The sequence below is a fragment of the Delphinapterus leucas genome, chromosome 17 (genome assembly GCF_059928025.1).
Source record: "Delphinapterus leucas isolate spDelLeu-1000000601 "Yukka" chromosome 17, BTC_Dleu_Yukka2, whole genome shotgun sequence".
Classification (NCBI taxonomy): Eukaryota; Metazoa; Chordata; class Mammalia; order Artiodactyla; family Monodontidae; genus Delphinapterus; species Delphinapterus leucas.
The window spans coordinates 48,381,999-48,454,087 of record NC_143145.1 but is presented as its reverse complement, the minus strand read 5'-3'; the positions used below and the strand labels follow the sequence as shown (position 1 = coordinate 48,454,087).

General features: G+C 39.1%; 2 protein-coding genes and 1 long non-coding RNA gene across 7 annotated transcripts in view; 1 reads left to right on the top strand and 2 right to left on the bottom strand.

Annotated features, from left to right (window-relative positions):
• LOC149746969 (receptor-interacting serine/threonine-protein kinase 2-like) overlaps positions 1 to 6,513 on the bottom strand; it is a 19,036-nt gene extending 12,523 nt beyond the window's left edge. Inside the window, exons 1-3 of one of the 5 annotated variants that reach the window (XM_089898560.1) lie at positions 6,018 to 6,513; positions 4,276 to 4,357; positions 1,277 to 1,430 (exon numbers count right to left, since the gene is read on the bottom strand). In XM_089898560.1, coding sequence (XP_089754686.1) covers positions 1,277 to 1,430; positions 4,276 to 4,319 — 198 coding nt within the window. In that variant the 5' untranslated portion in view covers positions 4,320 to 4,357; positions 6,018 to 6,513. The other 4 variants (XM_089898557.1, XM_089898559.1, XM_089898558.1 and 1 more) reach the window with 4 other exon arrangements.
• A 13,062-nt stretch (positions 6,514 to 19,575) lies between these two features.
• On the bottom strand, positions 19,576 to 49,604 carry LOC149746968 (DPEP2 neighbor protein-like). Its single transcript, XM_089898563.1, has 8 exons — positions 46,372 to 49,604; positions 45,678 to 45,793; positions 31,739 to 31,983; positions 28,282 to 28,569; positions 27,329 to 27,499; positions 25,803 to 27,052; positions 24,698 to 24,793; positions 19,576 to 23,536 (listed from the first exon to the last, which is right to left on the bottom strand). The coding sequence occupies exons 3-5, from the start codon at positions 31,809 to 31,811 to the stop codon at positions 27,366 to 27,368; spliced, it is 495 nt and encodes a 164-aa protein (XP_089754689.1). The 5' UTR covers positions 31,812 to 31,983; positions 45,678 to 45,793; positions 46,372 to 49,604; the 3' UTR covers positions 19,576 to 23,536; positions 24,698 to 24,793; positions 25,803 to 27,052; positions 27,329 to 27,365.
• A 5,455-nt stretch (positions 49,605 to 55,059) lies between these two features.
• Positions 55,060 to 66,257, top strand: LOC149746967 (uncharacterized). The gene is made up of 3 exons (XR_016388260.1): positions 55,060 to 55,882; positions 57,648 to 57,731; positions 65,989 to 66,257. It is a non-coding gene; the product is annotated as an uncharacterized LOC149746967 (long non-coding RNA).
• The last annotated feature ends 5,832 nt before the right edge of the window (positions 66,258 to 72,089 follow it).

The window sequence follows — 72,089 nt, the reverse complement described above, 5'->3', positions numbered from 1 at the left end:
TTGGGTACCAGAGCATCTACTGTGGTGCTGGGGTATGGGAAGACAACATTAGAATTTATGCTTATACTCATGTAACAAAAGGAAACTGTGTTTAATTAGTATTTGTATCTTACTTGTTCTGTTGGTTACACAAATCTTATGCACTGACACTAGTTACTTTACTCTGCCCTTGTTTCAGATGGTCCTGTCACAAACAGAATGTGTTGTATCCTGAAATAAAGAGGAAGTCACTCCATGAGTGGTGACAGTGGCACCCATTCTCTCTTGTTTGCTTATAGAACACTGTGATGTATCAGAATTTAGGAGTGTTCAGTGACTAGATTTGACAGATTATGTTACTACTCAGTTTTAACTAAAGCACCCCTCACAAAAGAGACCGAGTTCTTGAAAAATATTTCTTGACAGAAACTGCAGGCTAGAGATAATCTTAGTAATATGAGATCAAGCAAACAACAATAGATGGATACACATATTTTGAGAATGAGGACACCCCCCACAACCGGGCCATATTTGTTTACTGATGGGATTCACAATTAAAGCCAGATAACTGATACCTTGGGAAAAAGGTACATGGCTCATGCCATTGTCTATTATTGGAAAAGCTCATGTATTTGATACTCAGATTTATTTGGTCTATTAATTCAGAACTTTATGAACTGGTATTATTAACATTTAATTTGAACCCTACATTGTCTTTAACATAAAATGAAATCTGGCTTAAACTAACAATAAATTGTATGGTGTGCAGAGTTTATCTTTTCTCTCTCCTGTTCCTCTCTTACATATATATACATGTGGATATTAGAATTCAGTGTAAACCTCAGGAACAGTAACCTAAGCAAAATAATCTAGGTCACTTAGAATGCAGGGTCTGACTCCACAGTAGTTTTCTTTTTCTTTTTTTTTTTTTTTTTTTTTTGCGGTACCCGGGCCTTTCACTGTTGCGGCCTCTCCCGTTGCGGAGCACAGGCTCCGGACACGCAGGCTCAGCGGCCATGGCTCACGGGCCCAGCCGCTCCACGGCATGTGGGATCCTCCCGGACCGGGGCACGAACCCATGTCCCCTGCATCCGCAGGCGGACTCTCAACCACTGCGCCACCAGGGAAGCCCCACAGTATTTTTAACAACACAAAAGAAGCCATAAATGGTGAAGTTTTTCATTATTCTTATTTTGATTCATCTATATATCCCCAAATAATCTGATCATTTGTAAAACGAAAGTACTATATAGGTTGAATAACAGAATTATAACGACTGAAAATGTATAATATTTACCCTATGTAGGAGTTCATTTAATGACCCATTTGGCATGTATTCAGTAACTATTCCCAAAAATTCAGGCTCATTGCAAATTCCCAAAATTGGAAGAATGTAACTAAATCTAGCTTTGTGTAAAATTTCAGCTTCTCTTAAGACATCATTTCTTTCACTAAAGAAAGAAAATGTATAATTATTTCAAAGTAAGGAAAAATACACAATTATCAAGCCCATAAATATTAATTAATCCTGGATTTTTTCATTCATTAGCTTTTGACCTCATGTAAATTATGCAGCTTCTCTAGTTTCTTCGTGTTTAAAGTTGGGATAATATCTACCCTATATATTCCATAGGTCTGTTTAGAGACCAAAATACCTGTATAAGCCACTGACAGAAAAAAGTGCTACATACAGATTATTATTGTACTCTTCTCAGGAAAGGGAAAGAATACCATGTTTAAGTTTATAAAGTCTATATTAGAATGATAGGTGCTTGAACTAATTACATTAAGTTTATGTTGTATTAAAATGATCAAATTTGATTAGACTATTATATTAAATTTTATGGTTGCATACCACGTAAAAATTTTCTAAATATCCTGAATATTAAAACACTTAAATGTTGTAGATTTTAATGACTAGATGATAATAGTTGCATAAGGGTCAATAATGCTTAGAAATTATATACTGGAACACAGGAAAAGGACACTGAGAACAGGTAAATGCTTATAATGGATCCCTGGGCTAACTCTGGATCCCAGGTTCATTTGATTTTTCATTCATAAAACAAATAGATATTGAACATTTATTATGAATAAAGAACTGTGCTCAGCATTATGGAGACTAGTAAGTTTAAGAAAACCAAAAAACAAAACACATAGTCTGTGACCTCAAACTGTCCAGAAATCTTTTTAAGAAAAATAAGTACTCACTGTGGTCTTGATTTACACTTCTCCAATGATTAGTGATGTTGAGCACCTTTTCATATACCTATTGGTCATTTGTATGTCTTTGGATGTGTTAATTATATTGATATTGGTAATTATTCCATGATGATGTATATGTATAGCAAATAATCATGTTTTGCACTTTAAATATATATGATTATATTTGTCAATTATTCCTCAATAAAGTTAAAAAACAACAAAAGCAAATAAAAAAAGAAAACCAAATACTTAAAATATAAGGCAGAATATGATAAGCGCCATCAAAAACAAGTAAATAAGCAAGCAAATAAATAAATAAATATAGGGAGCTCAGAGAACTAGTAAATCTGGGCTAAGGGAGTTGCTACAGCCTTCAGAGAGAGATGTCAACAGTACTTTAAGGATGGATAGAATTTCAACCACTGGAAAAAGGGCATCCAAGATATGTGGTCCCTCTCCAAGATGGAAGAGATTTTGCCTTTCTTTTTCATCTGTGTATCCCCAGGATCTGGAACAGTACCTGGCACACAGAATTTGTCTAATAGATGTGTATCAAATGAACTCAAGGAAGATAAAGTAAAGGCTATATCTGGAAAATGACAAATTGTTTAATATGAATCAGGATGTGTAACAGCGTGTGTAAAGGGAGTGAAGGTGAATAGGGTAGGGTAGGGCCTCATCTCAGAGCCTGAAAGCCAGGTGAGAGCATTTACACTTTATTTGGTAGTCACTGAGTTGTGACTACAGGTTATTGAGCACAGGAGTGACAGGAGTGGAACAAACTTTTAGGATGATTAACTTGGCAGCAAGGTGTAGGATCAGCAGAAGGAGGTAGAGTTTGAAAGCCAGGTATTAGAAGATTATAATACTAGTTAAGATGTGAAGCAATGAGAGTCTGAAACTATAAAGGTTGCAGTGTAAATAGAAAGAAAAACACTAGCTGAATAGAATACCCAGGCTCTGGTGGCTGACTGATTGACCCTGATTGACTAAGGGAGGTATATACATATATATGTGTGTGTATGTATGTGTATGTATGCGTGTGTGTACGTATGTGTGTGTGTACATATATATGAAGGGAACTGGATTTGTCACCACTTTTTTCCATGGATGATTTGGTATTGGTAGCAGCAGTAATAGAAAGAGAACTGTCTCTAGGAGAAGCTTATTAGGTAAACAATGATGATTAGCTGGTGCTTAAACCACCCAAGCTCTTGATGAATGGCTGCTGAAATAAGAAAAGCAACAGACAATCCAGACCAGACTACGAAGCCTCCTTTAAAAACAAACAATAAGCAAAATAAAGCAAAAAAATCTTAGTCATCTAAGTTTTGAATAGGTAATATACTTACATGTTTCAAAATTCAAGAATTACAAGAATGCATAAAGAGTTTCTCTTCTTCTCCCTGCTCTTCAGCCACTTAATATCCCAACTGTGAGGCAACCAATTATACCAGTTTGTGAGACCTGCTTTAATTAAATTTATATTTCCTAAGCTGAAACAGGTCTGTATTTGCCTCATGAAATGTAGGTCAACAAGACAGTTATTGAGTAGCACCTTTGCCGGGAAGGTTCCTGGATACTCTGAGAAAGAATTATAGAGAGGGCATCCTAGGGGATATCTTAGTGATACTTAATATACTAATTCCCCCTCCCATTAAGAGTATGATGCATTCTTCCTTCTCTTGTGATCCTATTATGTGTTGGCCACTTTACTACAGTTGGTTTCATTATCCCTACTTTATATATGAGAACACTAAGGCTCACATAAATTAATAGTTTCTATTGGTCATACCAACAATAAGTGGCAGATTTGGAGTCAGATTTGAATTGCAATTGTGGGACTCTAAAGCCTTTGTTTTTTCCACTCACTGCTTAATCAGAGAAGGAAAATTCTTGAAGTCAGATTTCAGGAAGAATGAATGGGAAAACAGAGAAAGCCAAAACAGTTTAAAAATAGGTTTTTATATTAAAATATTAAAATGTAAAACAGCTTTTATAGACATATTACCTAAATTACCCATAGCAAATTTCAGTTACAAAACAGTTACACTGTTTACACAAGGTATTTGAACAACCTATCAGACTCACCTATTCATAAGGCGTTGGGAGATTGTTGGGGAAGGTCCTCTCATGGGCAGAAGTCAGGTTACAGAGAATAATTCACCAATCACTAAAATAAGAACATGTTACAGCACAGAAACTTATTTTTCTTTTGTGATCTCAAAGAACAATGCAAACATTATCCACACCAGAGCCCAAGAAGTACATGTATCTGTTATTCCCACTTCATAAGTGAGGACATAAGACACCCTGTGAGTCAACTGCATAGCCCAGTCTTATGCTCAGACTACATAAATACCGCTAATGTTAACATTCTAGGAAACAAGTGGAAGAAAAAATGTGATGCAGTAATGCCAGAGTGTTGCACTGGTCCTTATGGCGTCTTTGACGGCAGAATTAATTTCCTACCCGATTTAGTGAAGAATTTTAGATTATGAAATTGTTAATGAGCACGAGAGGGAACTCCCTTCATTTCTTGGCCCCAAATGGCACAAAACTTAGATAAATTAAAATCTTGAGAAGCAGCATCCAAAATGGGAGGATCAGTCTCCTTTAAAATACCTAAGGAGTCCATCAGTGCTAGATTTCCATGTATTTTAATAGTTGATTCTAAAATACATCTACCCTCTCTAATCAACCACCACCCTTCAAAGTTGACTACATACACATAGTTTCCCAGTATTGCTCCACAGAATTCAAGACCCAGGGTAAATAGACCCTGTATATCACTAAATCAGGATTATGGTACACAAAAAGCGGGAACAATTTCTAGAGGTGTCTCAAACTTACTGTGAGATCTAGCCCATCCAAGCCTGATCGCAAGAGAGCAAGTAAAAGCCACAGGCAGATGAAAGTCAATACCATTAGCAGGGCTGAAGCTGAGGAATTTATCTGCTATTGGATACTGACGGCCTCTGGCTAATCAGGCATCTAGCATGATGTATTTTCACTTTAGATAGAGGGGGAGGAGAGGAGAATGTTGCAATCATGGATGTTAATTCACTAAGAATTGAATGCAGGGCCTAGTTAAATTCCTATTGGAAGGAAAATACACAAGACTAGTGACTAGACTCACTGATTAATATATATGGTTGAAAGGTTTTTCTGGAAACAGGAACTAATCTAGCCTTCCCTTGAAATCTGGACATTGCACTAAACTTGTTCAGGATGGGAGAGACATTCAAAAGTTTTGGTCATTTAACAGCTTTCTGATTTCCGTTTATTGTTAGCAAAGATAATACAAGTTTCCTCTAGAGACAGGCTTCCTTCCCTGTGACGGTAAGAGGAGAAACTAAATTGAGTTTGATATCTAAACTTTCATGCCTACATGTGTAAACCAAAAACAACAAAAAGCCCAAACCAAAACGTCCCAGACTCTACAGCAGTGCTGTTCAATAAAAATATGTGAACCACACATACAATTTGAAATTTTCTAATAGCCACTTAAAAAGAAAAAGTAATAGCCACCTGTGGCTAAGAGCTACCTATTGGGCACTGCAGCCCTAGAATTCGACTTCAAAAAAAAAAAAGGGAAAAACAAAGCAAACAGAACCCAATTTCAATAAAGAGGACGTTTAGAGTTGGGCTGTGATCGCTGATTTTTGGTGTCTGGAGAAAGGAGGCCCAGGAGTAAGAAAAAAAGGAGAGGGCAGTGAAAAGAAGCGTGATTGCTGCATCTCCAGAGAAGCCTGCTCTCCCCACCATGTTAGCCCAAGCGTTGAACGGCTGCCTAGAGGTGACGAGGTGTGCGGCCGATCCCAAGTGCTCACCGTCGCTTGGGCTTCAGAGCCCTCTTGCCGGGGCTTAGAGCCAGTGGCGTGGGGAACGCAGATTTCGGGGCTCCGCGGTGGAGCCGCCAGGGCGCCCTAACTGTCGAGCAGCGGGGTGTGAATGTGCACGTGTTTCACCGCCACCCGAACGCGCCAGTCTGCGTGGCGAGCAGAAGACACGGTGCCGGACGCGCCGCGGCTCAGGTAGCGCAAGTCGGCGAGCTTGTAGTACGGGATGGTGAGCAGGACGCTGCAGATGGCCTCCTCGTTCATGGTAGCGGGTGTCGCGAGCACTCAGGCAGCCGGTCGATTCCGGAAGTGCCCGCCGCTGCCGCGGCTCCACCCCCTGCGCGAGCCGCGTCGGCAGGCCCTACAGCCTGCCGGACATGAGGTCACGAGGCCGTCCATTCTCCGCGCAGCCCACGCCAAGCCGCTGCTTATCCGGAGCCGGAGCGGACTCTTCTCTTTTAGAGACTGGTCAACTCTGCGGCGGCGGGGCGCACAGGGCAGGAGCTTCCTCTCTCCGACCTGGCCCTCCCAGGCGCTGCCTGCCACCCGAGCCCGCCTTTCGGAGCTCCTCCCTCCTCAGACTTCTCAGGCGACGTCAGCGGCGGATGCCAAGGCGGGGATGAGGCCACTGGCCCGCGATCCTCCCAGCAAGGCTCCGGCCTCGGCCTGAGGCCCGAGATCTCTGCCTTGTGGCGCCCAGGCGACGTGTGCCACACCGGCGGGGCTCGGGCGGGGGCTTGGGAGTGGGGAAGTGAGGCAGGGGCGCTCAATTTGTCTTCTCTCCACCCAACCCACTAGGTTGGAAAGGTTTTCTTTTGGGGAAATTTCCTCTTCGCAGCTCCACACCCAGGCAGCGGACCCTCCCACCCGGGAGGAATCTCCCCTGGTCCCCTCGGCGCGTCTTCCGGGAGTCACCAAACACCAGACAGAGGTAGTGGGGTGGGTGTGGCAGCTGCCATTTCCTGACTCCAAGCCTGCGCGGAAAGCCCTTTGAGGACGTGCAGTGGTGACTTACTAGGGCTCCGCACTCCTCAGCCCGGTGAGTCAGGTAGGGGTGTAGATTCACTTGCTTATCTGGGCTCCAATCTAACCTCACTTCCAACTACTTCAGTCGTGTGGGGGTGGCTGATAAGCCCTGTCAGAGTTTAATCCTGTCTAAACGTTCAGATGTTTAGTTCCTGTTGAGTGCTTCTCTACTAGGGACGTAGTTTTCTGACTTTTTTTTTTTTTCTCTCCTGACATGCATAATTACAGACAGAGACTGAAAAGTAACCTTGAGAGAGCCGCTCCCTTGATTCCAGGTAAGACTGCAAACATTTCTTTCTTATAGATCTGGGAAGAATGCGGTGTTTAATGCCAGCCAAAAAAGACTCCAAAGATCTTTTTACCTTAAACAAACACTTTTCTACACCTGAAATGGCTATTTTGCAAAGTGTGGTGCAAATATTATACACAATACCAAGTCCATGCTAGGCATTTAATGAATTCTAAAGCAAAAGTAATAGGGAATGCCTGACTTCAATCAGGGATTTCTGCCTACAGAAAATCAGTGCTTCCTGTATTTTTGTATTGCCTGAAATGAGAGTAGCAGTGTTACATTTTACAATAAATGGAAGCTGTAATGAAAGAGTGTGTTTTAAAATTTGATAATTTAAAATAAAATACTTAGCTTTAAAGATATGGTCTGATAATCTGTGGTTCATTCCTTAATAAGCTTTTTGCTACAAAAAGTGCTCAGAAAACTTTTCCCATTCATTCATTCATGCAGTCAGTTTACAAACTAAGAATTCTAGAGAAAGAGAACAAAAATTAAGAAGGGAGGAAATGATCAAAATAATAATTCAAGAATTTCTTCCAGGACCAAAAGACAAAGATGTTCATAGTTAAAGGACCCACCAGCTACCCACAATGACTGAAAAAGGACCTATGTTAAAGCAGACCATTAAAAGGATCAGAACACTAAGAATAAAGAGAGGATTCTAAAAGTTTTCAGAGGGAAGAAGCAGGAATAAACAGATGAGAATTAGAATGGCATTGGGTTTCTCAACAATAACACTTTTATGCTAAAACACTGCAGTGAAATTTCAAGTTTTGTAAGACAATACTTTCCAACCTAGAATCCTATAGTCAAACTATCCATCAAGAGTAAGAGTAGAATAAAAACATTTTCACATATACAAGGATGAAAACATTTATTTTCCATCCATCCATCCACCTTTTTTTTTTTTTTTTTAAGGGAAAGTTACTAGAGGATGTGCTCCAACAAAACATGAGAGCAAGACAAGAAAGAGAAAGACATGGGATCCAGAAAAAAGGACCAGGAGAATGTGAAGGGAAATGCCAGGGTGAAAGATATGTGGCAGAATTAGAGAGCAATCGTTTTCACCGGAGAAGGAAGATGGCAGACTCCAAGAAGAAAGACTGGTTAGTGTAATTGAATTTATTTAGATTACTAGTTTTGAGTATTTGGGTAGTTACATTGATAGATGTTTGATCTAATGAAATACGTGATAAAATTCGAGAGAGAACTTAAAAAATATAAGCAAGTAAAAAACGGAAGCAATTATTAATTCCATGAAAACTAAAAATTAGAGAAGAATGGAAACAGCGTTTCTCCAACTGTTGTGTGGTGAAAATTCTAAGACTTTTTAGAGCTTCTGAAATACTTGTGTATTATAAACCTCGAAGGAGAGAACATGCAGCATAGAGCACTCTGAAATTTATGTATATTTTTAATCACATTACTTTAAAATTTTTAAAAATTAGTATTCACATGGTTCAAAATTTAAAAGTGTAACAGACAGATAATTCAATAGAAAATTAGGCAAAACACCTAGATACTTCACACAAAGGTATATCTAAATAGCAAATAGTAAATGAATGTGAAAAGGTGCTCGACATCATCAGTCATTAGAGAACTACAAGTTAAAACCACAGTGCAATATCACTACACAAATACAAGAATAACTAAAATTAAAAGGACAGAATATAGCAAGTGTGGGTGAGGTTTTGTAACAATTGGAGCTCTTGTACATTGCTGGTGGGAGTGTCAATTGGTACAATCAGTTTTGCAAACTGTATGGCAGTACTATTAAAATTGTAGATATGCAGATCCTCAGCAATTCCTTGCCTAGGTATATGGACATGCATATGCATATACTAGAAAGTTCATAGTAGTGCTATTTATAATAGCTTCAAACTGGAAATTACCCAAATATCCATACATAGTAGAATGAGTAAATGATTTGTGGCCCATTTTTTTACACAGTGGGATACTAAACAGCAATGATATTGAGCAGTGTGCAATATTGATGAATTGCACAAATACAATACTGGATGAAAAAGCCAGACACAGAAGAGTATACATTTTATGAGTCAATTCCTATTAAGTACAAAAGTAAGCAAAACTAGCCTATGCTTTTAGAAATCAGGATAATGTCTGCTCTTGTAGAGTGGTCATAGTGAGTAGAAGGGACAGGATGAGGCCTCTGGGGTGATAGAAATGTTCTGTTTCTTGATCTAGGACCTAGACTCTTGGTGCCAGTTACATGGGTATGTTCAGTTATGAAAATTCTTTGAGGTTACACAATGTGCACTTTTCTGTGTATATATATGTTATACTTCAATAAAAGGTTAATAGGTTTAAATACAAAATAAATAATATATGTGGGTGTATATTATGTCTCTTACTTTTATTTAATTAGTATTACAGTATATACTGTTCACCTTGCTTGTCTTTCACTTAGTAATCTATTTCAGATATCTTTCCATACAAATACATAAAAAGCTTTCTCAACTTTTTTTTTTTTTAAATGATGGATATGCCATAATTTACCCCTTATTGGTGGACACTTAGCTGGTTTCCACATATTTACTATTACAAATTATGCTGCAATAAGTAATCATTACATATGTCATTTCATACATGTGTAAGTGTATCCATATATATGTCCTAGAAGCTGAACTGCTGGACAAAAGAGTTATGTTCATTTGTAATTTTGGTTTGTATTGTTGAATTGACCTTCACTGAGGTTGTTCCAGTTTTCTTTTTCTGCAGACAAATGAGAGTGCTGTTTTTCCACACACCTTCTTTCATTTCTTTTCAAGATAGATAGTATAATGTTGATCTGCTGATTCCTGTATTTCAGTGCTTCTAAACTTATTTAAATGCTAAAATTCTTTTTATTGCAGACCTTCTAAATACCTGGCTTCAATTTTTTTATCACAACATCAAACTTTAGCTTTCATGATAGTTTCACCATTATACAGCTTAAAAAATATGTATTCTTAGTGATATGTACATTGTTTAATTAATGCCCATAATGAATGGCTAATGACAGGAAACCTAAAGAATACTGATGCTAAACTACATCAACTAAATGAGAAACAAAAAACATGAGAATAATTGTGCAAATTAGACTTAAAAACAAGCCTCACACCTATATGTTGAATTCATATATTCAAAATTCTGTAGAAGCATATTAAGTCATACTTTCCATTTACTGAGAATAAACGTTATTTATATCTGCATGTGCTGTTTTAGGGACATGGTAGCTTGAAATGGCATGCTTGAAATCTCTCATAGTCTGTTTTTTTGTTTTGCTTGTTTTTTTAACTTCAATGCCTTTTATTCCTGTAAGTTCTTTATATTTATTTATTTTTCTAATTTTTTTAAAAATTAATTTTTATTGGACTATAGTTGCTTTACAATGTTGTGTTAATTTCTACTGTACAGCAAAGTGAATCAGCTATATGTATACATATAATGTCCATGGACAGAGGAATGGATAAAGAAGATGTGGTACATATATACAGTGGAATATTATTCAGCCATAAAAAGGAATGAAATTGGGTCATTTGTAGAGACGTGGATGGAGCCAGAGACTGTCATAAAGAGTGAAGTAAGTCAGAAAGAGAAAAACAAATATCATATATTAACGTTTATATGTGGAATCTAGAAAAATGGTATAGATGATCTTATTTGCAAAGCAGAAATAGAGACACAGATGTAGAGGACAAACGTATTGACACCAAGGGTGGAAGTGGGGAGGGGGATGAATTGGGAGATTGGGATTGACATATATACACTCTTGCTGCTATGTATAAAATAGATAACTAATGAGAACCTACTGTATATAGCTCAAGGAACTCTACTCAATGCTCTGTGGTGACCTAAATGGGAAGGAAATCCAAAAAAAGAGGGGATATATCTCATAGTCTTTAAAATTAGAAACAAGACAGAAAAGTTGAAAAATAAACCACTTAAAAAAGTGCAAATGCAAGAATTTAAAACATCTCATATTCTAATTTTTCTATTTTTTGGTCTGAAAGCATCTGGTAACCATTGGGGGAAAATGGGTGAAGGATATGTGGGACCACTCTGTATTATTTTTACAATTTCCTGTGAGTCTATTATTATCTCCAACTAAAAAGCTTTAAAAAGTTGTACCTGGGTGTATTAGTTTCCAGGGACTGCCATAACAAAGAACCACAAGAATTATAAAAAGGTATGTAAAGGAGAAGTAAGGCTTCCTGATTCTTCAGATCTCCAGTTCACCTTCCCTAAGACAACAAATAAATTTAACAAATATTATGTGCCATAATGCTAGGTGCTGGAAATACAGGGATAACAAAAGACACATGGTCTCTGTCCTTAAAATGCTTTTAGTGTTCTAAGGGAGATAGAACCTAAACATACAATTACAGTAGAGTGTGATAAATGTTCTGGTAGGGAAGTCCAGGGCACACTCAGAAATTAGGGGAAAGAAACCTGCATGGTAATTTAATGAAGAGAGGTAAGGCAAACTGCCCAAAGTCATAGAGTTTTTAAACTACAGAGACATGATTCCTGCACAAATCTATTTGAATTAAAGCTCATATTCTTTCTGGGAACTGCTTGCTGTGTCACTAGGGTATTACATTTTCAGTTTCACTTTACATGATATCTCAGGAGAGGAATTTAGTAGCAAGAGGGAATTTCCCAGCTACAAAAAGACAGTGATGGACAAAAATTTATTATTAATGGACATTTCATGGGAAATTCCATTTTCTTTGACATTTTAATTGGCAGGTTTCCAAGAGTGTGGAAAGATGTGTTACCAGTAGCTCAGTCTGCATTTAAAAATTTTAGCTCCTGAATTAAGCAGGATATTTTGCTTTTTCAAATGTCTTCAGAACTCAAAATCATTTTCTCCAGCTGTCACTCCTAGCTTGTAGGCAAAATATACTAAGATATATTTTTTAGGCAATACACATACGCACACACACACACACACACACAGACAGACACACTTTTTTTTTTTCTGCTTTAGGCAGTGGCTATATGAAAGAGATTATAAGTTCAGTACACTTTTTAGTGTCCTTTTTTGGGCAAGCATAGACAAAGTTGTGGAAGAAGGCAGAGCTTTTCTTATTGTAGTAGCCAATATAGTTCAGGAGTCCCCAACCCCCGGGCCGCAGACTGGTACCGGTGCACAGGCCTGTTAGGATCTGGGCCGCGCAGCGGGAGGTGAGCGGCTGGCAAGCAAGCGGAGCTTCATCTGCTGCTCCCCATCGCTCCCCATCGCTCGCCATCCCCCCCACCCAGTCCGGGGAAAAATTGTGTTTCACAAAACCGGTCCCTGGTGCCAAAAAGGTTGGGGACCACTGGTGTAGGTCATAACAGCGCCGGCTGGTGCAATTTGGAATCGGAAACATGACTGAAGCAGGGGTCCAATGTCAGCAGCTGAACAGGTTGCCAGAGAGAACTCTTAAGGCTTATTGGGAGCTAATGAACACTCAGGAAGCTTCTTTGACTTAATTTTTATAATTGTAAAAAGGAATAGAAATGTCTGCCCTGCCAGGGAAACCTTGTTGCACAACTCCTGCCAAGGACACTGTTCACACTGGGGAGGTGCCATTCACGTGGAATACGTTATGAATGGGCCCCCTAGAGTTGTGCGATGTGGAGGCCCTATAGCCTACCTGTCTCCCAGGATTGTTCTGAGAGACTCAAGTTTTACAATGAATATAAAAGAACTTTATAAGTTATAAACCTGTCAATCTATGTAAATAATAATATTAATAGTTATTTTCCTGGCCAGCTCTGCCCTTCAAGCAAAGCATTCTTACCTAGTTTAAAAAAGAGAAAAGCAGCCCTTATTAGCTGGGAGCTGGCCTGGCACTCCCAATGAATCTGTGGCATTCTCCTGTTCAACATAAACACTTTCATAGAACATCAACGTCAGACAGGACTATTTTGTCACTGTAGTGGAGCAAGAAAAAATAAGACCACTTCATTATCATGTTTGAACAGACAGAGGTAAAAACATTGTTCAAACCACAAAAATGAGCAAACATTGCCCTTTCCTGGCTAATAATAAGTGCCTGCTTCTTCTTTACCAATTATAGCTTTATCTCAATTTCATTATTCTCACTGTCTAGATATAAATTATTGAGATACCTGATCAGAGAATCACTCCTGCTTCCAGACAGCATCCAATGCAGGGAAGATACCCGTTTCCTTGAATGCTCCTCAGAATCACCTACAAGAAGTCCAAATCCTATAATAAATTATTTCTAACATCCTCTTACTGAGATGTCCTGATTCCTCATGGTACCCATAACTCCTGATTGCAATGAGTCAGTAAACCCAGATTTATAGAACTGCAGATGTGTTCCTGGTGATCTTTGGATAGAGGACATTGGCAGATTCATAGAGCAGTTATTACCCAGCCTGGAGCCCTCACTGTCTGCATTTCAGTTAAAGAACTGGCTCCTCTAACTTCTCTAGGGACTTAGCTATGGTGTAGGTTCTTTTTCATAGCCCAGAACTCCTGAGGAAGAGATTCTGGTTGGCCATAATATCACCCTTCAAGTCCTTTGTGGATTACGGGGATATGGACATGAGGTACTGAATTTCTAAAACAGCAACAACAACAACAATATCGACAACAGCAATAATAACTAAGACTTATAGGTTAAGAATCCGCCTGCGAATGCAGGGGGCACGGGTTCAAGCCCTGGTGCGGGAAGATCCCATATGCTGTGGAGCAACTAAGCTCGTGCACTACAACTACTGAGCCAGCTCTCTAGAGCCTGCAAGCCACAACTACTGAGCCCGCGGGCCACAACTACTGCAGCTCGCGTGCCTAGTACCTGTACTCCACAGCAAAGAGAAGCCACCGCAATGAGAAGCCCACACACCGCAACAAAGAGTAGCTGCCTCTCGCCGCAACTAGAGAAAGACCGCGCACAGCAACGAAGACACAATGCAGCCAATAAATTAATTAATAAATTAAAAAACAACAACAACCTAACATATAATGCTTGCTTCGTGTCAGGGACTCTTCTAAGCAATTTCCATAGAGTAACTCACTTAATACACCAAGACAAAGGTAAAATTATGACAAAAGTACCACATTTTTAAACATCTTTGCAGCCAATATTCTGATAATTCTCTGAATCTAAACTTTATCTCTAAACTCTTAGACTGTAGTCTAAGTAGCAGTAGTATTTTCTTTCACCTATTTAGAAAATTAAAATATTATTAAAGAAACCATGTACGACTGAATATGTTGGATGGAAGATATTTTATTTCAAGCATAATTAGGTATTAAGTTTATTCCTTTTAGTAGACTTAGTGAAAACTTAGTCATCTGATTGAATGAATATATCAATCTTCTTTAAAAACTTATTATGAAATAGATGAAAGAAGTATTAAAATTGAAATACTAACTTCTCACACATAAAAATGTTTTACATTCTACCAAATACAATATCATTAAGACAAGCTTGTGTTGTAATTATTATCTCTATTGAGATATGATGGGGCTAATAAATGATATTATAAAGACAGGAAGATTCCAAAGAGAAAGGGAAGAAAAAAAGATGAGCTACTATGTTACCAAACCTACAAGTCAGGTAAGATACTTCTCTTTCCCTAGGAAGGAGTACTGGCCTGATGAGGGAAGGGGAATGGATGGTACAGCGAGAGCCTGGGTACATTATTCCAGTGAAAGAACTCCCCCTGGAAGAAAATACGTGGAATGAGGGGATGGTGGTAAGTGTTCTCCCCAACAATTCCCATTTTAAAGATGGGAAAACTAAGTCTAAGAGTAGATTGACTAGCTTCAAGTATTACAAGTAAAAGGTGATAGAACTGGGAGTAAACCAGATGGTTTATTTCAGGTTTATCAGAGGGCCCTTATTAATGAGGTACACGATATAGTATCCTAGAATCACAGTAAAACCAGGACCTATACATGTAAAAGTCAGAGCCGAATATCATAAATTTGCAGCTTTCTTTATATTTGCTTTGTGATGAGGTAATGAACTTATTAGAATAAAAGCATTGTATATATTTTTATTTAGTGAGTACTCAAATGGTGCATACATCTGAATTAAATGCCTGAAATATCTCAGTTATTAAGAAGCTATCATTGGAGACGTAGCAGAGTGTACACATGTTTATGCACGCAAATATTTAACAGAAACACAGTAAAGAGGTTCAATTATATTCATGCTGAAGTATGGAAGTTACCAGAGAGTTAGTGAACGAGGAATTTAATCACTATTATTTTGTAGAGTGTAAATGATTGAGAAAAACTTACAGAAAGAGGTGATCTGAAGGTCAGTTCAAAGGAGAGAGTCATTTTTAGCTGTTTCCAGAGAGTTTTTGTTACATTTTAGAGAGGGCTACAAAATCCAAGAATGAGAACCATGTCCCACCAGGACAACTGGTGGGTGTGTATGTTGCAAAGAAGCAATAGCATGGTGAATGAAGTCTGTACCTCACTACACTCTGGGCAATAAAACGTTTTAAGAGTCAGGTTCCATAATATGAGTTTGTAACATCTTACCTATAATTTGTGGGTAGATGGGCAAAGGCTTGGCCTTAATCACACATATAAAAACACGTTAACAAGATCATGTTTGGTTTTAACCCCAGTCTCTATTTTCGTACCTGCATTGCTTATCCTTACTGAAACTTGCTTTCCTCATCCGTAAGGGAAGTACTTTATGAACTGTGACATACTAATTAATTTTAGTTTTGAATCATGGCTCTTCTTTAAGGTTTTCTTTGTTCTAGTTTAGTGTCATTTGAGGGTGAGCACTGCACAAGGCACATATAGAAAAACACAGGGTATTTCCTGCCTTCCAGGAGTTTTCAGAAAAGAGAGAACAGTTTTTAGAGGCTTAGCACTTATTCCACCCTTGGATGTTTCCCTACTAACATGGTTTCTAAAATTACTCATCTGTGTGGAGCTCAATAAATATTTCTCCAGTAACTAACATAAGACAGGCAGATCAAATAATTAGATGTAACACTGATTCATACAATATAGCGTGTTATCTTACACATGAAAATTGGCAACATGTTCAAAGAGTAACCAAGCTGGCTTTTAGGATCTAGCTGTGTCAGTCAGTTTTGGTTTATTATCTCTCTCCTCTGCCTGCTGTATCTTGTATTTATTTATGTCATCTTCATGTATAACTTCTAAACTATAAGAGCTAGCCACTATGGCTTTGAATGTAATGAAGTCACAGTATGATGAAGGAATTGTTTTCTAATGCAACTCTCCCTAAACCTCAAAACATTAGAATAATTCTGTAGTCCTCCATTTGTCTCAGTTACTGCTCAGAGCGCTAATGCAGCAGGTTGTGTGCCTGGGCATTATGGGTTACTTGCTTTCACTGCTGAGCTTTCTAACACTACAAATAAAACATAGATTATTCAGAAAGTACAAAGGTTCAACATCTTCCCACAAAATCGTTGATGAAGTTATTTCATTAATTAGCTCTTAAAAACAAAACAACTGATAACAACAGGATACCTATTGATTTATGAGGTAAACAATTTCCTTTGAAAAGATAAATATTGATGCCAATACACTGGTGATGAAGTGGAGCCTAGGGGATGAGGGGCTCCTCATGTGGGGATGAGGCCAGCTAGCAGGCGTTGTCTGAGTCAGGACCTTGAGCTGGGTCAGGAGGTATAGACCTTATAACTCTCTTATTGATCATTGATCCTGGGGGTGAATGGCAACATCCTGTGAGATTTCTGAGTCAGTTCTGAAGTAGGTTCTCGTTCGAGTTGGGCAAACATGTAAGAGCAGTATATAATTGCTTGGGCACCAGCCCAACCTGGAGTTGATGCTTAGGATGAGGTAGGTAGACAGAGACTAAAGGATCAATTTTTTAAACCAATGAGAAAATTGCTGAAGTTGCTCTACTCAGGCCAGGCGTTGCGGGGTGCAGAGTACAACTGAGGAGTGGTTTATCCTTAATTCTTAAGTGTGCTAAAAGTAAATGTGTAGTTTTATTATATGGTATTTTGGGTCAGTAATGATAGTCGTACATACATGTCTGCTTCTATATGTTACTTATACATTATATACATTACATATGTGTATCTATATATGACATTAGTTCATACATGTACATTGTATAAAATTTAGAAGAATCAAAAGGGGTATAGTGAAAAGTTAGTCTCTACCCCTTTCTATGCCTCCCAGCCACCAATTTCCCTCCTGGAAGGTGAATTACAATTGCCAGTCTCTCACTTCCTCCTTTCATGCTCTTTGTTCTAGCCGATTAATCTCCCCAAGCCCAAGGGCTCCTGCTCAGAAATTTTCCAGCTTCTGCATTTTCCTGTCTGGTTAAATTTAACCTTATTTACCTATCTTTCAAAGCCTCAGTGTTTTATTTATTCTTCTTTAATTTCTTTTGTCCAGTTCTCCTAACAAGCTCCCTATGTCTCATTCCTACATGTACTTGTTCTCACTTCTCATTCATGATCTTCTCTCTTCTCTAGTCTATGTGAAATTTGTGCTTCTTTGAGACTGAAGTCAGACCCTATTTCTTCTGACTGCTCCACCCATCCCCATTGATTTCCTTCTTCTCTGAACTCCTAGGCATCTACAAAGTGGGTTATGCTTCAGTATCCCAAAATGATGCCAAAATATGTTAAATAAAATATTAAGTTGCATTATTTGGCTGGAACTATATAAATCCAAAGAGGCAAAGAGGTTAGCTCAAAGCTATCAGCTGTTACAATTAACTTTGATTAATGAAAAAAATTAACATACAGAATTTTTCAAAATATGGTTCTTGCGGGGAAAGAGAAAAAGGAGTACTTGCTGGGGAGAAGTTGCAAACCACTAACTGTACACACATCTAGTACCTAACTATGTAGTCAAGTGGTTGAGAGCATGACCTTTGAAGTCAGGCACACCTAGTTTTGACACTCTCTGATCTTTTAGAGCCTTGGTTTCTCAACAAGGAAATGAGTTAGCAGGTAAAGCACTCAGCACAATGCCTACTGTATGGTAAATGTCCAATAAATGTTATGTGTTATTGTTGTTAAATCTTATTTGCTATTTTGTAAGGTTTGTCTCCTGTGTTGGGCAGAATAGTTGACCCTCTTCCCCCTCCAAATGTCCACATCCTAATCACCAGAGCCTCTGAATGTTACCTTACATGGCAAAAGGGACTCTGCCGATGTGACTAAATCAAAGATATTAAAATAGGGAACTTATTCTGGATTATCAGGTAGACCCAGTGTAATCACAAGGATCCTTTATAGATGGAAGATGAAGGCAGAAGATTCAGGGAAGAAGAATCCGTGTCAGAGTTAGAGTGATTTGATGTGAGAAGGAGTCAACCTGCTGTTGCAGGCTTTGAAGATGGAAGAAGAGCCAAGGAATACTGGCATCTAAAAAGAAGCTGGAAAACATAAAGGGATTGTCTCCCAGAGCCAGCAGAAAGGCTTTTAGCCCAGTAAGATCTGGTTCAGATTTGTGAGCCCTAGAATTGTAAGATAATAAGTGTGTGTTGTTTTAAGCCACTAAGGTAGTGGTAATTACTAAAGCATCAATAGGAAATGAGTGCACCTCCCCAGCTGAAGACCAATTTCGTAAAGCTCATAGTGTCCAGAGTAGTGCGGGATGGGAAGATAAATGCAAAAATTGGGTCTACTGAGGGTTCCAGCAGAGAGGCATAGCAACTTGTAAATTGCCCTTTATAGTGAAGAAGAGGAAATCAGAGTTAGCTACAAGCCAGGTCTCTTTCTAAATGTGGATTTCCATTACAATATAAATTGAAAATACTGGGGAAATTCCCTATCTCACTGCCCGGGAAAGATGCCAACAGGCCATAAATTCACCTATACTCCAGTCAGGTTTTCCCCCTAAGTGTCCTTGCCTCCCTTACTTACTGCTAATTTACAAGATCAGTAATAATCACTATCACGCACTGGGTGCACAGTCTGTGTCAGGCATTGTGCTAAAGGTTTGTACACATTATCATATTTAATCCTCACAAAATTCCCATGGTGGTAAAAAGAAATGTAGTACCTTGTTTTTCAAAGTTCAGGTCATGAGTCTCAGTGGAAGTTGAAATCAGTTTGGTGAGGATTGACAAGGAATTTTAAACAATAAAATACAGTAGAAAAATACCAGTGTACTGCATAAAATGAATAAGTATATTTTCATAAAATTTGGTTTCAATTATACATATAACAAAGACTCTCAAGTTACAGGTGAGTCTTAATTGATAAAATATATATGTATTGGGTTGTGTTGTAGAACATATTTCTTTTTTTTTTTTTTTTTTTTTCCTTGCGGTACACGGGCCTCTCACAGTTGTGGCCTCTCCCGTTGCGGAGCACAGGCTCCGGACGCGCAGGCTCAGCGGCCATGGCTCACGGGCCTAGCCGGCTCCGCGGCATGTCGGATCTTCCCGGACCAGGGCACGAACCCGTGTGCCCTGCATCGGCAGGCAGACTCTCAACCACTGCGCCACCAGGGAAGCCCTGTAGAACATATTTCTTATAGTGGGTTACATTAAAAAAATTTTAAACCCACCAGTAAAGTGGTTAAGAGTACAGGCTCTGGCAAAAAGGTTACCTTGGTTTAATCCTAGTTCTTTGTCTTACCAGCTCTGTGATCTTGAGTGGGTTACTTGTTCTCTCACACAGTTACTTTGTCTCCTTGGGTCTCCCCTCAAAGGGTCTTTTTGAGGATTAAATGGATGAATCTAAGTAAAGCAGTTTGAACGGTGCTTTAGTAGCAAACACTCAGTTACTGTTACTTTCCCAATGTTACCTGGTTAGCAAGTGGCAGAACTGGGCAGATTCCTGTTCTGTCTGATAAAGTTTAGTCTTGAGTTTGAAATCAAAGGTAATTTCAAGCTGACTTAGGTGTCCCGTCAAAACAAACAAAGAACAAAATAAGTCTGCCTTTAAAATAATTTACCAGCAAGTTAAAAAGATGGGAACCCTCATCTTCTCAGGAAGTTGGCCTACGTTGGCAGAGTCTTGTCTCTGAGAGAGTACAGGTTTCCTGTCTTGTTCTGCTCTGAGTTACAGGAGAAGAATATGTGGAAGGCACTAGGTTGTTTGACATATAGAACAAAGTGGTGACTCACATAAAACTTTACCGTAGGATCACCATATAAATGTTTACATCTAAAAGGAATCAGGTAAAGGGGGAAATCATGCAAGAATCCGGAGGGAGGCCTTCAGCTAAAAGTTTGTGAGATGACTGCTTTTGTTGTTGGTTGTATTTGTCCTTTGTTTTTTTCTGCTCTGTTTCCTCCCTCTGCTCCAGCAGGCAGCTGAGGCATTTTATCAATTTCTTAAAAAATTTTCTGATGCTACCTGGTGTTACGTGCTTTGAGTGTTGGTTGAAATATATAGCCAGGCTATACTCCTTTCACAGGCTCTGAAAATTTAAGAATTTAAGAAGCTAATGAGTTTCTTAAGTTATGCGTAAGCCTTAGTTGCTGAAAATTATTCTGGGCCTTTAAACTGCTGATTTTTATATTCAGCCAAAAGCCAATTTAAAAATGAATTCCATACTACCTCCAATTTGCTTGATTGTAGAGTAATTTTATATCTAGTTAAGGTTCTGTTGGAATATGTATTTCTAGATTTTACGGTTTGGAAAGTGTGTGAATCCAGCCTCTCTACCAGGATGTGGCAGGGAGTTAGCAGTGTTTTGAACCATCAGGGAAAGGAAGTAGATATATTCAGCACCCTGCCCCATCTCAACAGATCCATTTTCTCATCTTAGTAGTGGTAATCTTTCATTTGTTATTTTGGTTTGAATGTTGTTTGTAGCATATGGCCCTAATGCCTTAGAGCTCTAAGTAGAAGGGAAAGCAGTGCTAATAATTCTCTGACGGAGATGTACCCCTTCTTCCTCCACTTCGTTGTTCTTGAAGGATATGAATTCTCTTTTATTATTTATTTATACTTTTTAAAAGAGCAGTTTGAGGTTCACAGCAAAGTTGTGGGTAAGGTACAGGAATTTCCCTTATACTCACTGCCCCTGCACATGCATAGCCTCCCCTATTATCAGCATCCCCCGACCAGAGTGGTTCATTTATTACACCTGTTTAACGTACACTAACACATCATAATCATTCAGAGTCCATAGTTTACATCTGTTTACATTACATAGTCTACATTGCAGTTCATTCTTGGTATTACACATCTCACACCAGTCAGAATGGCCATCATCAAAAAATCTAGAAACAATAAATGCTGGAGAGGGTGTGGAGAAAAGGGAACACTCTTTCACTGCTGGTGGGAATGTGAATTGGTTCAGCCACTGTGGAGAACACTATGGAGGTTCCTTAAAAAACTACAAATAGAACTACCATATGACCCAGCAATCCCACTCCTGGGCATACACCCTGAGAAAACCAAAATTCAAAAAGAGTCATGGACCAAAATGTTCATTGCAGCTCTATTTCCAATAGCCCGGAGATGGAAACAACCTAAGTGCCCGTAATCTGATGAATGGATAAAGAAGATGTGGCACATATATACAATGGAATATTACTCAGCCATAAAAAGAAATGAAATTCAGCTATTTGTAATGAGGTGGATAGACCTAGAGTCTGTCATACAGAGTGAAGTAAGTCAGAAAGAGAAAGACAAATACCGTATGCTAACACATATATATGGAATTTAAGAAAAAAAATGTCATGAAGAACCTGGGGGTAAGACAGGAATAAAGACAGAGACCTACTAGAGAACGAACTTGAGGATATGGGGAGGGGGAAGGGTAAGCTGTGACAAAGCGAGAGAGACGCATAGACATATATACACTAACAAACGTAAGGTAGATAACTAGTGGAAGCAGCCGCATAGCACAGAGATATCAGCTCGGTGCTTTGTGACCGCCTGGAGGGGTGGGATAGGGAGGGTGGGAGGGAGGGAGACGCAAGCGGGAAGAGATATGGGAACATATGTATGCGTGTAACTGATTCACTTTGTTATAAAGCGGAAACTAACACACCTTTGTAAAGCAATTATACCCCAATAAAGATGTTAAAAAAAAAAAAAAAGAAAATATATAGGTGAAGTGTAAAAGGGTTGGAATAGATATACCATAACAGTAAAAACAAAACAAAACAACAACAACAAAACCGGAGTGGCTAAGAAAATATCAGAAAAAAATTACTTTTTAAGACGAAAATTTTTACCAGAGACAAAGACATTTTAAAATGATAAAATGATTATTCCATCTAGAATGCATAATAATTATAAACTTATATGCACGTAACAACAGGACTTCAAAATACAATGAAGCAAAATCGACACAACAGAAAAGAGAAACAGACAGTTCTACAATAATAGTCGTATACTTTAAAACCCTTCTTTCAATAGCAGCACAGACAGAAAATCAACAATAAAAACCTTGAACAGCATTATCAATCAAGTAGACCTAACAGCCATCTAAAAAACATTCCACCCAACAGCATCAGAATATACATTCTTTTCAAATGCACATGGATATACTATATGCTAGAGCATAAAACAAATTTCAGTACATTTCAAAGGATATAAACCATACGAAGAGTGCTCTCAGATGACAACAGAATGCAACAAGAAATCGTTAACAGAAAGAAATTTGTTGAAAATCACAAATGGAAATTAAAGAATATATTCCTAAATAATTCATGGGTCAAGTAAGAACTCGTAAGGGGAATTAGAAATAAGTTGAGATGAATTAAAATGAAAGTATAACATATTAATACTTGATTGGTCCCACATACTCTTCTGCAAAGCAGAGGGGTTAGACAAAGAGATCTAAATTAATTAAAAAATCATTTATTATTCTGGGAATAAAAAGAACTGGGCTTAGTCTCAGTTTTGCCTTTATCTTTGTGTCTGTTGATTATCTTGGCATAGTCATTACATAATCAACATACAGTTGCCAGCTCAGGAATCAAATACTGTCATCTCTAGGGCTACCATAACAAGATACCACAAACTTGTTAGCTTAAAAGAACAGAAATTTATTTTATCACAGCTCTAGAGGCCAGAAGTTCAAACTCAAAGTGTTGAGAGGACCATGTTCTTTCTGACGCCTCAAGGGGAGGGAGGATCCTTCTTTGTCTTAACCAGATTCTGGTGGTGGCCATCAATCACTGGTGTTGGCAGTTTTTTGATTTGCAGCTGCATCACTCTGGTCTCTTTCACTCTTGTCACATGGAATTGTCTCTGTGTGTTTCTGTCTCTGGAAACAATTTGAATAGAAATTTCTATTTTTAAAAAACACACTGTTGATTATTATGCTCTATTTAGATACTTCCTCTAACCCCCACCCACCTCCATTTCCCCATATGTATTTGAGAAGGAAAGAGGAACTCCTGTGAGCTATCATATTGGAAAGAATCAATAATACAATGTTTTACTAGAGATGCCTCTTATCTAAAATATTTGGATTAAACATAAAATCTGGGGAAATTATCGCCCAGTTTCCCTCTTGTAGAGGCATGTTCTAAATGATAGGCAGCAGAATATTTTATACCCATGAGGTTTGCTGACATTATTGATTTGGTCCAGGGTCTGTATTTTCTCTCTAAAGAAAACAGTATTCTCTCTTTACTTTCTTTAATATATAATGTTGGTGTCTTAAGTTTATTGTCAGAGAGGATGCTTATAGTTCAAATGATTTGGTTGTATTTCACCAGTATTATTACAAGATAGTCAAACAATGGCCGGGCTCCAGGATAGACCTCGGTCCCTTTGGTCCACTGGGATACTGATCTGAAAGCCACCGTTTTCTTATATTCCAAAGACCAAATAAATAAACAAACAAAAAAACAAGTAAATGAAACCATTTTAAAACCAACTCTCTTTTCTTCCTCATCCATGTTAATTCTCTTCTACCTAAAATTACTTCCTGGAAGTGATTTTTATGTTTCTTAGAGCTTCTTTACGTATATATCCACACTAATGCATATAAAACTGTGCCTTGTAGATCTTATACTTTTTCCATTTGAATAACTATTTTCTCATGTCATATAGAGTTTATCCACTGTCCTAGATATGCATTTTCCCTGTGTATTTGAGCATCATAGGAAGATAAATTCTACTCTTGAAAATGTTAACTGGTCACTGAGACACAGAAAGCTATTATTCTTACCAGTTTTCAATAGTGAGTAGATTCTGTAGGGGTGGAATTTTAAGATGTAAGTATACTGTTTTTCTACACTCAAATTCCGTTCCCCTTATCATAGAAATTGACCAGCGAAGTGTGCTGCTGACTTTTCAGAATCCATGTACATATAATCCATTAGGTTATTAGATATAACATTGGTCAGAAAAGCATACTGTGAAATGTTGCTTTTATTTAAACTCCCACTATTTTCACTACATGGTTTCAAGATTTTACTTCATTATTGTCCTCTGGTGGTGGGCTCTGTGAACTGCATATTTACGGGTCTGGAGCACATATCTTCCCGGAGGTATACAACTCCTCAGGTACCAGCTAAAGAGTAGATGATAAGAAGCATTCAGATTTATTAAAACTCATTAAGAATATCAGTAGCCTGACTGTTGTTTCTAAAAATATAAAATATTTATCCTTCTGTTGTCAAACAACCATACTTCATGAAAAGAAGTATAAATCCTTTTTTGCTTGCAATAGAAGAACAATAATTGAAGATATTCTTCATTTGGACCAAATACCTTCTCTGAAAATATAAGTTAAAATAGGAGTTGAAATTTCCAAAATATTCTTTAGGAAATAAAACTCCACATATAATTTCAAATTATAATTTAGTTTTACCTTAAATTTAAATATCTATATTGAATTTAATTTAAGGAAGGAAGGAAGGAAGAAAGAAAGAAGAAAAGAAGGAAAGAAGGAAAGAAAGAAAGGATGGAGGGAGGGAGGGACGGTGGGAGGAAGGAAGGAAGGGAGGAGGGAAGGAAGGAAAAAGGAAAGAAAGAAAGAAGATAAAGTAAAATAAAGTAAAATATAATAAAGCTATTAAATTAAAAATTACTTATTAAGAAAAAAAAACGAACGGATAGAACCTTTGGATAAATGGTGGAAGCAAAGCTATACAGACAAAATCTCATACAGAAGCATACACTTACAAACTCACAAAAAGAGGAATAGGGGAAAAAAATCATAAATCTTGCTCTCAAAGTCCACCTCCTCAATTTGGGATGATTCTTTGTCTAAATGAGGGAAGGAAAGAATGAAGGAAGGAAGGAAGGAAGGAAGGAAAGAAAGAAAGAAAGAAAGAGAAAGAAAGTAAGAAAGAAAGAAAGAGAGAAAGAAAGAAAGAAAGAAGATAAAGTAATGTAAAATAAAGTTATTAAAATAAAAATAGTTATTAAGAAAAAATTTTTTAAAAAACAGATAGAACCCTAGAACAAATGGTGGAAGCAGAGCTATACAGGCAAAATCTCACAGAGAAGCATACACATACACACTCACAAAAAGAGGTAAAGGGGAAAAAATGATAAATCTTGCTCTCAAAGTCCACCTGCTCAATTTGGGATGATTCGTTGTCTATTCATGTATTCCACAGATGCGGGGTACATCAAGTTGATTGTGGAGCTTTAATCCGCTGCTTCTGAGGCTGCTGGGAGAGATTTCCCTTTCTGTTCTTTGTTTGCACCGCTCCCAGGGGCTCAGCTTTGGATTTGGCCCCGCCTCTGCGTGTAGGTCGCTGGAGGGCGTCTGTTTTTCACTCAGACAAGACGGGGTTAAAGGAGCCGCTGATTCGGGGGCTCTGGCTCACTCAGGCCGGGGGGAGGGAGGGGCACGGAGTGCGGGGCGAGCCTGCGGCGCCACGGGCCGGCGTGACTTTGCACCAGCCTGAGGCTCACCGTGCGTTCTCCCGGGGAAGTTGTCCCTGGATCCCGGGAACCTGGCAGTGGCGGGCTGCACAGGCTCCGCGGAAGCGGGGTGTGGATAGTGACCTGTGCTCGCACACAGCCTTCTTGGTGGCGGCAGCAGCAGCCTTAGCGTCTCACGCCCGTCTCTGGGGTCCGCGCTTTTAGCCACGACTCGCGCCCGTCTCTGGAGCTCCTTTAAGCAGCGCTCTTAATCCCCTCTCCTCGCGCAGTAGGAAACAAAGAGGGAAGAAAATGTCTCTTGCCTCTTCGGCAGCTCCAGATCTTTTCCCGGACTCCCTCCCGGCTAGCCGTGGTGCACTAACCCCTTCAGGCTATGTTCACGCCACCAACCCCAGTCCTCTCCCTGCGCTCCGACTAAAGCCCGATCCTCAGCTTGCAGCCCCGCCCACCCCCGCGGCTGAGCAGACAAACCTCTCGGGCTGGTGAGCGCCAGTTGGCACCTATCCTCTGTGCGGGAATCTCTCCGCTTTCCCTCCGCACCCCTGTGGCTGTGCTCTCCTCCGCGGCTCCTAAGCTTCCCCCCTCCGCCACGCGCACTCTCCTCCCGCGAAGGGGCTTCCTAGTGTGTGGAATCCTTTCCTCCTTCACAGCTCCCTCCCACTGGTGCAGGTCCCGTCCCTATTCTTTTGTCTCTGTTTTTTCGTTTTTTCTTTGGCCCTACCCAGGTATGTGGGGAGTTTCTTGCCTTTTGGGAGGTCTGAGGTCTTCTGCCAGCGTTCAGTAGGTGTTCTGTAGGAGTTGTTCCACGTGTAGAGGTATTTCTGGTGTATCTGTGGGGAGGAAGGTGATCTCCGCGTCTTACTCTTCCGCCATCTTCCCCTCCCAGGTATCCGTTTTTTCTAGACTTTTCTTTCTTCAGCTCACAAAGGGGCCCCTGAGGATTAAGCAGAGGAACGTCAGGGTTTCTTCCAGGCCAGCTTCAGCCCTGGGATGTTCAGGGCAGACTCTCATTACAAACCTCAGTTTCTGAGGCTCCTGGCTTATGGCCATTTAGTATAGAAGGAGGCTCCTGGCTGGGGAAGGCTCAGACAAAACGATGCAGGTTCTAATCTGTGGCAGTGGGCAGTGGGGGGCGGGGGGTGTCAGTGCAGGAAGAGGCATTCGCTACCTTAGGCCTTTAAACCATTGCCTTCTCTTCAGGATGACTCACCTGCAAGATTCTGTGGGGTCCGCCTCCTGCCACCATGCTACAATTGCCGGATTTTGGGTCTGGAGCAACCCAGGTCTTCGTCCGGCATTTCCAGAGAGTGCTTTCTCTTCGGAGCACGTCTGGGGACTGGCTTCTCTGCTTCCACCTTGGCTGGCGAGGCCAAAGGAGCATCTTCCATGGGGAAGAGAGGGAAGACATTCCAGTTTGGAAGAACAAAAGCAAAGACACACTCTTCTCTACCTTGTCCCGCCCCAAATATAAATTCATAGCACCTTCACATTTTTATAACTATGGACTTAAAAAGACCAAGAGGTTAAGGGGCCTACCCAGTGTTACACAGGTAGTGGAGAGGTGTTCTGCTCAATGGTTAGGTTCATGGTGGGGCTCCGGATTTACAGCTGATAGGAATGTGAGGACAAGCTCATGCCATTTCAAACATTTCCAAGTGATACTGAGAGAGATGTTGAAGGTGCAAAATGAGGGTGCTGAATGACCTCACTAAGTGGGGATGGTGGGCCCATTTTAACATGAAATTGAAAATAAATTCATGACAAAAGGACATAATAGAAAATGACAACATAATCATAACACTCCCCTCTCCCCTGGAAGTAAAATTCATTAGAATCCTCTCTCTCTCCACCATGAAAGGATGAGATAAAGTCTCAGCAGCAGCCCCCGTGAAAAACATGGTCAACAGGGTGAAGAGGTGTTACTAAGACCATATGGTGCGACTCAGAGAAGCAAAGAGACAGCTCTGCCCTTAGCCTGATGAGGCCCACAGGAAGGAACATGTGTGGCAACCTTGGATAGTGTGGCAATGAGAGAGAACCTTCTTTAGGAGGGGACTCCCTGCTGCCACCTTGAAAAAGCAAACATGGGACATTCGTTTACTGTGGCTCTTGCAGAGGCGATGTGCCCAGAGGTTGGGCCACCCTGCTTGACAATCAAAGCACCTTGTATTCCTGTGCTGCTTGAAAGCTCCAATCGCCGGATTTTGGGTCTGGGGCAACCCAGGTCTTCGTCCGACCATTCCAGAGAGTGCTTTCTCTTCGGAGCACGTCTGGGGACTGGCTTCTCTGCTTCTACCTTAGCTGGCGTGGCCAAAGGAACATCCCCGTAGAGCCGGTAGCCACCAACCAGGCAGTATGTCTCCCCATGCCAGCCCAACTGCGTTTCTCCACACCCGCGGTACAGGACATGGTAATGACCAGGTGTAGGATGAGAAGCGGGAGCCACTGCTGCTGCAAAGAAAATCAGAACTGATCAGTCACTTCTGCTGTGCACAGTCTCCTGCCAGAATTTCCCTCTCTCATGTCTCTCCCAGTTTCTGGCTGAAGACCTTTTAATCTACTTGACGTCCAAAACACAGCCTTGGCGCATCATCTCTATGAGTCCCTAGAGAAGGGACACTGGCTGCAAAAGCAATCCCTAGAGCCTAGGGCTGCAGCACATGAGGAAGTCTCTTCACCGTTCCCAGGGAAAACAGTAGAACCCGAAAGTAATTGCAATCATGATCCTCTCCATCTCTCCCTTCCACAGCAGAGAAAACATTTCTTGCAGTGTGTCACTTCTGGGGCTTTCATGGAAATGTCTTTCAAGTTTTGGAAAAAAATAATCTAATATAAATTGGTTAAGAACCCCGCCCACCTTGGCAACCCCTCTTGGGCCCCATTTATACTGCCTATTTCAACCACACTGAACTCTAGCTGTCTAATACTTTTATGTCGATTAGAACAAGGCCAAATACTGAGGCAGAGTGATCAGGAGACTCAGAACCGGGTTCTGGGTACCAAGTCTAGGCGCACATCAACCTAGCCTCCTGGGACACCATCTCCTCAGCCCTCCAGTCTCATTAGCACTTCATCACCGCCCCCCCCCTTCGTTCTTACGGTCTTCCCATCAATATGGCAACACCCTCACCCCTAGTACTCAGCAACTCGGTAAGGGATGTGTCTGAGGGGACCGATATAGATGTCTACATGATAGCACAGTGGTGCCTGGGTTTGAAGGTGCGGTTCAAGAGTGGCCCTCTTCCTCAAACCGCTCCATTTGCAATTTGCCAACAAAAATGCGCTTGTCTTTTGTTAAGAGGCCAATCAGGAAAGGGTCTGAATGGAAGCATCCTGTAGCCCAAAGGGTAAGGCTATATTTATAAAGCTCAGAACCGTCCCGCACACTTGTCCAGGGATGAGCTTTCACTTGTCCTCAGCAGTGAGAACTGTGCGTCCCTGAAGGCGTCCCAGGTCACTGGTATTACTTACATCTGGGGGGAAAGTGCTCAGCTGTACGTAGTTGGCAACCCCCACAGGAACATGTGCCAGCCGGGTGAGGTTGTGTGTATATCACACCGCCTGTAGAGTTGCCCTGTCTGGGTGTACCTGCTGCACTGCCCACCCAGGGAACAGAGCACAGGTTAGAGTACACAGACACTACCCGGTCACACATTCTCACACAGACAGCCAAAAAGATCGGTATCTGGTGGAGAACGGGTAGCGAAGTTTCTCTGAGTGCAGCCCGTTTGCACAGTTATGCTGCCATGGAAACCCTGAGAACGCCTGTGAGGGCATCACTACCCAGTGACGTCATATATGGAACCTTTGACTTGAGGGGCAGGCTTGAGGAGGAGGGGCAGTTTTGTGGAGGAGAACAGGGTAGAGGCAAAGGTACTCTGCCTCGCCCCTCACCCCTGGGCCTCCCCACCCATGCCCTAGTCTAGTAGACACCCCACGTGGGGCGTGCCGGTGGGCTGGCACAGCCGCAGGGGCCACGGGAGGGCAAGAGAGACCCATATTCTGAGTTTGGCTTGAGAGACAAGATTAACGTAAGAGACAGCTAGGTTGTATGGCACTGACCCTAAGAGGCAGAGATTTGTGTGGCCTGGGGAATCAGGGAAGGCTCCTTGGCAGTCGGCCTGAAGGACAAGTGAGATTTGGACCCATGCGGAAGAGAGGGAAGACATTCCAGTTTGGAAGAATAAAGGAAAAGACACACTCCTCTCGACCTTGTCGTGCCCCAAATATAAATCCATAGCACCCTCACATTTTTACAACTGAGGACTTAAGAAAACCAAGAGGTTAAGGGGCCTACCCAGTGTTACACAGGTAGTGGAGAGGTGTTCTGCTCAATGGTTAGGTTCACGTCGGGGCTCCAGATTTACAGCTAATAGGAACGTGAGGACAAGCTCATGCCATTTCAAATATTTCCAAGTGATACTGAGAGAGATGTTAAAGGAGCAAAAGGAGGGTGCTGAATGACCTCACAAAGTGGAAATGGTGGGCCCATTTTAACATGAAATTGAAAACAAATTCATGACACAAGGACATAATAGAAAATGACAACATGATCATTACACTCCCCTCTCCCCTAGAAGTAAAACTCATTAGAATCCTCTTTCTCTCCACCATGAAAGGATGAGAGAAAGACTCAGCAGCAGCTCCCATGAAAAACATGGTCAACAGTGTGAAGAGGTGTTTCTAAGACGATTTGGTCCGACTCAGAGAAGGAAAGAGACAACTCTGCCCTTAGCCTGATCAAGCCTACGGGAAGGAACATTTGCGGCAGGCTTTGATAGTGTGGCAATGAGAGACAACCTTCTTTAGGAGGGGACTCCCTGTTGCCGACCTCGAAAAAGCAAAGATGGGACATTCGTTCACTGGGGCTGTTGCAGAGGCGATGTGCCCGGGAGGTAGAGACTGCTTCGACTACCATTTTAGAGGTTGGGCCACCCTGGTTGAAAACCACAGCACCTTCTATTCCTAAACTGCTTGAATCAGCGGGTGCACGTTAGGACACACGAAGTCAGGCCCCATTGGAGCAGACTGCCTTTGGGAGTGGTAGAATGTAAAATGTGAAGGGGAATGCTCTGGAGGAGCTTTGTCATGGCAGGTGGGCCAGCATGAGACCATTCAGATTCTCCAAGGCTCCAGAGATTACTTGGCTGGGAGCATCCCTCTGATGTGGTGGGGGAACTTCTACCTTAATAGGACCTGGCTGGGCATCTGGGGGAGGCAGAATAAATGGTTTATTAACTACGGGAGCGAGAGACTCACCTGGGGGGTTCCACAAAAGCACTTAAAAAGACTTGTACCTGGATTCTTGAGCCAACCCTAAGAAAACTTATCTAGATGTGGAGTAGGGCTCAGGAAGCTGCACTTTTAATAAGCTTCCTGGGCAGTCCCACCACAGTGGTCCATGGATAGAATGACCAAATTATTGTGTATTCTCGGTTGCTTTTGGGAGTCAAAGTGGGCAATATGAGAAACCGCAGCAGCCCTACGTATAAACAGGGAATATTCAAGGCAAACAGAGGTGTTTAGTTATTCTATGCATGAATCAGATTTGAGAAAAGCTAGCCTGCTGGTTAAAGAACACAACCCTTACGACAGACAGACCAGATTCTGTCCTACTTACTTGTGTGATTTTGACCCAGTTCTTTTATCCTTCTGACTGTTTCTTCATATGGAAAAGAGCTATGGCTGTACATTTAGCACAATATTCTCTTTTGGCAAAAGTTGCTCTGGGTCCATGTGTGCTCTCTGCAACGTAATCCTTTACAGTGCGCAAGCATTTTTAAGTCGTTTGGTGAAGTACTACACTTGACTTTTAACTGTTCATTACTTCGGGCAAAGCTTATGTAGTGCTGCAGAGACTAGAACCTATGCAGAGATAGTGAGAGGATGTTATAAGCTTATTCTGCCGGTTTATGAAAAACTTTAACCTTTTCTCCTCTTCCTCAACCTGCCACCAAGAGATGAGAAAGAAGGCAGAGCCTGGAAATGCACACCAAGCAATACTTCTGGGGAGTTAGTTGGAGCGGGAGGGCTGACGCCTGAGCCCAGCTCCGCTTAGCCGTGCGGGTCCGCGGCGTGTCCAGCGGCTGTGGCGGAACCCGAGGGTGGTGGGCGTGGGCCCGTGTCGCGGCTGCACTGGAGCGGTGAGTGAGGGCCATGGGCCGTTCTTGCGCGGCCGCCACATTCCCAGACCGCCCGCCAGCCCTCCTGGTTCCTTCGCCGCTCCCCGCCGCCGGGAGCCGGGAGCCCAGAGAAGCCCGCAAACGGGCACCTGCGCCCGCCGCCCGGAGATACACCAGAAATACATCTACACGAGGAACAACTCCTACATAACACCTACTGAACTCTGGCAGAAGACCTCAGACCTCCCAAAAGGGAAGAAAGTCCCCACGTACCTGGACGTGCGGATGAAAGGCTCTTGGTGCTGCAGCCAGGAGGCAGTGCTGTGCCTCTGAGGTGGGAGAGTCAACTGCAGGACACTGGTCCACAAGAGACCTCCCAGCTCCACATAATATCAAATGGCGAAAATCTCCCAGAGATCTCCATCTCAACCACAGCACGCAGAATCACTCAACGACCAGCAAGCTACAGTGCTGGACGCCCTATGGCAAACAACTAGCAAGACAGGAACACAACCCCACCCATTAGCAGAGAGGCTGCCGAAAATCATAATAAGTCCACAGACACCCCAAAACACACCAACAGACGTGGACCTGCCCACCAGAAAGACAAGATCCAGCCTCATCCGCCAGAACACAGGCACTACTGCCCTCCACCTGGAAGCCTACACAACCCACTGAAACAACTTTAGCCACTGGGGACAGACACCAAAAACAAAGGGAACTACGAACGTGCAGCCTGCAAAAAGGAGACCCAAAACACAGTAAGAGAAGCAAAATGAGAAGACAGAAAAACACACATCAGATGAAGGAGCAAGATAAAAACACACCAGACCTAACCAATGAAGAGGAAATAGGCAGTCTACCTGAAAGAGAATTCAGAATAATGATAGTAAAGAGGATCCAATATCTTGGAAATAGAATAGACAAAATGCAAGAAACATTTAACAAGGACCTAAAAGAACTAAAGATGAAACAAACAATGATGAACAATGCAAGAAATGAAAATAAAAATACTCTAGATGGGATTAATAGCAGAATAACAGGCAGAAGAACGGATAAGTGACCTGGAAGATAAAATAGTGGAAATAACTACTGCAGAGCAGAATAAAGAAAAAAGAATGAAAAGAACTGAGGACAGTCTCAGAGGCATCTGGGACAACATTAGACGCACCAACGTTCAAATTATAGGGGTTCCAGAAGAAGAAGAGAAAAACAAAGGGACTGAGAAAATATTTGAAGAGATGATAGTTGAAAACTTCCCTAATATGGGAAAGGAAATAGTTAATCAACTCCAGGAAGCACAGAGTCTCATACAGGATAAATCCAAGGAGAAATACGCCAAGACACATATTAATGAAACTGTCGAAAATTAAATTCAAAGAAAACGTATTAAAAGCAGCAAGGGAAAAACAACAAATAACACACAAGGGAATCCCCATAAGGTTAAAAGCTGATCTTTCAGCAGAAACTCTGCAAGCCAGAAGGGACTGGCAGGACATATTTCAAGTGATGAAGGAGAAGAACCTATAACCAAGATTACTCTACCCAGCAAGGATCTCATTCAGATTTGATGGAGCAATTAAAAGCTTTAGAGACAAGCCAAAGCTGAGAGAGCTCAGCACCACCAAACCAGCTTTACAACAAAGGCTAAAGGAACTTCTCTAGGCAAGAAACCCAACAGAAGGAAAAGACCTACAATAACGAACCCAAAACAATTAAGAAAATGGGAATAGGAACATACATATAGAAAATTACCTTAAATGTAAATACACTAAATGCTCCCACCAAAAGACACAGATTGGCTGAATGGATACAAAAACAAGACCCGTATAGATGCTGTCTACAAGAGACCCGCTTCAGACCTAGAGACACATACAGACTAAAAGTAAGGGGATGGAAAAAGATATTCCATGCAAATGGAAACCAAAAGAAAGCTGGAGTAGCAATTCTCATATCAGTCAAAATAGACTTTAAAATAAAGACTATTAGAAGAGACAAAGGACACTACATAATGATCAAGGGATCGATCCAAGAAGAAGATATAACAATTGTAAATATTTATGCACCCAACATAGGAGCACCTCAATACACGAGGCAAATACTAATAGCCATAAAAGGAGAAATCGACAGTAACACATTCATAGTAGGGGACTTTAACACCCCACTTTCACCAATGGACAGATCATCCAAAATGAAAATAAATAAGGAAACACAAGCTTTAAATGATACGTTAAACAAGATGGACTTAATTGATATTTATAGGACATTCAATCCGAAAACAACAGAATACACATTTTTCTCAAGTGCTCGTGGAACATTCTCCAGGATAGATCATATCTTGGGTCACAAATCAAGCCTTGGTAAATTTAAGGAAATTGAAATTGTATCAAGTACCTTTTCCGACCAAAACGCTATGAGACTAGACATCAATTACAGGAAAAGATCTGTAAAAACTACAATCACGTGGAGGCTAAACAATACACTACTGAATAACGAAGTGATCACTGAAGAAGTCAAAGAGGAAATCAAAAAATACCTAGAAGCAAATGACAATGGAGACACGACGACCCAAAACTTATGGGATGCAGCAAAAGCGCTTCTAAGAGGGAAGTTTATAGCAATACAATCCTACCTTAAGAAACAGGAAACATCTCGAATAAACGACCTAAACTTGCGTCTAAAGCAATTAGAGAAAGAAGAAGAAAAAAAGCCCAAAGTTAGCAGAAGGACAGAAATCATAAAGATCAGATCAGAAATAAATGAAAAAGAAATGAAGGAAACGATAGCAAAGATCAATAAAACTAAAAGCTGGTTCTCTGAGCAGATAAACAAAATTGATAAACCATTAGCCAGATTCATCAAGAAAAAAAGGGAGAAGAGTCAAATCAATAGAATCAGAAATGAAAAAGGAGAAGTAACAACTGACACTGCAGAAATACAAAAGATCATGAGAGATTACTACAAGCAACTCTATGCCAATAAAATGGACAACATGGAAGAAGTGGACAAATTCTTAGAAATGCACAAGGTGCCAAGACTGAATCAGGAAAAAACGGAAAATATGAACAGAACAATCACAAGCACTGAAATTGAAACTGTGATTAAAAATCTTCCAACAATCAAAAACCCAGGACCAGATGGCTTCACAGGCGAATTCTATCAAACGTTTAGAGAAGAGCTAACAGCTATCCTTCTCAAACCCTTCCAAAATATAGCAGAGGGAGGAACACTCCCAAACTCATTCTACGAGGCCACCATCACCCTGATACCAAAACCAGACAAGGATGTCACAAAGAAAGGAAACTACAGGCCAATATAACTGATGAACATAGATGCAAAAATCCTGAACAAAATACTAGCAAACAGAATCCAAGAGCACATTCAAAGGATCATACACCATGATCAAGTGGGGTTTATTCCAGGAATGCAAGGATTCTTCAATATACGCAAATCAATCAATGTGATACACCATATTAACAGACTGAAGGAGAAAAACCATATGGTCATCTCAATAGATGCAGAGAAAGCTTTCGACAAAATTCAACACCCATTTATGATAAAAACCCTGCAGAAAATAGGCATAGAGGGAACTTTCCTCAACATAATAAAGGCCATATATGACAAACCCACAGCCAACACCATCCTCAATGGTGAAAAACTGAAAGAATTTCCACTAAGATCAGGAAAAAGACAAGGTTGCCCACTCCCACCACTCTTATTCAACATAATTTTGGAAGTTTTAGCCACAGCAATCAGAGAAGAAAAGGAAATAAAGGGAATCCAAATCGGAAAAGAAGAAGTAAAGCTGTCACTGTTTGCAGATGACATGATACTATACATAGAGAATCCTAAAGATGCTACCAGAAAACTACTAGAACTAATCAATGAATTCGGTAGAGTTGCAGGAAACAAAATTAATGCACAGAAATCTCTTGCATTCCTATACACTAACGATGAAAAATCTGAAAGTGAAATCAAGAAAACACTCCCATTTATCATTGCAACAAAAAGAACAAAATATCTACGAATAAACCTACCTAAGGAGGCAAAAGACCTATATGAAGAAAATTATAAGACACTGATGTAAGAAATTACAGATGATACAAATAGATGGAGAGATATACCATGTTCTTGGATTGGAAGAATCAACATTGTGAAAATGACTCTACTACCCAAAGCAATCTACAGATTCAATGCAATCCCTATCAAACTATCACTGGCATTTTTCACAGAGCTAGAAGTAAAAATTTCACAATTTGTATGGAAACACAAAAGACCCCAAATAGCCAAAGCTATCTTGAGAACGAAACACGGAGCTGGAGGAATCAGGCTACCTGAGTTCATACTCTACTACAAAGCTACAGTAATCAAGACAGTATGGTACTGGCACAAAAACAGAAAGATAGATCAATGGAGCAGGATAGAAAGCCCAGAGATAAACCCACACACATATGGTCACCTTATCTTTGATAAAGGAGGCAGGAATGTACAGTGGAGAAAGGACAGCCTCTTCAATAAATTGTGCTGGGCAAACTGGACAGGTACATGTCAAAGTATGAGATTAGATCACTCCCTAACAGCATACACAAAAATAAGCTCAAAATGGATTAAAGACCTAAATGTAAGGCCAGACACTATCAAACTCTTAGAGGAAAACATAGGCAGGACACTCTATGACATAAATCACAGCAATATCCTTTTTAACCCACCTCCTAGACAAATGGAAATAAAAACAAAAATAAACAAATGAGACCTAATGAAACTTCAAAGCTTTCGCACAGCAAAGGAAACCATAAACAAGACCAAAAGACAACCCTGAGAATGGGAGAAAATATTTGCAAATGAAGCCAGTGACAAGGGATTAATGTCCAAAATTTATAAGAAGCTCATGCAGCTCAATAACAAAAAAAAAACAACGAAATCCAAAAATGGGCAGAAGACCTAAATAGACAATTCTCCAGAGAAGATATACAGACTGCCAACAAACACATGAAACAATGCTCAACATCATTAATCATTAGGGTAATGCAAATCAAAACTACAATGAGATATCATCTCACACCAGTCAGAAAGGCCATCATCAAAAAATCTAGAAACAATAAATGCTGGAGACGGTGTGGAGAAAAGGGAACACTCCTGCACTGCTGGTGGGAATGTGAATTGGTACAGCCACTATGGAGAACAGTACGGAGGTTCCTTAAAAAACGACAAATAGAACTACCATATGACCCAGCAATCCCAGTAGTGGGCATGTACCCTGGAAAAACCATAATTCAAAAAGAGTCATGTACCAAAATGTTCACTGCAGCTCTATTTACAATAGCACGGAGATGGAAACAACCTAAGTGTCCATCATCGGATGAATGGATAAAGAATATGGGGCACATATATACAATGGAATATTACTCAGCCATAAAAAGAAATGAAATTCAGCTATTTATAATGAGGTGCATAGACGTAGAGTCTGTCATACAGAGTGAAGTAAGTCAGAAAGAGAAAGACAAATACCGTATGCTAACACATATATATGGAATTTAAGAAAAAATAATGTCATGAAGAACCTGGGAATAAGACAGGAATAAAGACACAGACCTACTAGAGAATGAACTTGAGGATATGGGGAGGGGGAAGGGTAAGCTGTGACAAAGCGAGAGAGAGGCATGGACATATTATACACTACCAAACGTAAAATAGATAGCTAGTGGGAAGCAGCCGCATAGCACAGGGAGATCAGCTCGGTGCTTTGTGACCACCTAGAGGGGTGGGATAGGGAGGGTGGGAGGGAGACGCAAGAGGGAAGAGATATGGGAACATATGTATATGTATAACTGATTCACTTGGTTATAAAGGAGAAACTAACACACCATTGTAAAGCAATTATACTGCAATATAGATGTAAAAGAAAAAAAAAAAGCAATACCTCTCTGTCAGTTTGAATTTTATTCCTCTGCCTGTACTTCCCAGAGAAATTTCACCAAAAGTGCCTAAGCTTGCCATGGCCATTGTTGTGAAGAAAGTTCTCTCTCTTTCTAGTCACATCCACTTTTCCTTCTCCTGGGGGCTTAATGGATGTTTGGGGGCAGGAAATAAAATTTAAACTAAAATATCAAAAACCAAAACAAAAAAAACAATTGTTCAAGTGTTCTTTTTTTTTTTTACATCTTTATTGCAGTATAATTGCTTTACAATGGTGTGTTAGTTTCTACTTTATACCAAAGTGAATCAGTTATACATATACATATGTTCCCATATCTCTTCCCTCTTGCGTCTCCCTCCCTCCCACCCTCCCTATCCCACACCTCTAGGTGGTCACAAAGCGCCGAGCTGATCTCCCTGTGCTATGTGGTTGCTTCCCACTAGCTATCTATTTTACGTTTGGTAGTGTATATATGTCCATGCCACTCACTTTGTCATGGCTTACCATTCCCCCTCCCCACATCCTCAAGTTCATTCTCTAGTAGGTCTGTGTCTTTATTCCTGTCTTACCCCTAGGTTCTTCATGACATGATTTTTCTTAAATTCCATATATATGTGTTAGCATACAGTATATGTCTTTCTCTTTCTGACTTACTTCACTCTGTATGACAGACTCTAGGTCCATCCACCTCATTACAAATAGCTCAATTTCATTTCTTTTTATGGCTGAGTAATATTCCACTGTATATATTTGACACATCTTCTTTATCCATTCATCCGATGATGGACACTTAGGTTGTTTCCATCTCCTGGCTATTGCAAATAGAGGTGCAATGAACATTTTGGTCCATGACTCTTTTTGAATTTTGGTTTTCTCAGGGTGTATGCCCAGGAGTGGGATTGCTGGGTCATATGGTAGTTCTATTTGTAGTTTTTTAAGGAACCTCCATACTGTTCTCCACAGTGGCTGTACCAATTCACATTCCCACCAGCAGTGCAAGAGTGTTCCCTTTTCTCCACACCCTCTCCAGCATTTATTGTTTCTAGATTTTTTGATGATGGCCATTCTGACTGGTGTGAGATGTGTAATACCAAGAATGAACTGCAATGTAAACTATGTAATGTAAACAGATGTAAACTATGGACTCTGATTATGATGTGGTAGTGTATGTTAAACAGGTGTAATAAATGAACCACTCTGGTCGGGGGATGCTGAGAATAGGGGAGGCTATGCATGTGCAGGGGCAGTGAGTATAAGGGAAATTCCTGTACCTTCCCCACAATTTTGCTGTGAACCTCAAACTGCTCTTTTAAAAAGTATAAATAAATAATAAAAGAGAAAGCAAATCCTTCAAGAACAAAGAAGTGGGGGAAGAGGGGGTACGTCTCCGACAGAGAATTATTAGCACTACTGTCCCTTCTACTTAGGGCTCTAAGGCATTAGGGCCATATGCTACAAACAACGTTCAATCCAAAATAACAAATGAAAGATTACCACTACTAAGATGAGAAAGTGAATGTGTTGAGATGGGGCAGGGTGCTGAATATATCTACTTCCTTTCCCTGATGGTTCAAAACACTGCTAACTCCCTGCCACATCCTGGTAGAGAGGCTGGATTCACACACTTTCCAAACCGTAAAATCTAGAAATACATATTCCAACAAAACCTTAACTAGATATAAAATTACTCTACAATCAAGCAAATTGGAGGTAGTATGGAATTCATTTTTAAATTGGCTTTTGGCTGAATATAAAAATCAGCAGTTTAAAGGCCCAGAATAATTTTCAGCAACTAAGGCTTACGCATAACTTAAGAAACTCATTAGCTTCTTAAATTCTTAAATTTTCAGAGCCTGTGAAAGCAGTATAGCCTGGCTATATATTTCAACCAACACTCAAAGCACGTAACACCAGGTAGCATCAGAAAATTTTCTAAGAAATTGATAAAATGCCTCAGCTGCCTGCTGGAGCAGAGGGAGGAAACAGAGCAGAAAAAAACAAAAGACAAATACAACCAATAACAAAAGCAGTCATCTCACAAACTTTTAGCTGAAGGCCTCCCTCCAGACTCTTGCATGATTTCCTCCTTTGCCTGATTCCTTTTAGATGTAAACATTTATATGGTGATCCTACGGTAAAGATTTATGTGAGTCACCACTTTGTTCTATATGTCAAACAACCTAGTGCCTTCCACATATTCTTCTCCTGTAACTCAGAGCAGAATAAGACAGGAAACCTGTACTCTCTCAGAGACAAGACTCTGCCAACATAGGCCAACTTCCTGAGAAGATGAGGGTTCCCATCTTTTTAATTTGCTGGTAAATTATTGTAAAGGCAGACTTATTTTGTTCTTTGTTTGTTTTGACGGGACACCTAAGTCAGCTTGAAATTACCTTTGATTTCAAACTCAAGACTAAACTTTATCAGACAGAACAGGAATCTGCCCAGTTCTGCCACTTGCTAACCAGGTAACATTGGGAAAGTAACAGTAACTGAGTGTTTGCTACTAAAGCACCGTTCAAACTGCTTTACTTAGATTCATCCATTTAATCCTCAAAAAGACCCTTTGAGGGGAGACCCAAGGAGACAAAGTAACTGTGTGAGAGAACAAGTAACCCACTCAAGATCACAGAGCTGGTAAGACAAAGAACTAGGATTAAACCAAGGTAACCTTTTTGCCAGAGCCTGTACTCTTAACCACTTTACTGGTGGGTTTAAAATTTTTTTAATGTAACCCACTATAAGAAATATGTTCTACAGGGCTTCCCTGGTGGCGCAGTGGTTGAGAGTCTGCCTGCCGATGCAGGGCACACGGGTTCGTGCCCTGGTCTGGGAAGATCCGACATGCCGCGGAGCCGGCTAGGCCCGTGAGCCATGGCCGCTGAGCCTGCGCGTCCGGAGCCTGTGCTCCGCAACGGGAGAGGCCACAACTGTGAGAGGCCCGTGTACCGCAAGGAAAAAAAAAAAAACAAAAAAAAGAAATATGTTCTACAACACAACCCAATACATATATATTTTATCAATTAAGACTCACCTGTAACTTGAGAGTCTTTGTTATATGTATAATTGAAACCAAATTTTATGAAAATATACTTATTCATTTTATGCAGTACACTGGTATTTTTCTACTGTATTTTATTGTTTAAAATTCCTTGTCAATCCTCACCAAACTGATTTCAACTTCCACTGAGACCCATGACCTGAACTTTGAAAAACAAGGTACTACATTTCTTTTTACCACCATGGGAATTTTGTGAGGATTAAATATGATAATGTGTACAAACCTTTAGCACAATGCCTGACACAGACTGTGCACCCAGTGCGTGATAGTGATTATTACTGATCTTGTAAATTAGCAGTAAGTAAGGGAGGCAAGGACACTTAGGGGGAAAACCTGACTGGAGTATAGGTGAATTTATGGCCTGTTGGCATCTTTCCCGGGCAGTGAGATAGGGAATTTCCCCAGTATTTTCAATTTATATTGTAATGGAAATCCACATTTAGAAAGAGACCTGGCTTGTAGCTAACTCTGATTTCCTCTTCTTCACTATAAAGGGCAATTTACAAGTTGCTATGCCTCTCTGCTGGAACCCTCAGTAGACCCAATTTTTGCATTTATGTTCCCATCCCGCACTACTCTGGACACTATGAGCTTTACGAAATTGGTCTTCAGCTGGGGAGGTGCACTCATTTCCTATTGATGCTTTAGTAATTACCACTACCTTAGTGGCTTAAAACAACACACACTTATTATCTTACAATTCTAGGGCTCACAAATCTGAACCAGATCTTACTGGGCTAAAAGCCTTTCTGCTGGCTCTGGGAGACAATCCCTTTATGTTTTCCAGCTTCTTTTTAGATGCCAGTATTCCTTGGCTCTTCTTCCATCTTCAAAGCCTGCAACAGCAGGTTGACTCCTTCTCACATCAAATCACTCTAACTCTGACACGGATTCTTCTTCCCTGAATCTTCTGCCTTTGTCTTCCATCTATAAAGGATCCTTGTGATTATACTGGGTCTACCTGATAATCCAGAATAAGTTCCCTATTTTAATATCTTTGATTTAGTCACATCGGCAGAGTCCCTTTTGCCATGTAAGGTAACATTCAGAGGCTCTGGTGATTAGGATGTGGACATTTGGAGGGGGAAGAGGGTCAACTATTCTGCCCAACACAGGAGACAAACCTTACAAAATAGCAAATAAGATTTAACAACAACAATAACACATAACATTTATTGAACATTTACCATACAATAGGCATTGTGCTGAGTGCTTTACCTGCTAACTCATTTCCTTGTTGAGAAACCAAGGCTCCAAAAGATCAGAGAGTGTCAAACCTAGGTGTGCCTGACTTCAAAGTTCATGCTCTCAACCACTTGACTACATAATTAGGTACTAGATGTGTGTACAGTTAGTGGTTTGCAACTTCTCCCCAGCAAGTACTCCTTTTTCTCTTTCCCCGCAAGAACCATATTTTGAAAAATTCTGTATGTTAACTTTTTTCATTAATCAAAGATAATTGTAACAGCTGATAGCTTTGAGCTAACCTCTTTGCCTCTTTGGATTTATATAGTTCCAGCCAAATAATGCAACTTAATATTTTATTTAACATATTTTGGCATCATTTTGGGATACTGAAGCATAACCCACTTTGTAGATGCCTAGGAGTTCAGAGAAGAAGGAAATCAATGGGGATGGGTGGAGCAGTCAGAAGAAATAGGGTCTGACTTCAGTCTCAAAGAAGCACAAATTTCACATAGACTAGAGAAGAGAGAAGATCATGAATGAGAAGTGAGAACAAGTACATGTAGGAATGAGACATAGGGAGCTTGTTAGGAGAACTGGACAAAAGAAATTAAAGAAGAATAAATAAAACATTGAGGCTTTGAAAGATAGGTAAATAAGGTTAAATTTAACCAGACAGGAAAATGCAGAAGCTGGAAAATTTCTGAGCAGGAGCCCTTGGGCTTGGGGAGATTAATCGGCTAGAACAAAGAGCATTGAAAGGAGGAAGTGAGAGACTGGCAATTGTAATTCACCTTCCAGGAGGGAAATTGGTGGCTGGGAGGCATAGAAAGGGGTAGAGACTAACTTTTCACTATACCCCTTTTGATTCTTCTAAATTTTATACAATGTACATGTATGAACTAATGTCATATATAGATACACATATGTAATATATATAATGTATAAGTAACATATAGAAGCAGACATGTATGTACGACTATCATTACTGACCCAAAATACCATATAATAAAACTACACCTCTACTTTTAGCACACTTAAGAATTAAGGATAAACCACTCCTCAGTTGTACTCTGCACCCCGCAACGCCTGCCCTGAGTAGAGCAACTTCAGCAATTTTCTCATTGGTTTAAAAAATTGATCCTTTAGTCTCTGTCTACCTACCTCATCCTAAGCATCAACTCCAGGTTGGGCTGGTGCCCAAGCAATTATATACTGCTCTTACATGTTTGCCCAACTCGAACGAGAACCTACTTCAGAACTGACTCAGAAATCTCACAGGATGTTGCCATTCACCCCCAGGATCAATGATCAATAAGAGAGTTATAAGGTCTATACCTCCTGACCCAGCTCAAGGTCCTGACTCAGACAATGCCTGCTAGCTGGCCTCATCCCCACATGAGGAGCCCCTCATCCCCTAGGCTCCACTTCATCACCAGTGTATTGGCATCAATATTTATCTTTTCAAAGGAAATTGTTTACCTCATAAATCAATAGGTATCCTGTTGTTATCAGTTGTTTTGTTTTTAAGAGCTAATTAATGAAATAACTTCATCAACGATTTTGTGGGAAGATGTTGAACCTTTGTACTTTCTGAATAATCTATGTTTTATTTGTAGTGTTAGAAAGCTCAGCAGTGAAAGCAAGTACCCCATACTGCCCAGGCACACAACCTGCTGCATTAGCGCTCTGAGCAGTAACTGAGACAAATGGAGGACTACAGAATTATTCTAATGTTTTGAGGTTTAGGGAGAGTTGCATTAGAAAACAATTCCTTCATCATACTGTGACTTCATTACATTCAAAGCCATAGTGGCTAGCTCTTATAGTTTAGAAGTTATACATGAAGATGACATAAATAAATACAAGATACAGCAGGCAGAGGAGAGAGATAATAAACCAAAACTGACTGACACAGCTAGATCCTAAAAGCCAGCTTGGTTACTCTTTGAACATGTTGCCAATTTTCATCTGTAAGATAACACGCTATATTGTATGAATGAAAGTGTTACATCTAATTATTTGATCTGCCTGTCTTATGTTAGTTACTGGAGAAATATTTATTGAGCTCCACACAGATGAGTAATTTTAGAAACCGTGTTAGTAGGGAAACATGCAAGAGTGGAATAAGTGCTAAGCCTCTAAAAACTGTTCTCTCTTTTCTTGAAACTCCTGGAAGGCAGGAAATACCCTGTGTTTTTCTATATGTGCCTTGTGCAGTGCTCACCCTCAAATGACACTAAACTAGAACAAAGAAAACCTTAAAGAAGAGCCATGATTCAAAACTAAAATTAATTAGTATGTCACAGTTCATAAAGTACTTCCCTTACGGATGAGGAAAGCAAGTTTCAGTAAGGATAAGCAATGCAGGTACGAAAATAGAGACTGGGGTTAAAACCAAACATGATCTTGTTAACGTGTTTTTATATGTGTGATTAAGGCCAAGCCTTTGCCCATCTACCCACAAATTATAGGTAAGATGTTACAAACTCATATTATGGAACCTGACTCTTAAAACATTTTATTGCCCAGAGTGTAGTGAGGTACAGACTTCATTCACCATGCTATTGCTTCTTTGCAACATGCAGACCCACCAGTTGTCCTGGTGGGACATGGTTCTCATTCTTGGATTTTGTAGCCCTCTCTAAAATGTACCAAAAACTCTCTGGAAACAACGAAAAATGATTCTCTCCTTTGAACTGACCTTCAGATCACCTCTTTCTGTAAGTTTTTCTCAATCATTTACACTCTACAAAATAATAGTGATTAAATTCCTCGTTCACTAACTCTCTGGTAACTTCCATACTTCAGCATGAATATAATTGAACCTCTTTACTGTGTTTCTGTTAAATATTTGCGTGCATAAACATATGTACACTCTGCTACGTTTCCAATGATAGCTTCTTAATAACTGAGATATTTCAGGCATTTAATTCAGATGTATGCACCATTTGAGTACTCACTAAATAAAAATATATACAATGCTTTTATTCTAATAAGTTCATTACCTCATCACAAAGCAAATATAAAGAAAGCTGCAAATTTATGATATTCGGCTCTAACTTTTAACATGTATAGGTCCTGGTTTTACTGTGATTCTAGGATACTATATCGTGTACCTCATTAATAAGGGCCCTCTGATAAACCTGAAATAAACCATCTGGTTTACTCCCAGTTCTATCACCTTTTACTTGTAATACTTGAAGCTAGTCAATCTACTCTTAGACTTAGTTTCCCCATCTTTAAAATGGGAATTGTTGGGGAGAACACTTACCACCATCCCCTCATTCCACGTATTTTCTTCCAGGAGGAGTTCTTTCACTGGAATAACGTACCCAGGCTCTCGCTGTACCATCCACTCCCCTTCCTTCATCAGGCCAGTACTCCTTCCTAGGGGAAGAGAAGTATCTTACCTGACTTGTAGGTTTGGTAACATAGTAGCTTATCTTTTTTCTTCCCTTTCTTTTTGGAATCTTCCTGTCTTTATAATATCATTTATTAGCCCCATCATATCTCAATAGAGATAATAATTACAACACAAGCTTGTCTTAATGATATTGTATTTGGTAGAATGTAAAACATTTTTATGTGTGAGAAATTAGTATTTCAATTTTAATACTTCTTTCATCTATTTCATAATAAGTTTTTAAAGAAGATTGATATATTCATTCAATCAGATGACTAAGTTTTCACTAAATCTACTAAAAGGAATAAACTTAAGTTAATACCTAATTATGCTTGAAATCAAATATCTTCCATCCAACATATTCAGTTGTACGTGGTTTCTTTAATAATACTTTAATTTTCTAAATAGGTGAAAGAATATATTACTTCTACTTAGACTACAGTCTAAGAGTTTAGAGATACAGTTTAGACTCAGAGAGTTATCAGAATATTGGCTGCAAAGATTTTTTAAAATCCTGTACTTTTGTCATAATAGATGTCATAATATTATTATTACTATTTACCTTTGTGAACTATAATGATTTTTAAACATGAACGTGTAACTGTGAAAACACAAAAACTTGAAATGAGCACACTAGAGAATTCTGCATGCTTTTCACCCAAGAATTGCAGTCTTCTACTGACCATAACATCCTTCCACAGTCTAAGGTGATAGTAGGTGTATTATTATCACTTTCATTGTCCTAGGCACTGTTGAACAAAACAGATACGGTCCATGTCTGCATAGAGATCACATTTGAAACAACAGCATGGCTACACAGTTTTTAAGTCATTTTTCACTATTCATAACCCAGCCTTGACAATCATAAAGTTGATAATTCTCACTTAGACTAAAATTGGCAAGGCCCAAATATTTTACTTTGAGAAAGAAAACTAATACTTATTGGGTATAATCTTATGCACATTATCCTATTTAATTCTCCTAACACCCTTAAGAAAAGTATTATTTTCACTATTTAATAGTTGAAGGAAATGAGACTCACTGAGATTACAAAATACCAAAGAGGTCATGCACATAGATTAATGAAGAAGGAGACTTTTAACTCTATTGGGTGCCGAAGCCCCATATTTTTCTGCTAGCATCAGATCAGTTAATGCCAATTATATTCCAATTCCAAGTTGTTATTATAATAAGGAAGATTTCTAAACGATAAAAATGATGTATATAAAGACTTAAATCATCATGATGTATATAAAGACTTTAGTCATCACTTTTGTAGACAGCAGTGTAGAGCTTATTTATTCTGTAGATAGCAATGTAGAGCTTTTGTCCCATACTACATACCAAAGAGCCATTCTCATCATAGACAGTCAATAAATGCCGAATTAAAATGTTCATATGTAAAAGAAAAAGCAAATTATAGCCAATGGCGTTACTTCCATAAAGTTTAAATGATTCCTAACAGACACTATTATTAAAGAGACACATCAACACTTTAAGATTGCTAGACTGAACTCCTTTAAAAGATATCCTTGCTCACGTATAAAATAACTCTTCATATAAAAGTGTGTTGAGTGGTGCCAAATCATTCACACTCCATCTCTCAGTACTCTATTACTTCATGAGAACAGCTGAACTGATTCAGAATACAGCAACATAATTTCCTTTGTTCAATTGCTGGCTATGCCTCTGAATAGCTGTGGGACCTTACACAAGTAATTAACATCTCTGTGCCTCAGTTTCTACATCTGCGAAGTTAGAGTCATAAGAGCATCTATTGCACAGTGTTGGTGTCCTAAGTGAGTGACTCTATGGAAATTGCTTAGAAGAGTCCCTGACACGTAGCAAGCATTATATAAGTGTTAGGTTGTTTTTTTAAAAAATTAATAAATTTATTTATTTATTGGCTGCATTGTGTCTTCGTTGCTGTGCGCGGTCTTTCTCTAGTTGCGGCGAGCAGGCACTACTCTTTGTTGTGGTGTGTGGGCTTCTCATTGCGGTGGTTTCTCTTTGCTGTGGAGCACAGGCTCTAGGCACGTGGGCTGCAGTAGTTGTGGCCCGTGGGCTCAGTAGTTGTGGCTTGCAGGCTCTAGAGAGCTGGCTCAGTAGTTGTAGTGCACGAGCTTAGTTGCTCCACAGCATATGGGATCTTCCCGCACCAGGGCTTGAACCCGTGCCCCCTGCATTCGCAGGCGGATTCTTAACCTATAAGTCTTAGTTATTATTGCTGTTGTCGATATTGTTGTTGTTGTTGCTGTTTTAGAAATTCAGTACCTCATGTCCATATCCCCATAATCCACAAAGGACTTGAAGGGGGATATTATGGCCAACCAGAATCTCTTCCTCAGGAGTTCTGGGCTATGAAAAAGAACCTACACCATAGCTAAGTCCCTAGAGAAGTTAGAGGAGCCAGTTCTTTAACTGAAATGCAGACAGTGAGGGCTCCATAGAGCATTCATAATAACTGCTCTATGAATCTGCCAATGTCCTCTATCCAAAGACCACCAGGAACACATCTGCAGTTCTATAAATCTGGGTTTACTGACTCATTGCAAGCAGGAGTTATGTGTACCATGAAGAATCAGGACATCTCAGTAAGAGGATGTTAGAAATAATTTATCATAGGATTTGGACTTCTTGTAGGTGATTCTGAGGAGCATTCAAGGAAACGGGTATCTTCCCTGCATTGGATGCTGTCTGGAAGCAGGAGTGATTCTCTGATCAGGTATCTCAATAATTTATATCTAGACAGTGAGAATAATGAAATTGAGATAAAGCTATAATTGGTAAAGAAGAAGCAGGCACTTATTATTAGCCAGGAAAGGGCAATGTTTGCTCATTTTTGTGGTTTGAACAATGTTTTTACCTCTGTCTGTTCAAACATGATAATGAAGTGGTCTTATTTTTTCTTGCTCCACTACAGTGACAAAATAGTCCTGTCTGACGTTGATGTTCTATGAAAGTGTTTATATTGAACAGGAGAATGCCACAGATTCATTGGGAGTGCCAGGCCAGCTCCCAGCTAATAAGGGCTGCTTTTCTCTTTCTTAAACTAGATAAGAATGTTTTGCTTGAAGGGCAGAGCTGGCCAGGAAAATAACTATTATTATTATTATTTACATAGATTGACAGGTTTATAACTTATAAAGTTCTTTTATATTCACTGTATAACTTGAGTCTCTCAGAACAATCCTGGGAGACAGGTAGGCTATAGGGCCTCCACATCGCACAACTCTAGGGGGCCCATTCATAACGTATTCCACGTGAATGGCACCTCCCCAGTGTGAACAGTGTCCTTGGCAGGAGTTGTGCAACAAGGTTTCCCTGGCAGGGCAGACATTTCTATTCCTTTTTACAATTATAAAAATTAAGTCAAAGAAGCTTCCTGAGTGTTCCTTAGTTCCCAATAAACCTTAGAGTTCTCTCTGGCAACCTGTTCAGCTGCTGACATTGGACCCCTGCTTCAGTCATGTTTCCGATTCCAAATTGCACCAGCCGGCGCTGTTATGACCTAGACCAGTGGTCCCCAACCTTTTTGGCACCAGGGACCGGTTTTGTGAAACACAATTTTTCCCCGGACTGGGTGGGGCGGATGGCGAGCGATGGGGAGCGATGGGGAGCTGCAGATGAAGTTCCTCTCGCTTGCCAGCCGCTCACCGCCTGATGTGCGGCCTAGTTCCTAACAGGCTGCACACCGGTACCAGTCTGCGGCCCGGGGGTTGGGGACTCCTTACCTACACTATATTGGCTACTACAATAAGAAAAGCTCTGCCTTCTTCTACAACTTGGTCTATACTTGCCCAAAAAAGGATACTAAAAAGGGTGCTGAACTTATAATCTCTTTCATATAGCCACTGCCTAAAGCAGAAAAAAAAAAAAAAAAAAAGTGTGGCTTTGTCTGTGTGTGTATGTGTGTGTGTGTGTGTGTGTGTGTGTATTGCCTAAAAAATATATCTTAGTATATTTTGCTTACAAGCTAGGAGTGACAGCTGGAGAAAATGATTTTGAGTTCTGAAGACATTTGAAAAAGCAAAATATCCTGCTTAATTCAGGAGCTAAAATTTTTAAATGCAGACTGAGCTACTGGTAACATACCTTTCCACACTCTTGGAAACCTGCCAATTAAAATGTCAAAAGAAAATGGAATTTCCCATGAAATGTCCATTAATAATAAATTTTTGTCCATCACTGTCTTTTTGTAGCTGGGAAATTCCCTCTTGCTACTAAATTCCTCTCCTGAGACATCATATAAAGTGAAACTGAAAATGTAATACCCTAGTGACACAGCAAGCAGTTCCCAGAAAGAATATGAGCTTTAATTCAAATAGATTTGTGCAGGAATCATGTCTCTGTAGTTTAAAAACTCTATGACTTTGGGCAGTTTGCCTTACCTCTCTTCATTAAATTACCATGCAGGCTTCTTTCTCCTAATTTCTGAGTGTGCCCTGGACTTCCCTACCAGAACATTTATCACACTCTACTGTAATTGTATGCTTAGGTTCTATCTCCCTTAGAACACTAAAAGCATTTTAAGGACAGAGACCATGTGTCTTTTGTTATCCCTGTATTTCCAGCACCTAGCATTATGGCACATAATATTTGTTAAGTTTATTTGCTGTCTTAGGGGAGGTGAACTGGAGATCTGAAGAATCAGGAAGCCTTACTTCTCCTTTACATACCTTTTTATAATTCTTGTGGCTCTTTGTTGTAATACACCCAGGTACAACTTTTTAAAACTTTTTATTTGGAGATAATAATAGACTCACAGGAAGTTGTAAAAATAATACAGAGTGGTCCCACATATCCTTCACCCATTTTCCCCCAATGGTTACCAGATGCTTTTAGACCAAAAAATAGAAAAAATTAGAATATGAGATGTTTTTAATTCTTGCATTTGTACTTTTTTAAGGGGTTTATTTTTCAACTTTTCTGTCTTGTTTCTAATTTTAAAGACTATGAGATATATCCCCTCTTTTTTTGGATTTCCTTCCCATTTAGGTCACTACAGAGCATTGAGTAGAGTTCCTTGAGCTATATACAGTAGGTTCTCATTAGTTACGTAGTTTATACATAGTAGCAATAGTGTATATCTGTCAATCCCAATCTCGCAATTCATCTCACCCACCTCCCCACTTCCTGCCTTGGTGTTCATACGTTTGTTCTCTACGTCTGTGTCTCTATTTCTGCTTTGCAAATAAGATCATCTATACCATTTTTCTAGATTCCACATATAAACGTTAGTATATGATATTTGTTTTTCTCTTTCCGACTTACTTCACTCTTTATGATAGTCTCTGGCTCCATCCACGTCTCTACAAATGACCCAGTTTCATTCCTTTTTATGGCTGAATAATATTCCATTGCATATATATACCACATCTTCTTTATCCATTCCTCTGTCCATGGACATTATATGTATACATATAGCTGATTCACTTTGCTGTACAGCAGAAATTAACACAACATTGTAAAGCAACTATACTCCAATAAAAATTAATTTTTAAAAAAATTAGAAAAATAAATAAATATAAAGAACTTACAGGAATAAAAGGCACTGAAGTTAAAAAAACAAGCAAAACAAAAAAACAGACTATGAGAGATTTCAAGCATGCCATTTCAAGCTACCGTGTCCCTAAAATAGCACATGCAGATATAAATAACCTTTATTCTCAGTAAATGGAAAATATGACTTAATATGATTCTACAGAATTTTGAATAGATGAATTCAACATATAGGTGTGAGGCTTGTTTTTTAGCCTAATTTGCATAATTATTCTCATGTTTTTTGTTTCTCATTTAGTTGATGTAGTTTAGCATTAGTATTATTTAGGTTTTCTGTCATTAGCCATTCATTATGGGCATTAATTAAACAATGTACATATCACTAAGAATACATAGCTTTAGCTCTATAATGGTGAAACTATCATGAAAGCTAAAGGTTTGATGTTGTGATAAGCAAATTGAAGCCAGATATTTAGAAGGTCTGCAATAAAAAGAATCTTAGCATTTAAATGACTTTAAAAGCACTGAAATACAGGAATCAGCAGATCAACATTATACTATCTATCTCGAAAAGAAATGCAAGAAGGTGTGTGGAGAAACAGCACTCTCATTTGTCTGCAGAAAAAGAAAACTGGAACAACCTCAGTGAAGGTCAATTCAACAATACAAACCAAAATTACAAACGAACATAACTCTTTTGTCCAGCAGTTCAGCTTCTAGGGCATATATATGGATACACTTGCACATGTATGAAATGACATATATGATTACTTATTGCAGCATAATTTGTAATAGTAAATATGTGGAAACAAGCTAAGTGTCCACCAATGAGGGGTAAATTATGGCATATCCATCATTAAAAAAAAAAAAGATGAGAAAGCTTTATATGCATTTGTATGGAAAGATATCCGAAATAGATTACTAAGTGAAAGACAAGCAAGGTGAACAGGTATATACTGTAATACTAATTAAATAAAAGTAAGAGACATAATATACACCCACATATATTATTTATTTTGTATTTAAACCTATTAACCTTTTATTGAAGTATAACATATATATACACAGAAAAGTGCACATTGTGTAACCTCAAAGAATTTTCATAACTGAACATACCCATGTAACTGGCACCAAGAGTCTAGGTCCTAGATCAAGAAACAGAACATTTCTATCACCCCAGAGGCCTCATCCTGTCCCTTCTAGTCACTATGACCACTCTACAAGAGCAGACATTATCCTGATTTCTAAAAGCATAGGCTAGTTTTGCTTACTTTTGTACTTAACAGGAATTGACTCATAAAATGTATACTCTTCTGTGTCTGGCTTTTCCATCCAGTATTGTATTTGTGCAATTCATCATATTGTACACTGCTGATTATTATTGCTGTTTAGTATTCCACTGTGTAAATGGGCCACAAATCATTTACCCATTCTACTATGTATGGATATTTGGGTAATTTCCAGTTTGAAGCTATTATAAATAGCACTACTATGAACTTTCTAGTATATGCATATGCATGTCCATATACCTAGGCAAGGAATTGCTGAGGATCCTCATAACGGCAATTTTAATAGTACTGCCATACAGTTTGCAAAATTGATTGTACCAATTGACACTCCCACCAGCAATGTACAAGAGCTCCAATTGTTACAAAACCTCACCCACACTTGCTATATTCTGTCCTTTTAATTTTAGTTATTCTTGTATTTGTGTAGTGATATTGCACTGTGGTTTTAACTTGTAGTTCTCTAATGACTGATGATGTCGAGCACCTTTTCACATTCATGTACTATTTGCTATTTAGATATACCCTTGTGTGAAGTATCTAGGTGTTTTGCCTAATTTTCTATTGAATTATCTGTCTGTTACACTTTTAAATTTTGAACCATGTGAATACTAATTTTTAAAAATTTTAAAGTAATGTGATTAAAAATATACATAAATTTCAGAGTGCTCTATGCTGCATGTTCTCTCCTTCGAGGTTTATAATACACGAGTATTTCAGAAGCTCTAAAAAGTCTTAGAATTTTCACCACACAACAGTTGGAGAAACGCTGTTTCCATTCTTGTCTAATTTTTAGTTTTCATGGAATTAATAATTGCTTCTGTTTTTTACTTGCTTATATTTTTTAAGTTCTCTCTCGAATTTTATCACGTATTTCATTAGATCTATCAAACATCTATCAATGTAACTACCCAAATACTCAAAACTAGTAATCTAAATAAATTCAATTACACTAACCAGTCTTTCTTCTTGGAGTCTGCCATCTTCCTTCTCCGGTGAAAACGATTGCTCTCTAATTCTGCCACATATCTTTCACCCTGGCATTTCCCTTCACATTCTCCTGGTCCTTTTTTCTGGATCCCATGTCTTTCTCTTTCTTGTCTTGCTCTCATGTTTTGTTGGAGCACATCCTCTAGTAACTTTCCCTTAAAAAAAAAAAAAAAAAAAGGTGGATGGATGCATGGAAAATAAATGTTTTCATCCTTGTATATGTGAAAATGTTTTTATTCTACTCTTACACTTGATGGATAGTTTGACTACAGGATTCTAGGTTGGAAGTTATTGTCTTACAAAACTTGAAATTTCACTGTAGTGTTTTAGCATAAAAGTTATTGTTGAGAAACCCAATGCCATTCTAATTCCCATCCGTTTATTCCTGCTTCTTCCCTCTAAAAACTTTTAAAATCCTCTCTTTATTCTTCGTGTTCTGATCTTTTTAATGGTGTGCTTTAACATAGGTCCTTCTTCATTCACTGTGGGTAGCTGGTGGGTCCTTTAACTATGAACATCTTTGTCTTTTGGTCCTGGAAGAAATTCTTGAATTATTATTTTGATCATTTCCTCCCTTCTTAATTTTTGTTCTCTTTCTCTAGAATTCTTAGTTTGTAAACTGACTGCATGAATGAATGAATGGGAAAAGTTTTCTGAGCACTTTTTGTAGCAAAAAGCTTATTAAGGAATGAACCACAGATTATCAGACCATATCTTTAAAGCTAAGTATTTTATTTTAAATTATCAAATTTTAAAACATTCTTTCATTACAGCTTCCATTTATTGTAAAATGTAACACTGCTACTCTCATTTCAGGCAATACAAAAATACAGGAAGCACTGATTTTCTGTAGGCAGAAATCCCTGATTGAAGTCAGGCATTCCCTATTACTTTTGCTTTAGAATTCATTAAATGCCTAGCATGGACTTGGTATTGTGTATAATATTTGCACCACACTTTGCAAAATAATCATTTCTGGTGTAGAAAAGTGTTTGTTTAAGGTAAAAAGATCTTTGCAGTCTTTTTTGATTGGCATTAAACACCGCATTCTTCCCAGATCTATAAGAAAGTAATGTTTGCAGGCTTACCTGGAATCAAGGGAAGCACTCTCTCAAGGTTACTTTTCAATCTGTGTCTGTAATTATGGACGTCAGGAGAGAAAAAAAAAGTCAGAAAAATAGGTCCCTAGTAGAGAAGCACCCAACAGGAACTAAACATCTGAACGTTTAGACAGGATTAAACTCTGACAGGGCTTATCAGCCACCCCCACACGACTAAAGTAGTTGGAAGTGAGGTTAGATTGGAGTCCAGACAAGCAAGTGAATCTACACCCCTACCTGACTCACCGGGCTGAGGAGTGCGGAGCCCTAGTAAGTCACCACTGCACGTCCTCAAAGGGCTTTCCGCGCAGGCTTGGAGTCAGGAAATGGCAGCTGCCACACCCACCCCACTACCTCTGTCTGGTGTTTGGTGACTCCCGGAAGACGCGCCGATGGGACCAGAGGCGATTCCTCCTGGGTGGGAGGGTTCGCTGACTGGCTGTGGAGCTGCGAAGAGGAAATTTCCCCAAAAGAAAACCTTTCCAACCTAGTGGGTTGGGTGGAGAGAAGACAAATTGAGCGCCCCTGCCTCACTTCCCCACTCCCAAGCCCCCGCCCGAGCCCCGCCGGTGTGGCACACGTCATCTGGGCGCCACAAGGCAGAGATCTCGGGCCTCAGGCCGAGGCCGGAGCCTTGCTGGGAGGATCGCGGGCCAGTGGCCCTCATCCCCGCCTCGGCATCCGCCGCTGACGTCGCCTGAGAAGTCTGGGGATGGTGGAGCTCTGACAGGCGGGCTCCGGTGGCAGGCAGCACCTGGGAGGGCCAGGTCGGAGAGAGGAAGCTTCTCCCCTGTGCGCCCCGCCGCCGCAGAGTTGACCAGTCTCTAGAAGAGAAGAGTCCGCTCCGGCTCCGGATAAGCAGCGGCTTGGCGTGGGCTGCGCGGAGAATGGACGGCCTCGTGACCTCATGTCCGGCAGGCTGTAGGGCCTGCCGACCCGGCTCGCGCAGGGGGTGGAGCCGGGGGAGCGGCGGGCACTTCCGGAATCGACCGGCTGCCTGAGTGCTCGCGACACCCGCTACCATGAACGAGGAGGCCATCTGCAGCGCCCTGCTCACCCTCCCGTACCACAAGCTCGCCGACTTGCGCTACCTGAGCCGCGGCGCGTCCGGCACCGTGTCTTCTGCCCGCCACGCAGACTGGCGCGTTCAGGTGGCCGTGAAACACCTGCACATTCACACCCCGCTGCTCGACAGGTAGGGCGCCCTGGCGGCTCCACCGCGGAGCCCCGAAATCTGCGTTCCCCACGCCACTGGCTCTAATCCCGAGCAAGCGGGCTTTCAAGCCCAAACGACGGTGACCCTTTAGGATCGGCCGCACACCTCGTCACCTCTAGGCAGCCGTTCAACGCTTGGGCTAACATGGTGGGGAGAGCAGGCTTCTCTGGAGATGCAGCAATCACGCTTCGTTTCACTGCCCTCTCCTTTTTATCTTACTCCTGGGCCTCCTTTCTCCAGACACCAAAAATCAGCGATCACAGCCCAACTCTAAACGTCCTCTTTATTGAAATTGGGTTCTGTTTGCTTTGTTTTTCCCTTTTTTTTTTTGAACTCGAATTCTAGGGCTGCACTGCCCAATAGGTAGGCTCTTAGCCACAGGTGGCTATTACTTTTTTTTTTTAAGTGGCTATTAGAAAATTTCAAATTGTATATGTGGTTCACATTATATTTTTACTGAACAGCACTGCTGTAGAGTCTGGGACGTTTTGGTTTGGGCTTTTTGTTGTTTTTGGTTTACACATGTAGGCATGAAAGTTTAGATATCAAACTCAATTTAGTTTCTCCTCTTACCGTCACAGGGAAGGAAGCCTGTCTCTAGAGGAAACTTGTATTATTTTTGCTAACAATAAACGGAAATCAGAAAGCTGTTAAATGACCAAAAGTTTTGAATGTCTCTCCCATCCTGGAACAAGTTTAGTGCAATGTCCAGATTTCAAGGGAAGGCTAGATTAGTTCCTGTTTCCAGAAAAACCTTTCAACCATATATATTAATCAGTGAGTCTAGTCACTAGTCTTGTGTATTTTCCTTCCAATAGGAATTTAACTAGGCCCTGCATTCAATTCTTAGTGAGTTAACATCCATGATTGCAACATTCTCCTCTCCTCCCCCTCTATCTAAAGTGAAAATACATCATGCTAGATGCCTGATTAGCCAGAGGCCGTCAGTATCCAACAGCAGATAAATTCCTCAGCTTCAGCCCTGCTAATGGTATTGACTTTCATCTGCCTGTGGCTTTTACTTGCTCTCTTGCGATCAGGCTTGGATGGGCTAGATCTCACAGTAAGTTTGAGACACCTCTAGAAATTGTTCCCGCTTTTTGTGTACCATAATCCTGATTTAGTGATATACAGGGTATATTTACCCTGGGTCTTGAATTCTGTGGAGCAATTACTGGGAAATTATGTGTATGTAGTCAACTTTGAAGGGTGGCGGTTGATTAGAGAGGGTAGATGTATTTTAGAATCAACTATTAAAATATATGGAAATCTAGCACAGATGGACTCCTTAGGTATTTTAAAGGAGACTGATCCTCCCATTTTGGATGCTGCTTCTCAAGATTTTAATTTATCTAAGTTTTGTGCCATTTGGGACCAAGAAATGAAGGGAGCTCCCTTTCGTGCTCATAAACAATTTCATAATCTAAAATTCTTCCCTAAATCGGGTAGGAAATTAATTCTGCCGTCAAAGAAGCCATAAGGAACAGTGCAACACTCTGGCATTACTGCATCACATTTTTTCTTCCACTTGTTTCCTAGAATGTTAACATTAGCAGTATTTATGTAGTCTGAGCATAGGACTGGGCTATGCAGTTGACTCACAGGGTGTCTTATGTCCTCACTTATGAAGTGGGAATAACAGATACATGTACTTCTTGGGCTCTGGTGTGGATAATGTTTGCATTGTTCTTTGAGATCACAAAAGAAAAATAAGTTTATGTGCTGTAACATGTTCTTATTTTAGTGATTGGTGAATTATTCTCTGTAACCTGACTTCTGCCCATGAGAGAGGACCTTCCTCAACAATCTCCCAACGCCTTATGAGTAGGTGAGTCTGATAGGTTGTTCAAATACCTTGTGTAAACAGTGTAACTGTTTTGTAACTGAAATTTGCTATGGGTAATTTAGGTAATATGTCTATAAAAGCTGTTTTACATTTTAATTTTTTTAATATAAAAACCTATTTTTAAACTGTTTTGGCTTTCTCTGTTTTCCCATTCATTCTTCCTGAAATCTGACTTCAAGAATTTTCCTTCTCTGATTAAGCAGTGAGTGGAAAAAACAAGGCTTTAGAGTCCCACAATTGCAATTCAAATCTGACTCCAAATCTGCTACTTATTGTTGGTATGACCAATAGAAACTATTAATTTATGTGAGCCTTAGTGTTCTCATATATAAAGTAGGGATAATGAAACCAACTGTAGTAAAGTGGCCAACACATAATAGGATCACAAGAGAAGGAAGAATGCATCATACTCTTAATGGGAGGAGGAATTAGTATATTAAGTATCACTAAGATATCCCCTAGCATGCCCTCTCTATAATTCTTTCTCAGAGTATCCAGGAACCTTCCCGGCAAAGGTGCTACTCAATAACTGTCTTGTTGACCTACATTTCATGAGGCAAATACAGACCTGTTTCAGCTTAGGAAATATAAATTTAATTAAAACAGGTCTCACAAACTGGTATAATTGGGTGCCTCACAGTTGGGATATTAAGTGGCTGAAGAGCAGGGAGAAGAAGAGAAACTCTTTATGCATTCTTGTAATTCTTGAATTTTGAAACATATAAGTATATTACCTATTCAAAACATAGATGACTAAGATTTTTTTGGTTTATTTTGCTTATTGTTTGCTTATTGTTCAGAGCAAACTCTAAATTTTCAGCTTTCTTCCAGTAAAACCAACTGGAACACTTCACACATAATGGAGAATAACCACCATTTTCAGGTCTGGGATTCAGTGAATTGCTAGGGGTACTAAGGACAACTTTGTTTTAATGCTTTTTACACCCAAATCCCTTCTATCGTGATGAGGCATAAGTGGCCTTTTACCTTTCAATTTAGTGCTTACCCTTATTAAATTTACCAGTCAATTGGCTAATATTTAGAGAAAGAGCCTCTGCTCTATGTATTACCGGAGTTGCCACCAGACCCTTGCTCAAAACTCACCAATCCCTCCTTTGAACAGGAACTAACGTATATCTTTAAGTCACAGGGTCTGGACACAAAGGAAGTTATAGGAAGAGAAAAAAAAAAAACTGGTTAGAATCAGCTGAAACCAAAATGGCTACGAATCTGACCTCCAGCAGACCCTGAGTCTCATTTTATGCTGATTTTACTATATAGTATACTATATGACACACCTACAGGTGACTATGACCGGATGTCACAAAGCAAAAAAGGACAGAAAAGGGATGGTACCCCATTTCCAGGGAAGCCCTGCTTCTTTCCCAGAAAACCAATGCACGTGCCTCACCGTCATTAGTCTCACTCCTACCCTCATCGTCCTTATTCCTTAAAAGCAAATCCCTCTCACCATTAAGGTGAGAAGTTGATTCGTGAACTAAGTTTCTACTTCTCCATTCTCTGACCATTGAATAAAGCTGCTTCAATCTCAGCTTCGGTTTTATTTTGGCTGCATGAACTCAAAGGGAGAAAGAACCTTCCCCACTGAGGCAGAGGGCCTCAGCAGGGCTAGGGAGCAAGCAGGGGTCCATAAGACTTAATTTCGTAAAGTATACATAACAGTGCTTTGGGAAAATTCCTTTAAAATAGTCAAGTAATGACATGAATGTTCACAGAATGCATAAAGCTTGAAGGTATTCCTTTCATAGAATCTTTTCAAGAAGTAATACTTATTCTGATAATACTACTGTTACTAAAAAATATTTTTGAACCATTTGTTTGGAGATGTCTTTAGACTCAATTTACAATCTCATGTTTGCACAGTTATAGCTAATATAGACGAGTAAATAAGAGATGATAAGTCCACCATAGTTTAGAGTAGGAAAAACTCATTTCAATAGAGATTGACTAAGGAATGACAGGGCATCTGCTCCACACAGAGCAATCAGCTCACTGCTTTAAGGGAATATTTTAAAAATAATTTGTTCATTATAAAACTATATAACAGAATATGTGCATCCATGAATGATTTTCTTTTCAGAATTATCTAGGTAAGCAATATAATAATACTATGATTGCTAAAATATTCTTAAATTAGCCATTTAGTGTGCCTTTAGACTCAGTTTACAAGTAATGTGAAAGACTTAATCTCATTTTTGTTTGGTTATCGTTAATGCAGGACACTAAATGAAAAGATAAATCCTAATATAATTCAGAGCTAAGAGATAGCATTTCAATAGACATTGGCCAAGAAATTATCTATGAAAGAAGTAAGATTTAAATTAGACCTTGAATACAAGTACCATTTGGAGATGTGTAGAGAGATAAAGATAGCACTCTATGCGGAAACAACTGTGTAAACAAAGGCATCAATACTGGACAACTCAGATTCTGCTCATGAGAGAGTAAATAGATGTAAGTGAAAACAAATATGTAAGGGAAGACTGAGAAACAAAATTAGGGTAAGAGTTTGTACGAAATTGTGGAGAGCTGTGGGCATATATGAGCTTTGATTAGCATGATGCCACTGGTAGCCATACACCACATTCAAAAACCATTTTTATTATTTTGCTATAAGGCTTTCCATTAGCAGTTTGATGGGATTCATTGTTTGGTAATACTTCAGTCTGTATGCTGCTTTCATTAGCTAGTATAAGCAAGATTCCTATTAAAGATTTTTTATTTCCTATAACATTTCTATTTTAATTTGTTAGATATTTATAGTTTAAAATATTTGATGAAGACTCTATGACCTTTGGAAGATCAGAATAGGAGAGGTATGAAAAACAAATGACTCCATTCATTAAAATGTGAAAAAGTAGCTTATTTTCCCAAGAGTGGTGCATGAAAGGCCACTGTGTAGATTACATAATCTTGCAAAGAAAACAACAAGCCTGTTTTTCACCAAAGCGGATCTGTTGGAGTTTTCTTCTAGTTCCTACTTCATTCTTTAATTCACAGTTGTATGACTTCTTTATTCTCCTTGTTTTACATTGTTTACTATTTCTTTCTGTCTTGACTCTTATTCCACTAACTTGTCCTAAAGCCTCAAAATCTCCCACCTACACCGTTATGTTAGTCACCACGGCAATGCTTAGGGCAGGTTATAATATATAGACAGATACTGCCTTTATCTGGCATGTTCCCTTTGTGAGTACTTTTCAAACATCTTTCAGTGTTTGGTACTTTCTTCATTCCTGATCATTCAGTATGTCCATGACCTCAAGTGAAATCACTGTAACACTTTTACTAAGTATTATGAGAGATTGGACATGATAATATTATGGAACTCTCTAAAGGAAATAACAAATCTGAACTAGAAATCATTATGCAAGGCTTCCTAGTGGAGAAGAAACCTAAGGTTAGCCAAAGTGATAATCAGGAGCTACCCAGGCAAAATGTTGAGGTAAATAACTGCTGTCAGAAAGCATGGAATAAGCAAGTGTTCAGAGGAGAAAGAGCTGACGGTTTTGAGGGAACTGCAGATGACTTGGCAGAGATGGCACATGGGCAGTGAATCTGAGATGGGCGTGAGGAATGAGGCTGACAGGGTAATCAAAGCCTGGGTTGTGAAAGGACATGGATGCCATAGGATAGATGATGTTTTTCATCCTGAAGGTAAAAAGATGCTACCGACAAATTTTAAGGAGGAATATTACATGAAAACATACAAAGTTTTAGGAAGATTTTTCTAGCTTCAATGTAGAGAATGTGTTAGGAGTGCTCAAGACAGGAGATAAGGAGTTCCACTCAGAAGATATTTTAATATTCTGAATGAGAGATGATAGAACCCTGAAGTGGAAATATGGTAGAAGGAATGGAGTGAAAGGGAATACTCTAGTGATGTTATGCGGGTAAAATGAACAGGATTTTGTGCTTAATTGAATGTGAGGAGTGAGTGAAAATAAAATTTAATCTCTGAGAATTAAAAAGTATAATATATGTAATGTTTTCTTCAAGCTAGTATTCAGAAATATTAGTTTTGATTTAAATTCTGTTTATACCATAGTGTTCTATCCATTATAGGGATAGAATTTTGTGTAATTATAAAATTGACTTCCACCTAGTCTGTATTTGTTTCTAGTACATTTTTAAAGATTCTTCATTATGTGTCTAGTTTGATGAATTCCTATGATAATGTCTATTAACTGTCTTTATCCAGGTATTACTAGACTGGCAATGGCTTCTATTTTTGTAGCTTGAGAGTCTCTCTCTCTCTCTTTCTCCCCTCACCTTCTTCTTTCCCTCTCTCTGTCTCTGTCCCTCTCTCTCTGTCTCTGTCTCTCTCTAATTACTTTCATTACTTTCATTTCATCTCTTCTCATTGCTTTCTTATTTCCAGGTGGTAGTGAGTGGGATTTAATCCTAATTGGATCCAAGCTGAGGCCAGATCCTTTCTTTCACAAATTATGGGCCCCGTTTCATACCAATTCACTTTGGTGGGTGTGTATGTGTGTGTGGAGTGGTGGTATTTTTGAGCCCCTTGTATGGTGGGCTACATAAATACAGTAATAAAAATTTTTTTAAATAGAATTTTTATGAAGAAATAAGAGCAATTCATATCCTATAAGAAGCCTATAAATAACGTTTTCCTTCTCCTTCAGTCTTTGCCAGACTGGCTAAGCTGCCATGACTTAAACGAAGGGTCTGCAAAATGATCTGAGACAGCAGAAATAAGCCTGTTTCTTATATGAGACACAGGATTTATTAGATCCACTTTAGAGATTCTGTGAAAAGTTTTAATTTTAAATGGATTTTTAAATGTCCTCCCCCTTTTCTTCTTTTAAAATCAATATTTTCTGCCTCGTGTCTGTATTTTTTAAGTGTTAACCCTCAAATTGAATATACCCTGTGCTTGGCAAATGAATATTAAATGATTTTTCCTGGAAAATGTGTTTGCTCTTTAAATTTGACAGTCATTGCTTATATGGTAAATGTTGTCAGTGCCAAGAACTACCTGGCATGGCTGCCAGCTACAGGTCCATTATTTTCATTGCCTTTAACCTATAATAAATATTTACTGCTTTCCATAGAAAGAGACTGCGTAGCTAAGCAGGATGAAAAGTAAGTTTATTCTTCTGAACCTTAGTTTCTGCTTTCACATGTAAAAGATAACATTAAACGCTTCCTCTGTGTACTACTGTCTTTACAAAACTGTTTCTTACCACTTATTTTGTGAAATGCTCACATCAGCCAAATCATGTCTATTTGAAATGACAGTTTGAATTTATCACTAAGTGAGACCCAAATTCTGCTTCATCGTGGAGTTATCTACATTTTTTGTTTTGTCATTGGGAGAAGGTTCTGAATTTTAATAGAATTTTTTGAGGACTGTATGCCTTTAAGTATAAAATCACCAGGATTTGCTCCGGGAATTTGGAGAACTAAGCCTACAGCTAAAAATCAAGAGATCCTAATTGGGAAGAGGCAGAATTCAAAGGCTAGGAGGATGCTTTGATCTTTTAGATATGCAGGCTGGCAATGGGGACCCACTGAAGACGATTAAACTGAGGCATGGCATATAAATGTCATTGTGAAATGATTACTCTGATGATATGTGGAGACTGAAATGGTAGAGTCAGGAAAAGTGGGGTTTAATATAAACAAATACAGTAATTGCAAGAAATACAGCAATATTGTACATCAGGAATATCATAATAGTGTATGTGTGTAAGAACCTAGGCACATGAATTTTTATTGTGAGAATTTTTATAATAGTAAATATTTGGAAAGAGCTTAAATTGTCAAAAATCAGGGATTGGTAAAATAAATACGCTACTCTCCACTCTAATGAAGCCACTGAATTTGATTTCTAAAAAGCATATTTAGTACACAATGTTCACGGTACATGGTTGACATAAAATAATGTTCATGACACATTAAGTGAAAAATTGAATATCTATATGACAGGTTCATATTATATGCAAATAAACACATCTCGATGGAAACACTAAAATGTTATCTCTAAATGATCAAGTTATAGTTGATTTTATTTTCTCCTTTCATTGGTATTTAGATTTATTTTCTGAATTTTTATAACAAGTGAGCACTGTATGCATGATTTCTGCACTTGTCCACATGCTGAAATATTATAATGCAGCACTATGGATGTGGTCATGAAATTTGAGAGAAGGGCACAGTTTTGGAAGTCAGTGTTAGATTGAACTGGAATTTGATGACATTGAGTTCATCTAGAATTCTAATAAATTTCATGTGATTGACCAATGTCACCACCAATGAAGCTCTACAATGTAGTCATTTCTCAAATATTAACTTTATGTGTATCACAACCTTACTTCATGGGAGAGAAAATGTGTGAACAAAGAAAACAGCCTTACAGTCAAGGAACTTTTGTATGGTAATGTCTTATAGTATAGTCTCTAACTACATAGGATAATTATATCGGGCAAGGATAATCTACCACTAGCAAACCTTTGAAGTTTTCAGCTACAAAGAAATTATGTCTCTTTCCAAATAAAAGTTTAAACTCCCTTATATTCTAACAAAATATTTTCAGTTAAAATAGACAATGAATTAAGTGAAAATGTATGGCATCAGCCAAACATCATGTATGCTTACTATAAAAAAATTTTTTTTCAGTCACACACAAAATACACCAACCAGTGCATTATGATTTACTTCATTCAAAACATATTTTCGTTATCTATCTTGTGCAAGGCACTGTGCTAAGCCCTGCAGAGCATACAAAACTTATGAAATATAGTATGATCTCAAGGAAGTAATAGTCAGATGAAATGACATAAGTATTGATAGCCAGAAAGCAAGGTAAATATAACAAGGTAACTATAACAACAATAAGAATCATACAGACAACTAGTTTAACTGAATAAGAAACAGAACTCTTTAAGTTTTAGATTTTCATAAGAAGCTGAGAACAATACAATAGGTATTGCGTACCCTGCCACTTCACAGGGTGGCAGTAGATGCAAGACTTTCCAAGAAACTATGAGAGCTGTTATGCCATCATTAACCCACCATGTTCCTACAGACAAAAGTAACCCACTTTACTGAATGGAAAGTTTTCAGCTCAAAGGGAGGTTGTATAGAGGAGGATTTTGAGAAACTGAAAGAAGTGAATTATGTTCTCAATTATTAAGTATGTAACTGGCAACAGATAGCTAGCAAGAAAACCTGATAGATCAGCTCCTCCGCAGTCCTAGGTCTTGAGTGAGTAGCAGTAAGAATCTACACACATAATTTTAATTGTCATAAGAAAATATTAATTTCTAATTTTGACTATGGAGTATATACTCACAGTCCCAAAATCAAGTGATTGCTGATGGTTTCAAAATACTGCTTCATATAGTAGATACAGTTTACACCTACATGGATCATATAACTAAGTCCTTAAGAGTATAAGTCATATGATACATGATGGCATAAACTATATATATATATATACACACACACACACACACACACACATATATATAAAGATTTAGAACAATGATTCTGTGATATGAAGAGTTAGATGATTTTTTTCAGAACAAGCTTTGTTCTCACAGGTTATACCTATTTTATAATCACAAGATTATAAAAGAAAATTTTATAAGAAATCACAAGGATTTGAGGAGCAATCTATTTATTTTGAGTAGAATGGGGTAAAATTCTGCCATTGTGCATTTCAAATCCGGGAAAGGGAAGCTGAATTATTATATGTAAAAATACATATTTTTGAGACAAATAGCTCACTATTTGGATAAAATAAAGCAAAATCCATACCTCATTCTTTGTAACTTCCAAATTGCTCAAATGGCTAAAATACTTAAATACAAAAATAATCCATAAAAATAGCATAAGAAATCTTCCTAGGGTTTAATTTTTTGAAAGTACTCTAAGAATGGGGAAGACCTGAGTACAGTAATAACTTCAGACAACATAAAAGATAAATTTGAAAATATAAACATTTTCAAGAGTTTTTAGGGGACACACACTCCAAGTCAAATACATAGAAAAAGTTGTTCTATATCCCTCATAGATACACAGTTCCTGAGGTGGCTCCTAATGATCCTTATCCTCGTGTATTATCCTTCTCTTAACTGTGGTCTGGATCTGGTGACAGTTTCCAACAAATAGAAAAAGCAAAAATGATGGATGTTACGTTCATGATTAAATAATAAAGGACTGTATCTTCCTTTCTCTGGCTTCAACACCTTAGACTGCTGCCATGTCATGAGGACATTCAGGGAGCCAGTGGAGAGCCCTATGTGACAAAGAAACAAGACCTGACAGCAACAACATGAGCAATCTTGGAAGGGGACTCTCCCCCAGTTGAGCTTTGAGATGACTGTAGGCCCTGCCAATGTTTTGATGGCACCCTGCCTGAGAGCCGGAGCCTGAGGCTTTGACACTCCCAGCTAACTTGCACCTGTTTTCCTATATCTGTTTCCATAGAAACTGTGAGATAATAAATGTCTGTTGTTCTAAGCTGCTAAAGTTTTTGGACTATTTGTTACACAGGAATACATAATTAATAAACCTCTTAATTCTTTTTTTTTAACGTCTTTATTGGAGTATAACTGCTTTACAATGGTGTGTTAGTTTCTGTTTTTTAACAAAGTGAATCAGTTATACATATACATATGTTCCCATATCTCTTCCTTCTGGCATCGCCCTCCCTCCCACCCTCCCTATACCCCGCCTCTAGGTGGTCACAGAGCACCGAGCTGATCTCCCTGTGCTATGCGGCTGCTTCCCACCACCTATCTATTTTACGTTTGGTAGTGTATATATGTCCATGCCACTCTCTCACTTTGTCACAGCTTACCCTTCCCCTCCCCATATCCTCAAGTCCATTCTCTAGTAGGTCTGTGTCTTTATTCCCGTCTGGCCCCTAGGTTCTTCATGACCTTTTTATTTTTTTCTTAGGCTCCATATATATGTGCTAGCGTATGGTATTTGTTTTTCTCTTTCTGACTTACTTCACTCTGTATGACAGACTTTAGGTCCATCCATCTCACTACAAATAACAGTTTCGTTTCTTTTTATGGCTGAGTAATATTCCATTGTATATATGTGCCACATCTTCTTTATGCATTCATCTGTTGATGGACAGTTACGTTGCTTCCATGTCCTGGCTATTGTAAATAGAGCTGCAATGAACATTTTGGTACGTGACTCTTTGAATTATGGTTTTCTCAAGGTATATGCCCAGTAGTGGGATTGCTGTGTCATATGGTAGTTCTATTTGTAGTTTTTTAAGGAACCTCCATACTGTTCTCCATAGTGGCTGTATCAATTTACATTCCCACCAACAGTGCAAGTGGGTTCCCTTTTCTCCACACCGACTCCAGCATTGTTTGTAGATTCTGACCAGTGTGAGATGATATCTCATTGTAGTTTTGACTTGCATTTCTCTAATGATTAATGATGTTGAGCATTCTTTCATGTGGTTGTTGGCGGTCTGTATATCTTCTTTGGAGAAATGTCTATTTAGGTTTTCTGCCCATTTTTGGATTGGGTTGTTTGTTTTTTTGTTATTGAGCTGCATGAGCTGCTTGTAAATTTTGGAAATTAATCCTTTGTCAGTTGTTCCATTTGCAAATATTTCCTCCCATTCTGAGGGTTGTCTTTTGGTCCTGTTTATGGTTTCCTTTGCTGTGCAAAAGCTTTGAAGTTTCATTAGGTCCCATTTGTTTATTTTTGTTTTTATTTCCATTTCTCTAGGAGGTGGCTCAAAAGGGATCTTGCTGTGATTTATGTCACAGAGTGTTGTGCCTATGTTTTCCCCTAAGAGTTTGATAGTGTCTGGCCTTACATTTAGGTCTTTAATCTATTTTGAGCTTATTTCTGTGTATGGTGTTAGGGAGTGATCTAATCTCATACTTTGACATGTACCTGTCCAGTTTTCCCAGCACCACTTATTGAAGAGGCTGTCCTTTCTCCACTGTACATTCCTGCCTCCTTTATCAAAGATAAGGTGACCATGTGTGCGTGGGTTTATCTCTGGGCTTTCTATCTTGTTCCATTGATCTATCTTTCTGTTTTTGTGCCAGTACCATACTGTCTTGATTACTGTAGCTTTGTAGTAGAGTCTGAACTCAGGTAGCCTGATTCCTCCAGCTCCGTTTTTCATTCTCATGATTGCTTTGGCTATTCGGGGTCTTTTGTGTTTCCATACAAATTGTGAAATGCTTTGTTCTAGTTCTGTGAAAAATGCCAGTGGTAGTTTGATAGGGATTGCATTGAATCTGTAGATTGCTTTGGGTAGTACCGTCATTTTCACAATGTTGATTTTTCCAATCCAAGAACATGGTATATCAGATGGAGACCTCTTTGTATCATCTTTAATTTCTTTCATCAGTGTCTTATACTTTTCTGCATACAGGTCTTTTGTCTCCTTAGGTAGGTTTATACCTACATAGTTTATTCTTTTTGTTGCAATGATAAATGGGAGTGTTTTCTTGATTTCACTTTCAGATTTTTCATCATTAGTGTATAGGAATGCCAGAGATTTCTGTGCATTAATTTTGTATCCTGCTACTGTACCATAGCTCTAGTAGTTTTCTGGTAGCATCCTTAGCATTCTCTATGTATAGTTATCTGCAAACAGTGACAGCTTTACTTCTTCTTTTCCAATTTGGATTCCTTTTATTTCTTTTTCTTCTCTGATTGCTGTGGCTAAAACTTCCAAAACTATGTTGAATAAGAGTGGTGAAAGTGGGCACCTTTGTCTTGTTCCTGATCTTAGTGGAAATGGTTTCAGTTTTTCACCATTGAGCACACTGTTGGCTGTGGGTTTGTCATAAATGGCCTTCATTATGTTGAGGAATGTTCCCTCTATGCCTACTTCCTGCAGGGCTTTTGTCATAAATGGGTGTTGAATTTTGTCGAAAGCTTTCTCTGCATCGATTTAATTCTTAAGATATAAGACATTAGAAATAATTATTCACACATCCTATTGACAAAGAATGAAGGTTAATGATGCCCATTCTTGATAAAGAGTGGGAAAAGAGACTTTGCTTACTGTTTATAATGTATAAATTCTGTCATTTTTAAAGGTAAGATTTTTAATGTGTCTATGGTTTTAAATGTTTATACCCATTCACCCAGCAATTTATTTGATAGAGTATTTATGAAAGTACCCAAACTATGTGTCCATCAATAGATGACTGATTATATTAGTCATGAGTCACACATGCGATGGAATATTTTGTGAAGAATAAGATACATCTAAATGCTAATGTCTAAATTTGCCAAGGAAATGATGCTGTTACCTTTGCTTTATTTTCTATTTCATTTTGCTCCGTTTTCTAAAGATTCTTCCCCCTTACCCTAACATTGTTTTCAGCAATGTTTATTCTAACTTGTAACAGGTTAGTTTCGAGACTAAGTTGTTTACTTTGGAAGCAGATTATCTGAGTTCAAATCTCTTCTCTGCCCCTTCTTTTGTGACCTTGGACAGGTTACACTGTGGCTTCTTCATCTGTTAGTAGTAACTGTTTCATAGGTATATTGTGACAATTAAATGAGTCAATATAAGTCAAGACTTACAATAGTATTTGGAACATAGTACAAACTGCATAAGTGTTGATTCTTTTCTAAGTTGTAGTTTTGTCTAGGTTAGATATTTCCTAAAAAATAATTTCAGAATGTTTTAGGGGATAGATGAGCAGCAGGCACATTCAAGGATGTGGTCTTAGAATAGTCTCATCAGGTCTGCTCTTGGTACATCTCTTATTGGTGTCCTCTGGGTTCAATGTTTTTCTCCTTCTTGGTTACCAGGAAACCTGTGGATTGAGTTAAACCCCCTACTTTAGAAGATTTACATGAGATGCTTTGGATATTAAAAATTATTATTTTCACTGGTACTGGCAAAATATGCTACTACATTCACTTTTTAAAAAAAGAAACAGAGTGTCCTTTGACCCACAGATGACCTCATTCCATTTCCAGATGAAACCACCATTACCAAAATGCTGGTATCCAGGTACCACCCTTAGTCTGGAGACCAACTCGGAAATGCCCATGGAATTTTACAGCATTAAGGATGGAATGGACTAAGACTAAAGTACAAGGGGAACATTGCTGATGGGGCAACTGCTTCTGTGCACAGGAGTGGTAAATTTTTCACAGAATGTATCACATGTAAGATAAGATATTAAGAAAGTGTCTGGTAGCCATAGAGAAACTGGAAAGAAAGACTGGACCTCAGTCAAACTTAAATATTAGAAACGACTCATATGTAAAAAAGAAAAGTGCTATTAATACTACAATTTTTAGATGATAATTATGAAAATCGTATAGAAGATTGTTCAAATTGCATAGAGGTTGATGGTGGAAAGCCAGCCAAAGGAAGAGGAAGGCCTAAATCAAGGCAGTGGCAAGGAATGGAGCTGGATTTCAGAAACTCATCTGATGTGAATAAGAGGCTATATAAATGAGATGAGGGTATGGTTATAGATATAAATGAATGTGGAGAGTTTTACTATAAATGTAAAGAAAGGAATTTATTTAATTTGTATTAGATACCTGTGAAAACACCTGTCAATCATGGTTCCATCTACTTATAATACAACTTTGACTGTGCACGATAAGTGTATGGATGACAAAATGCAGGTTGATCTTCATTATCTAGTCTGGAATCATTTTAGAATAAGTTTTCTAGCCTAATCTTTAAAAAAATAATACATAATGTATATCTATTTCAATATTAAGATGGATCTATATTGCTAGCACATTTATATCAGCCCAGATGAAACACTATTAAATTTCCTTTATGTAATGTTAAAAGTAAGTTAAGCATTTTTAATTTTATGGCATGTTTGTGTAATTTCCCCTTGCCCCCAAGTTCCACAGGGGTGGTGTGAATGAGGTCAGATGAATGCCTGCCCATGCAGTAGCTTTAGTGCAGGAGAGGAACTCTGAGCTGACCGAACCTGACTATATTTGAATGGGCAGAAAGAATGCTGCCCTTTGCTCTGGAGGAAGACGTTCTCTTTAACCTATTGCAGAATAACCTAAGCATGCCTGGTTTTGCTCCAGCAGGAGACACTATTTCTCTCTATCAAGGTATACCAAAATCCTTGAAATTACAGTTTGTTAACAAAGGACAGTTAATTACAACACAGGTTTGGACTGCTAGGGTCCACTTATACACTGAGTTTTTTCAATAATAAATAACATAATACTACATGATCCACACTTGGGAGAATCCACAGTTGTAGAATTACAGATACAGAGGGCAGACTGTAAGTTGGCTGGCTATAACTTATATGCAGAGTTTCAACTGCTAGGGGGTTAGGGCCCCAACCCTTGTGTTATTCAAGGGTTGACAGTATTTGTTTGCAAAACATGCAGAAATGTGAGCCACCCATGGAGAGTTGTCTCCAACAGACAGTGTAAAGCAAAAGCACAATATCACAGTTGGTAACCATAAGTTTGTCTTCTATGTCTGTGAGTCTATTTGTGTTTTGTAAATACTTTAATTTGTATCATTTTTTTAGATTCCACATATATAAATGATATATGATATTTGTCTTTCTACATCTGGCTTACTTCACTTAGTATGATAATCTCTAGGAACTATATATCAGAATAACCTATAATGGAAAAGAATCTGAAAAAGAATATATATACATATACATACATACATACATATATATATATATACACACAATATATCACTTTGCTGTACACCTGTAACTAACACAACATTGTAAATCAACTATACTTCAATTTTAAAACAGCACAGTATCACACTGCCAATTTCACAAGTGTTGTTCTAGTCATGTAACATTAAATCCCCAGTGATGACAGCAATCACCTAGTGATGACAGTTTGATTCGGATCAATATTGTGAATAACAAAACAGTATTCTAAGTTGGCGATCTCTAGTGGACATTATTTATTTAGATCATATTGCCCCAAAAGTTTTATTTAGTTACTATATTTAATATAAGAGAATTCAATAAAAGTCAATTTATAAAAATAATTCAGAAAATTATTTTCAACTGATATCTATGCAAATATGGCTTAGCATGAGATGCATGATTCCTGCAAATTAAAAATAAACTATCAAATAAAATATGGCACTGATATATAGGAAAATTTATACTTCCCAAATCATTTGAAGGAGCAAGGGAAAATATACTATTCAAATTATATGGATTTACCTGGATATATCTAGAAATGCTTGGCTTATTTTACCATTCTATCTTGGTATGATTACATACAATTTCTGAGCACCTTTCTGTGATAAGTTCTTAAAACATATATCTACCATCTTCCTTTCACAAAACACAAATAATACTTGCAAAA

Excerpts from the sequence above, each read along its gene's own strand:
- LOC149746968 (XM_089898563.1), bottom strand. The coding sequence starts at position 31,811 with ATGTACAGCCATAGCTCTTTTCCATATGAAGAAACAGTCAGAAGGATA. Across the intron at positions 28,570-31,738 it reads ACTGGGTCAAAATCACACAA|CAGCAGTGGCTCCCGCTTCT; the intron begins GTAAGTAGGACA and ends TTTTCTTTGCAG. Across the intron at positions 27,500-28,281 it reads AAGCAGCACAGGAATACAAG|ATGCTCCTTTGGCCTCGCCA; the intron begins GTGCTTTGATTG and ends TCCCCATGGAAG.